This window comes from Dipodomys spectabilis, unplaced genomic scaffold, assembly GCF_019054845.1.
Source record: "Dipodomys spectabilis isolate Male_0828 unplaced genomic scaffold, ASM1905484v1 ptg000144l, whole genome shotgun sequence".
Taxonomy (NCBI): domain Eukaryota; kingdom Metazoa; phylum Chordata; class Mammalia; order Rodentia; family Heteromyidae; genus Dipodomys; species Dipodomys spectabilis.
In genome coordinates this window covers 2732344-2804432 of record NW_024870821.1, presented here as the reverse complement: position 1 = coordinate 2804432, position 72089 = coordinate 2732344, and positions in this window count along the sequence as shown.

Below are 72089 nucleotides of genomic sequence, written 5' to 3'. Positions count from 1 at the left end.
TATAAAACAATATAAATTAGGATAATTATGGAGCAATCATATTATCTATGAGAGCCATGAAAGACATAGATGAGCTATCCACAAAATCCATGCCTCTGATCAATTTATAGAACAAGCAGAATTTTTTTTTAAAAAAAGATGGAAATAGAATTTATGTATTTACTTGAAATTAGTAAATACCTTTTTAATAGCCTACATAAGAATCTAAATCCTTGATAGCACTAGTAACAGATCTGACTGAAATCAGTTGAATCACACTTTTCCTGTACAAAGAAGGAATAGGTACAGGCTAGGAAAGCAGCTAGAAAAGGCAGGCTGATTGTATCTGTGAGAAAACTTTGTGGAAACTGGTATTGAGGATTACTTACTGGTGACCCACTTGCACTGGAAGCATGATTCTGACCTCTTGCTTGCTGATTCTGAACTATTGCTTTGATCATTATATTCTCCAAAAAGAAAAAGTAAGAATTGATAACAAAGGACTACTAATACATTTTGACTTTTCATTAAGCATATTCAATCATCAAAATCACACGAAGACAATAGACAGCCCTATTTTTTTTAGATGAAAACAAGTGTCTTTAAAAAAACAAAGAATTTAAGTAGTCTTCCAAAGGACTTCCATTTTACTTACTGCATTATACATTTTTCCTAATGTTGAGTAACAATAAATAATGGATCTATTAGAAATCTCTTAAAGCTCATCTGTTCAATAGTGAGTTCTCTTACACTATATTATGGAATTTTTTTGTATGGTCTTAGGAAGAAATTTACATTACTAACTTGAATTTGTGACAGGACAATATCATGAATGTACATCTTTCTTCTATACTCTCAGTTTTACATAATTATCTAAATATGTGCATTAAATAAGTATAGAGGAAAAAGTAGAAGCCACACTGGTGGATCATGGCTTTAATCCTAGCTAATCAGAAAGAAGAAATCTGAGAATTGTGGTTTGAAACCAGACCAAGAAAAAAAAGTCCATTAGATTTTGACTTGAAAGTAACCAGAAAAAGCTAGAAATGGAGCTATGGTACAAGCAGTGAAATGCTAGCCTTGAGAAAACTAAAACAAAAAAATAACAAATTCTGGGACAGAGCCAGGCCCTGACTTCAAGCTCTAGTATTAGCATCAAACTAATTAATTAATTAATTAATTTAAAATAAATTAAGTGGTCACATGTGGAGAAAATGCTCAGGGATATCACCCAGGCTCTTATTTCAAAAACTACAATCTACCGAAAAAATCTATTTAAATAATACCTGTGTAAATAGAGTATTTTCATCACCCAAATGCACATCCATGCTCAGTTACTTTTGCAAGGTAGCTCTGTTATGTCTGGAGTACCACATAACATTATCACTTAAGTAGAAAGCATTGCAACATGGGTTCACTCTATCTCTCTAATGGATTTTTCTCCACACAAATACTCAAATCTTACCATTATTCCAATTCTTTGAAGCCATAGCTTTTTTCTTTAACATCCATAATATTAAAGTTTGAATTTAGTGTCTTGTGTCTCCTAAATGGGTGTTCTTACCAGTTTGTCATGCCCCCAGCCCTAAATTATCCAGATTAATTTTCAGATAGAATCTGGCTTCCTACTTGTGTATGATCATGGGCTCAGTCCACTTGATGTTATTCTTCCTGGAATTTAGAATAACAGGTGTCTGGCATTGTGTACAGATCTTTATGTCCAGTCTGGTCTTTAACCACTATCCTCATAACAGTAGACTCCCATATAGTCAGGTTTTTCATAAGCTTATCATAGCTGATTTTTTTAAATAAATCTTTGCATTTCCTGCAGGTTCTTGAGTACTGAATTAATTTGTGTTTCCTTTGGGTTCGTTTGTTTCATTTGAATATATGTATTCAGTGGTTCCTCATTTTTCCTTTGGTTTCTTTCACTCAAGTTCTTACCTAAAGTGCTGAGAAACCAATTCTTCTTTCTCAAGATAGTCAAGCTGAACTTTATTTATTCCAAAGCAATTTCAGTAATATTTAAACATCTTCATATCTAGGAATGGTATACAAATGCTAATCACTGAGAAGGGTCTTTTTATTTTCACAGCAGTCTTTGGCATTCACAGACTCACCATGAATTATACAAATATAATAAAACTCAGATGCTTGCCAGGAGGAGAAAAACCTATTACTAATTGTTTGACAGAGGCTTCCCTTCTCATGAATGAAATACGCTGCTTGATGCAGGATTTCACAGAATCATATTGCTAGGGAGATCCTAAAAAATCAGCTAACACTACAGAGTTGAGGGAGATTACTTGACCTCCTGAATAATTTACTTTTATGTCAAATAAAAGCAGGCTTCCAAAAAGAGAGTAGACTTTAGAGAAACATGATGAGTTGTATGTAAATAGGTGCTTAGCTGACTTTGTTAATTGGTGGACTAATACAGGGAAATAAAGTACAGCAAGGTAAAAAAATAAAGAACTCTGCATTGAAATAATCATTTCTGTGTGTGTGTGCATGCACACATGTGCGTGTACACACACGCATGTGCATTACTCATGCATGCATTATTCATTGCTGAGGCTTGATAGTGTCTAGACACTATCCCAAAGCTTCTGTGGTCAAGGAGAGTGGTCTATCACTTAAGCCACTACTCCACTTATGTTTTTTTGGAGATAATCACATGTATTGTCATGATAGGACTGGCTTTGAACAGTGGTCTTCAGATCTCAGCCTCCCGAGTAGCAAGCTAAGCTGATTCAGTCTCTGAGTAGCTTGTTAAAATGCTGCCTGTACTCTATGCTTCACTGCTGTTTTATACTTTTCCTGAGGTAATCACAAGTCTAAGTCATGTATGTCTAATTGTTTAAAAATATTTACTGCTTGGCACCAGCGCTCCCAACTGTACTCTTAACTACTTAGGAGGCTTGAGAACAGAACCCAGGCCACATTTTAGTGGACTTCATTAATCTATAGCTGGGTGCATTGGATCATTTCCACCATCTTGCACTATCTAGAGACTAAAATTGGAAGTACTGCAGGATCAAGGCCAGCCATGGTAGATAGTGCAACTCTGATGCTTTTGATGATGGGAAGGCTAAAAGGACAGATCAGGTGCATGTTCTTGTGGAAAGGGAATCCCTACCCTAAAATTAACAACTGATATGATGCCAGCCTAGCAAGAACAATACACGAAGTTGAAATCCCCACCAAAATAAGTATATACCTTAACATCCAAAAACATAGTAGAATCTGTTCTTTGCTCTAATATAATCTTTATCTGATTATCATATGAGGTGACAGAATAGTTTCTTCGTTAAACTTATGATATATTTAAAAGGACCTAGAAAATTCTTCCTCACTTCTTAAGTGCAAATGAATGGCAAATTGCCTCATTTCTTACATATTTGACTACCACTAAAAATTCGTCTAATGATTATTATAGTAATACATTCTGATTTATTACTTTACTGTGTAACAGGTTTTAAACTTTTTGCTTCTCTGTTGAAGTTTAAGTATTTAAATTGTATCATCAAAATATATTCCTTGTGTACTTGGGGCAGTTCTTTACTAAGTTTTTAACCAATGGCTTCTAAGAATTTTTTTTTATTGTTAAAATATTGTACAGAGGGGTTACAATTACATGGGCAAGACAATGAGTACATTTCTTATCAATCATTGTTGCCTCCTCCTTTGTTTCCACTTCCCATCCGTTCCCATCCCCTCCTTTCCCCCCCCACCCAATCCTCCGCCCCTCCACAGTCAAAGTTGTAAAGTTTGTTTTTCGACATAACCTCTTGTACATCTCATTGTTGCAATGGGCCCACCTGTATCCCTATTTAAATTATTTGTTTTTTCCCTTCCCCTCCAAAAATTATACCAACAGCAAATACAGTGAAAGCAGGGGTTATACCGTGGGGGAGGGACATATAAAACAACAAAGAAATAATGTTATAAATATGTTGGAAATAATCGCATGAAATAAAAAAATTTTGAATACTTATCTTGGGGTTCATTTCACCTAACATCAACTTATCTGACCTTTTCTACTTGACTCAGACAAATACTTGTTATTGCAAATAAGGGAAACCATGGAACCTATGTTTCTTTTGGCCTGGCTTACTTAACTCAATATAATTTTTTCAAGTGTTTCCATTTCCTAAAAAATGGGGCAATGTCATTTTTTCTGATGGAGGCAGAGCATTCCATCTAAGAATTCTTAATTGGTATATTCTTTGGTTTATTTTTAATTTCAATTTAATTTTATTGTAAAGGTAATTTACTTAGGGGTTACATTTTCATAAGTAAGATAATGAGTACATTCCTTATGGAAGGAACATTGTTATCCCCTCCATAGATTTTTTTGTACACTCATACAACTACTGATGCTTTTGCGATTGCTATTGATCAATGGGCACTTTTTCTTTCTTTGTTCATGCATTTTTATTATAAAATTGATATACAGAAGGTTTACATTTACTTGTCACCTAAAGAGTACACTTCATTTTATTTTCTAAATTTCAAATTTTGAACTTAATTATTTATTTTCTTTTGTTTCATTAGGGTAATTCTTTTTTCAGAGCTGTAGGATTAGTTAATTTAATTGCATGATTTTCACACATGTAAATTAATCAGACACATATATTTTGCTTTTAAAATATTTAACATGTGAATATATGAAATTATTTTCTTAATTTTATATGGTTGGTGAATTTAAATAAATTTATTTTCTTATAGTTCTAAACATATTTTTCCAGGTAACAAATACTAACTGTATTTTCAAGAAACACATACTTTATTAAGAAAGGCTTCATTACCTGGTCATTTTTTGAAAATTTACTTTCTTGTACTTGAATTTAAAAAAGTTTGAGCTGGGCATGGTGATTTGTGGCTTCATTTTCTAGCTATAGGAGGAATTGCAAATAGGTTTGTAATTCAGGAGAGCCTGGGAAACTATGAGACCTTATTCTAAAAATATCCATAGTGAATTGATTAGAAATATAGCCATCAATAGCAAGATATGGAGCATGCACCTGGATATCATATTCTAAATCTTGAGTTAAAACACCAGTAACCTCAATCTTTTGTCAAAATAAAACGATACATGTTTCAAAATGTTTATTATTTAAAACATGTTTGCAAAGGTTCTCATGTGTTCTATTTCTTAATTTTCAATTTACTTAATCTATAAGAATCCAAGTGTATTGTCTTTTATTTCTCCTAAACTTTTATATAGTATGAGCAATATTATTATTTCATATATTAACTTTCTTTTACTATTTGTGATAAATTCCTCGGTTTAATATAATAATATCAATATTCTAAATGTGTGTACGTGGTGTGTGTGTGTGTGTGTGTGTGTGTGTGTGTGTGTGTGGTTGTGTGTATGTGTGTGTGCTTTGTGTGTACTTTGTAATGTTGGGGGGTCAGATCCATGGTTTCACATATGCTAGGCCAAGGTTTTTGCACTGCACTATACTGTCTAGTTGTAATGTAGTGTTTTAAATTATGACTTTTAAATTTTCATTACTAGTGATTTTTCAAAATTATATATGATAAAATGTGATCCATATACTATCCACGTTAGCAAATTTTATTGTTATTTAGAATATTTCTACTGCCTTTCCACTTTCAAACCCTTGTGTTTTTTATTGATAAATGTTTTACTTTGCTTCTTTTCTCTCTTCATTTTTCCATTAGACTTTACTTATTCTTTCTCTTATTTCTTTGGAAAATAATTATCATATTCCTATTACAATTTCTTTACATTGTAAGAGGTCTATACAATGCTTTATTTTCTATTTTATTTTTCCAATATTCTCTGACTCTCAGCTCACACTATTAGGTGGATTAAAAAGAAAAGTGTTTCAGGACAGTTGATTATTTTCCTGCTTCTCTTCTCTGTAGTCTTTCTGTCTTTTGAAACAAAATACTAATGGCATACAGCTCCTATATGGTCCATCATTCTGTCCCCTCTCACTCTCCTCTGTAGTACAGCTCTCAAGTCGTTATCATTCAGGTATATTATACTGTAGTGTTATCTAAATTTTAACTCATTCCTAAATTAATTTTAGTGGCTTCAAGCATTCTCTAAAGACATTTTTCTATATATAATCTCTGGGGCCTTGTGTTTTCACAAGGTGCAAAATATGAGTGACTATCAAACATCTAGATAACTGTGTTATTGGATATTGGTCCACCTGCTCAATAAACTCACATGTAAGTTCAAGGAATTCAGATCATTCAGAACAATCTTGTAAAATGGTGTAGCTTGAGACTTCATACTAGATTTGAATCTTATTACCATGTTTAGTAGTGAGGACAAAATAGCTCTACTATAAGAACAGACACCCAGAAGAATGTAACAGATTTATTAAAAATAAATTCTTAGTTTTATGGTCAAAAGATTTTTAAAAGGGTGCCATGAACTTTATCAAATAAAAATAGAATTTTAAATAGGTGTATTGGCACTATTGCTTCTCTAGATTTAAAGAATGATCTTGGACTACTACCTTAAACCTTATACAAAAATTTAAAATAAAAAATGATTATCAAACTAAATGTGAGATATAAAAACTAATAATATGTAAATGTAAACATGACATTGGATCAGTAAAGTTTTCTAAACATTTGAAATGGAAAACATTAGTGGCTAAAGAAAAGCAAGAATAAATGGGTTAATATCAACTAATGACCTTTCATAATTCTATGAAAAAAGTGAAGACATATCCAACAGATAGAGGGCACATATTTGTTAATGCTACAATGTTAATTCGACATTGATCCTGAGTCTTAACTACTTTTATATCTTCTAATTACATATAAATTTTTTCCTGAACAGGTTATTTCTTTAAAGAACATATGTAAATTAATGGTCAATAAGAAGAGCAAATGAATTAAACTCCTCTTTAGTATCTAAGAAAAAATAAAAATAAAACTCATTTCTATGACCATAATATAAAAATATGACAGAAAATATAGTAATGCATTTGCGGAGAAATTGATATACTCTAGATAGCAGAATGATTTGTATAATACTGCAATCAATTTTGCAAGCAAGTTTTCAAGTCTTCTAAAGGTCAAAAAGAATTGTATATGATCCAGCCATTACACTTCTATGTATTAGTAAAGAAAAGTAAAAAACTTATTTGGACATGGAATGTAGTTCATTGACAGTGCAATTGAATAGTATGTGTGAGAATCTGGAAATAATCCCAAAACAAATTTTGAAAAGACACACTATAAAGGATATATGGAGGACAAATTCCTGTAACTTAATTTTGTATCTATTTTAATGTCTATTCTAAAATTTACAGCATTTCTTTTTTTATTTTATTTTATTTTATTTTTATTATTGTGAATATACTGTACAGAGGGGTTACAATTACATGGGCAAGATAATGAGTACATTTCCTATCAAGCATTGTAGCCTCTTACTTTTTTTACCCTTCACATCCCTTCCCAGCCTCCCCCCACACCCCACCCAATCCTTCCCCCCCACCAAAGTTGTAAAGTTCGTTTTCGACTTGACAACTTGTACTTCTTATTGCTGCAACGGGTTCACCTGTGTCCTTATTTAAACGACTCGTTTTTCCCCTTCCTCTCCACAAATTATACCGACATCAAATACAGTGAAATCAGGGGTTATACTGTGGGGGAGGGACATACAAAGCAACAAAGCAACAATCCTATAAATACGTTACAAACAAATGCATGAAGAAAACATTTAATACATATCTTATGGTTCAATAAAATTTGCAGTATTTCTATTTGAAGAAATGCAAGTTTGTGAAAATTAGTCTTGGAAAACCTCTGATTGTACCATTCACTTCCAAAGCACTAAAATGTATACAATAAAAGGAGATAAATATATTACATGTGAATTTCATGTCCGCAATATATATATATATATATATATATATATATATATATATATATATATATATATATATATATATATATATATATATATATATAGTTAAAAATAATTCACACAAATTGCAGAATACCTAAAAAGATGTTTTTGTTGTTGGCTAAAAATTCTTTGTAAACTACAGTTTTTAAAACAAAGATGTGATTCTGTTTATTTTGTTTATTTTGGTAATTTTTTGAGTTTATACAGAGATAACTCAATCAAAAAGTGGATCTGATAACTGGAATATCTAGGAATTATGGATCACTTATAAGTAATTGATAACATTTTCTGGAAGAAACTTTTAGCAAATGACAGAAGACCTAAATCTATGCATGTACATTTTACGAAAGCCATGTTACTTGCTCAATCCAATTGCTTTCTTCTTCTTTGCTAGAAAAAAACTATTCTCAAGATTAGAGCCAATAGCAGTGAAAAGAAACAAAATACACAATCATCTTGATTTATTTGTGAAAATGACAAATGAAATAAAACAATTCCACTTAAGGAACTCCAATATTAGTATCTATGAAGATGTTCCTGAATGCCAAGATCCATTGAATTTTTGGAATTTTAATTTCTACTAACATATGAAAACTCGAACAAGAAAACAAATATAGTCTTAGAGCAAAAGAGCCTTGGAATAATTTTCTTAATTGTTTTGAAATTACAAAAGAATTGATACCATTAAAATGATCCTTTCCTATGGAAATATTTAAAAATGTTTATCTCTTATTATAATTCAAAAAACAAACAAGAGAAATTTTATATAATCATTGCAAATATCATTTTATTACTATCATAAAATAGAATAAATGACAAGACCCAATATATTATCGTTATTATTAATTCCTAAAAATTACCTAAATATCTTAAGCAATCTAAATAGTCATGTCTTTAACATAGAGGTAAATATTCTATACTTTTTTTTTAATAGAAGATTTTTTTATTGTGAAAATACTGTACAGAATGGTTACAATTAAATAGGGATACAGGTGGACCCATTGCAACAACGAGATGTAAAGTCGTTATGTCCAAAATGAACTTTATTCTATAATTGTTATTTAACATTTTCCAGGGGCATATATTCATGTTTCTTTTTTTTATTGTGAAAATACCGTACAGAGGGGTTAAAATTACACGGGCAAGGTAATGAGTACATTTCTTATCAAGCACTGTTGCCTCCTCCTTTGTTTCCCCTTCCCATCCCTTTCCATACAACCCCCCGTCCCCCACCCAGTCCTCCCCCCGATGTAGGCTAAAGAAGCATTCTAAGAAATGTTCACAGCAGTTAAAAGATGTTTTTTTGAAATTAATGTGATATGTTGTTGTTATTGTTCTTGTTCTTTTTGTTCTCGTTGTTGTTTGCAAGGCTTGGGCATTGTCCTTAAGCCTTTTTATGCTCAAAGGCATCACTCTTCAACTTGAAGCACAGAGCTAATTCCTGTTTTTAGTGGTCAATTGGAGATAAGAATCTAACAAGTACTTTTTTGACTGGGATAGTTTTGAACACAATTCTAAGATCTGATTACCCAGAATAGCTCAAATTATAGGCGTGAGTCAATGGCACTTGGTTTGATGTATTTTTTAAATTTTAATTATGTTTTTAAGATTTTTGTTTCACTATAATGTACATCGTTCTACACATAAATTTAGGTATATGTATATATTTCTGGTGAAAAATAATCTCTAAAAATGTATGTCTTTCTACATACAATATATATGTATATATGTGTGTGTGTGTGTGTGTGTATATATATATATATATATATATATATATTTCTGAAGACAGACTCCCTCTAAAATTTTATGCTAATATTTTTTAACTTTTTCATTCAAAGATATACACTCTATTTTTCCGAAAGTTTCCTAGAATAAAATAACTAATATTTCAATAGAGTGTAGAGTTTATTACGTTCAGAGGAAGTTCAGATATGCACATGATATTTTAGTAAAATTTGCAGTATATTACTTGAAATAATTTTATTCAAACTCATAAATACTTGTGTGTGGTGGTGGGGAGAGTGGAAGTTAATTCATACTGGTTAGGAATTTGCAATACTTCAAAAATCTATTCCATAATTTGTTATAAGCACATAGTCAAGCTACCTGATATGCTTTAGTTTTTTTATTTGTTCAAAATTTTAATATGGATGCATGCACAATGGTAACATTAAAATTATTAATCAAAAAACAAATAATCACAAAATCATAGATACATATCAGACTTTCAATAGTTAACACTTTTGATGTTAATAATAATTTTGATGGATATGATGATGACCACAGTGTAGCCTGATAATGTCATTGTTGGGATTGAAAAGGAAAAAAAAACCATTACACATTTTTACAGCTAGATTTCCCACATTGAATACATAGTAATAAACAGCGTTGGATTACATACAATAAGAATAACAAGAGGAGAGTTTCAATATCAATAAATACATTCACATAAACAGGCAGAGACCGTAAAAACCCAAATTCCTGCAGTCTCTCTAATGGATACTCACTTTTCTTGATGGTACTATTTTCTTATAAATAAAATCGTTTATTTCCACATTTTGATGGACTAAAGTGTAGTTTTCAACTTAGTGGGATTAGTTCAAATAACATTCTCATATAGATACTATTCAGTAACCAATGTTTTCAAATGATATATTGAGTATGTTCTGCAATACAGCTGTAAAGACATGAACCAATTTACATAATATCACTTTCATATCTGTAGTTACCTAGAAAGGACATAGGCCTTAGAGCCAGGAGGTAAAACTTATTTTTATTTCTACATGAAACAATTTGTGACTTTATACCAACAAACTGAATTTGACTCTTTCCTTATTTGTAAGGTAAAGTGGAAAATTTAAGGACTCTTCACTTTTCTTTATTCTTGCTCTAGAAGTCAACAAATATATTCTTCATTATTTCTGTTAGATTACATTGATTTACACATGAGAAAGGTAAGGCCAACAATCAATGTAGTGAGTAAATAATGATACTAGAATATGTGTCTGAGCTCTTCACTCTGTGTGCTTACAAAGAGAGTAATTTGGTGATGAGAGGACCAATAGGAAAAGACTATGGGGGAAAAGCGTACTTTCAAAGTGGTTGTTTTAGGACTAGGTGACAGTGATGAGTAAATAAAACAGGCTGGTGTTAGGGACATAAAAAGGAGTACAGAGAAATCATATTGTGTAAGTCGTTATGTCAAAAACGAACTTTACAACTTTAGTGGGGGGGGAGGTGTGGGGTTGGGGGAGGATGGGAAGGGATAGGAAGGGGAAACAAAGGAGGAGGCTAAAATGCTTCATAAGAAATGTGCTCATTATCTTGCCCATGTAATTGTAACCTCTCTGTACAGTATTTTCACAATTAAAGAAAGTCATAAAAGCTCCAAAAAAAAGAAATCATATTAGTGATAAAAACTGAGTAAATCTTGATCATTCATCTTATCTAATAGGAGGGAGTAGAAAGGTAAGAAGAAATATAAAAGGCTTCCACACGTTTGGCTGGTAACTGTGTTAGTGATGTTCTTAGTGATAAGAACCACAGGTGGAAATAATGGATTTAGGGGAAAAATATCTGATAGTTCTAAAGTTTATATTAAACAGATGCAAATATAGGTCTGTTTAGACATCATCAAAATATCCACGATCATGAATAGGAAAAAAGAATAATAAAATTGGGGGCATTATTGGAGGGAAGAGGAAAAGGAAAGTTCTGACAGAAGTGTGAGCAATGTGAGTACCAGTGTGGATAAGATTGGAAGAAAGGGATACATAAGGAAACAAAAAAGTAGTAAACAGATATTGACAGAATTAAAGGAAGGAAAGAATTTGCAGGAAGATCTTGGAGGAAATATGCTATTTGGATTTGAAAAGTAAAATGAAATAGACAAGTTCAATAAGAAAAGTGTTTTGGTGAAAGTCATCTTGATAAAATTTTGAGATATGAATGTGAATCCATAAAATTCTGGATCCATGAATTCAACAGAACCTGTTGATTTTAAATGTTGGGAACAAATGCTTTTATCCTGACCTTAGAAGAATTATACAGACATAACTGTCATGAACTTTACTTAGAGGTATTCTGTGAATATTTTTTGAAGACTTTTTTAGCCAGGAGTTTATGGATTGAACTATAGCACAAACCAGCCTAATTTGTCCTACAGTTCCAACGAGTGGCCCATGTATCCACATAAGTTTGGAATTTTATTGAAATATCTTTACATATGTTTGGATATCTTATCAGCCTATTCATTATAAATGTAGGAAAAGTAAACCAAGAATTAGGTTGAACATACAGCTTTACTGATGTGACTGAAGTCTCCTGGAATTGATTCTTCTTTAGAATAGAAAATGCTTGAATAGGCATTGACACATCATAACTGTCATATACTCTATTGACTCTAGTTCTTGTTAGGGATATCTCCATGCTGAAATAACCGTGTCAATCAACCTGCCAGAAATTCTTATATGTAGGAAGTTCTCTTATAAACTTCAAACTTTATTGAATGGAAGAGTTCAGACATTATCCTCACCAGTAAGATTAAATGCATAGAAAGATATGACATTTTGCTTTAATGCCTTTCTTTCATTTTCTCATACCCATTTGCAAGTAGGGAAGGATTCTGATGTAACAATAATACAAGGGTGACTAGTACTAACAAAACATCTAGGATCTAGTGTTAATTCGATACTTTCTAATTAGCTCCAGATATTGTGAATATTTATATTTCTCCTGGGTAAACTAATGAGCTCCAAGAAACTGTCCCTAAGGAGCCTTTCAATTCTAATATCACTGTTTGTCTCAAAATTCTTTAAATTCTACATCCTCTAATATGGGCATAGTGTTATACTGTGGAACTTTTCTCCTGAGAGAGTGAGTACTACCCTATTGTTTAACATGGACAAAGTACCTTCATACATAGACTGGGCATGTGCAACAAGAAGTGGTAGTTGAACAATGTTCTTAGCAGTTTGTAGAGATGAAATGGAAATAGAGCAACTCAGAACTCAAAAGGAATGTGCAAAAAAGACAACGGCACAACGTAGAATGTGCCAAGGAAATGCTGAAGTGTAATTTCAAATTATGAGCTCAGGTGTCAGGGTGTGTTCAAAGTACAGCTTCAGACAATGTAGTTGGATATCTTGGGGGGGGGGGAGGATCTGCTTTAAACTATGCTGAGATAATTGTAAATGTAGAAGCTCCTGACTCTGACTCTAATCAGCCACAACATCATCAACTTAGGGACTATTTTCCAAGTGCAAATTGAGAAAAGAGGGCAAAACACAGTTAGTGTTCAGGGTGAAGTAATGGACATCACATAACTTTTCTTATAAGTCTTCATTTATTTTGGAGCATTAAAGTAGGAAAAAGCCAAGTAAATATTTTCAAGAATCTAAATTGAATGGGAGGTATGATATTGTTCTCTTTTTAACTTGGAAGTTAATGATTATGTCTTTTTATACTCTAACTTGGGAAAATGATCTGCTGTCGGTTATTTTCTTCTCTTCCCCTTCTTTTGCCCTTCCACTTACATACTTTTTATTTAAACACACATACTTGAACTTGCATTTCTAAATGCTTCAAAATTATCTGAACTACTTACTACTGTTGGCAGCCTTCTATATCTTTCTCAAGGGAATAATTTGTCACTACCATTTTTATCCTATATGATACTGGATATCTTTCTGCCTAATTCAGTGCAAGATATGCATTAGATTCTTCCAGATATCTCAACCCTTGTACCACCATGAAATCCTATCGTACATAGAAATCATGATTTTAGAATGTCTGGGGAGGTGGCATCTGTCATTTTTGAATGACCCTAAGTAATAGTTACATGCAATCATGTTTTAAACCAATATGTCACTCAGTAAATGAATAATTGACAAAATGTGGTATATATGCAGCGGAATTCTATGCTTCCAATTCCAAATGGAAAGACATGGAAAAATCCTACTAAGTAAAATAAACAAGACACAAAGGTGGGAAATATCTAGGATAGTCCTAGCAAATGAGCAGAATGGCTCAATGGATATGCATAAAATGATGCTGAGCAAAATGACCTCCTAGATATGGAAACAGAGGTTTTTCTTTGTGGTTGTTGTTTTTAATGTACTATGTGATTTCTTTTATTCTTTTGCGTTTTCCCCAATGGTTTGTTCCCTGCAGTATTTGATTTCAGTGTCATTTGTCATTGTATATACATTTATCTTAATTTGACAAGGAAAGAGGAACAACAAAATTTCGAGACAAAGAACAAAGGGCAAACCAAATCAATAGCAATACTCACAAGACAACATGTTGGAAATTTACATTACAACTTGTGAGGGGTATATGGGTGAAGAAAAACTGTGAGAAAAGTGAGGGAGGGGGTAAAAAGTTCGACATGTTATGTATTCACTACCTTACAATTATTGCAACCCGTTCTATATATCACCTTGACTGTAAAATTAAATTAAAAATAAGCTACATAAAATATAATTTCACTGTATTTGTATAGTAAATATTATTCTGTTATCCCTTTCTCTATCAGAGGGTCATCAACTTGAATGTTATCAAAGTATACAATATTTTCACAATATACTTGCCATTATTTTGAAAAATCATAATTTTAGTATTGTCTTATAGTAAAACAGTAAACAGTTCAATTCTATGGAAACTCCTAACTTTTAAAACTGAATAATTGTTAAGAGAACAGAATATAAGTTTTCTTCAATATGCCTATGACTATTAAATACTAATTCTAAAATTCTGAACATGCCATACCAGAGACATGTAAAACAGTATCTGTTTGCTTTTTATTTAATTCTGCAATAGATACAGTTTCCAATGGGATGTTATGTATTTAAAAGTCAACAGAAAAATGAGCTACATTCTGTTAGAAGATCAACCTGTGACCGACCTATGAACTATCTATAATAATTAAAAACAGAAGAGTAAACATTTGTTCATCAGAGTAAGCTTTTCTTTCTTTCTTTCTTTCTTTCTTTCTTTCTTTCTTTCTTTCTTTCTTTCTTTCTTTCTTTCTTTCTTTCTTTCTTTCTTTCTTACTTTCTTTCTTTTTTGTCGGTCGTGGGGCTTGAACTCTGGGCTTGAGCACTATCCTTTCACTCTTCAGCTCAAGGCAAGTGCTCTACCGCTTGAGCCACAGCACCATTTCTGTTTTTCTAGTTGTTAATTGGAGATAAGAGTCTCAAAGGCTTTGAGTCGGAGGTCTTTGATCCATTTCGAGTTGATTCTGGTGCAGGATGATATATAAGGATATAGCTTTAGTTTTCTACAAGTTAACCAATTTTGCCAGCACCATGTACAGAAGAAGCTGTCTCTCTTCCATTCTATTTTTTAGCTCCCTTATCAAAGATTAGATGGATATAGGTCTATAGGTTCATTTCTGGGTTTTCAATTTTATTCCATTGATCCTGAGGTCTGTTCTTATGCCAGTACCAAGCTGTTTTGATTACTATGCCTTTATAGTAGAGTTTGAAATTTGGTATTGATATTCCTCCAGCAGTGTTCTTTCTGTTGAGGAGCGTTTTTGCTATTCGGGGTCTTTTATTGTTCCATATGAATTTTTGGATTGCCTCTTCTATTTCCTTGAAGAATGAGGTTGGAATTTTGATCGGTAGCGCATTAAATTTGTAGATATCCTTGGGAAGTATTGCCTTTTTCACGATGTTAATCTTTCCAATCCAGGAGCATGGGAGTTGTTCCCATTTTCTAAGTTCTGTTTTGATTTCCTTTTTCAAGTTTTTCAAGTTTTCATCATAGAGGTCCTTCACTTATTTGGTTAAGTTAATTCCTAGGTATTTTATTTTTTGTGGGGCTATTACAAATGGAGTTGCTTTCTTAATTTCAGCCTCACTTTTATAATTGCTGGCATACAGAAAAGCCATTGATTTTGGGGGTTAATTTTATACCCTGCTACTTTGCCAAAGTTTTGAATCACCTTGTGTAATTTGGGAGTAGAGTCTATGGGATTCTTTAAATACAAGATCATGTCAAATGCAAAGAGGGAGAGTTTTATTTCTTCTTTCCCTATTTGGATCACATTTATGTCTCTGTCTTGTCTTATTGCTGTAGCGAGGCATTCTAATACTAGGCTGAAGAGAAGTGGAGATAGCGGACATCCTTTTCCTGTTCCTGAGTTAAGAGGAAATGGATTTAGTTTTTCACAATTAAGTATAATGCTGGCTGTAGGTTTGTCATATACAGCCTTTATTGTATTGAGGAATGTTCCATGGATTCCTAATTTTTCCAAAACCTTCATCATAAAGGGGTGTTGGATCTTGTCGAATGCTTTTTCTGCATCTATTGAGATAACCATGTGGTTCTTATTCTTGCTCCTGTTGATGTGATGAATAATATTAATTGATTTGCGTATATTGAACCAGCTTTGCATCCCTGAAATGAATCCTGTTTGATCGTGGTGTATGATTTTTTGGATGAATTGTTGAACTCGATTGGCCAAAATTTTGTTGAGAAGTTTTGCATCAATGTTCATCAAAGAAATGTGTCCATAGTTCTCTTTCTTTGATGAGTTCCTTCTTGGTTTTGAGATGAGGGCTATGATGACTTCATAGAATGTGTTCAGTAGTGAACTTTCTCTTTCAATTTCATTGAAGAGTTGGAGGAGTATTGGTGTGAGCTCTGCTTTGAAGGCCTTGTAGAATTCCACTGTAAAACCATCTGCTCCTGGACTTTTGTTAGCTGTGAGGTCTCTCATTGCTGTTTCTATTTAAATGCTTGATATGGGCCTGTTAAGATGGTTTAACTCTTTCGAGTAGCAGTAGTTCTAAAGCTGCCGACGGGGTTGTGTACACTGTGACATGCCCTTTAACTGCTTGTTACCTTAAACTATTTTGATTTTGGAATAATGTGAGTCTGTTCCTTCAGTTATTTTGTGTGTGTATGTATTATTTGAAAGTTATTACAGAGTATAAAAATGTAGATTTGGCTCTAACCTGGGAAGAACAGAGAATTATTCCTTCAGTTTAAAGGGATTTGACTCATCTTTTCTGGAGAAAATATGTGTTGCTGTTACTAAACAAACATGTGCTCAATAAATGTTTAATTTTTGCAAAAAAAAAAAAAAGATGGTTTAACTCATCTTGGTTTATTTTGCCATGTCAATATTTGCTAGGAAAAGGTCCATTTCTGCCAAGTTCTCAAACTTATTAGCATAAAGTTTTGAGAAGTATTCCCTTAAAATACTCTAAATCTTGGTTGTTTCTGTGGTGATGTTTCCATTCTCATCTCTGAGTTTATTTATTTTGGTGTGTTCTCTTCCTTTTCTGATAAGATTTGCTAAGGGTCTGTCAATTTTGTTAATTTTTTCAGAGAACCAACTCTTTGTTTTGTTGATTCTTTCTGTAGTTGTTTTGGATTCTAATTCATTTAATTCTGATTTACTTTTAATTATTTCTATCCCTCTACTTTATTGGGGTTTATCTTGTTGCTCTTTTTCAAGGAGGTTCAGATGTCTCATTAAATTGTTGGTTTCACATCTCTCCAATTTGTTGATGTAGGAAGTCACAGCTATAAACTTGCCTCTGAGTACTGCCTTTAATATGTCCCAGAGGAGCTGGTAATTTGTGTGCTCATTTTTTTTAATAGCATGAACATTTGAATTTCCTTTCTAATCTCTTCTATGACTCACTCGTGATTCAGCAGTGTGTTGCTCAGCCTCAATGTGTTATCGGACTATCTTAGGTGGCTTTTGGTGTTGAGTTCTAATTTTATTCCCTTCTGGTCTGAGAGAATGAAAGGTATACAAGGTATAAATTCAATGTTTCTGAATATGGACAAGTTTGCTTTGTGGCCAAAAATGTGGTCTATTTCAGAAAATGTTCCATGTGCTGCTGAGAAAAATGTGTATTCTGATGATTTTGGGGGAAATATTCGGTAGATGTCTGTTAAATCTAGTTGATCTATGCAGTTGTTTAGATATGCGGTTTCTCAGTTGAGTTTTTGCCGAGTTGATCTATCTAGTGGGGAAAGTGGTGTGTTAAAATCCCCAACAATTAATGTCTTTGGATCTATGTGGGATTTGAGGGAAAGTAGTGTTTCTTGGATAAATTTGGGTGCTCCGTTGTTTGGCGAATAGATATTTAGATTTGTAATATCCTCCTGATGGAGAGATCCCTTAGTTTTTATGTAGCAACCTTCTTTATCTCTTCTCACGCATTTTAATTTGAAGTCTATTTTATCTGATATTAGGATTGCAACTCTGGCATGTTTATGGTGGCTGTTTGCTTGGTAGATTTTGTTCCAGCCTTTAACATTGAGAATGTGTTTGTTTTTACAGGCAAGATGTGACTCTTGAAGGCAGCATATAGAAAGATCTTGTTTTTTAAACCAACTAGATATTCTATGTCGTTAATTGGAGAGTTAAGTCTGTTAATGTTAAGAGATAGGACTGAGAGTTATTTGGGAGTTCCTGTCATGTTATCCACCTTCTTGGGTGCTGCGAAAACTGGGTCCTTCCTATGGTTCTTGGATTCTCAGTTTGGGTGTAGTTTCTTGACCTTTATTGTGGTCTTGCTGGTTTTCTATGTGTAGGACGTCTTTAAGAATCTTTTGTAGGGCTGGTTTGTTGGAGATGTATTGTTTCAATTTTTCTTTGCTATGGAAGGTTTTTATTTGGCTTTCAGTTATGAAGGAGAGTTTAGATGGGTACAGTATTCTTGCTTGATAGTTATTTGTTTTTAGGGCATGGCATACATCATTCCAGGGTCTTCTTGCTTTGATTGTCTCTGCTGAGAAATCTGAGGTGATTCTAATTGGTTTCCCTTTATAGGTGATTAATCTTTTCTCCTTGACAGCTTTAAGGATCTTTTCCTAGTTCTGAATTCATCCAGTGTGGATTATAATGTTATGGTGGGATGTCCTATTCTGATCTGGTCTATTTGGAGTTCTAAAAGCTTCTTATGTTTGAATAGGCCTATCATTTTGCAAGTTTGGGAAGTTCTCTGGTAGGATCCTGTTAAACAAATTTCACCTGTTAAGGCTAAAGCTGTTAGAAAGCTTGAGAATAAATCTATGCATACATGGACGTATTTTTGTTTGCTGAACTGGGGGGATAAGGTTTATGTCCATTTGCCATGTGCCATTGGGCCTAAGGCCTCACGGATTTGTTTTCATGGGTTGAAGTGATCCTAAGGGTAAAGGAAGTGCACAGGAGGAGCAGGACCGAATCATGTGCTTGCATTGTTGGTGTGTCAAATCAGGAAATAATTGTTTGATAGTAGTAAATGAAAGCGACCATGCAACAGTAGCCATTAGAATTGGGGGTACTGTGGGTGACTAATGGCTTGATCGGTTATGATGTCTTCATAAAAAGCCTTATCATCTGCTGTTATCACAATACCCATATTAGTGAGGACATCTCTTCCCCAAATATTGCATGGAAGGCCAGGGGCAACAAGAGGTTTAAAAGCCCCGGTGACCCCATCACAGTCTTTCCATAATACAGGCCATTGCACATGGAGGGAATCTGTTTTTCCACCGACACCTTGTATGCAGGGGCCAGGAATTAGGTTCCACCCCAACCCTTCGACTTCTTTTTTTCTAAGGACTGTACATTTAGCCCCCGTATCAATGATGCCCTTAAATTTTGTTCTTTAACCTTAAATTCCATTCTAGATTTTCCATTTTGGATAGGAAAAGTCCATTTCACTTGAGGTGGTGGTTGTAGTTTTTGTGCTCTTGGGGTAGGGGCTGAGGACTACCCCATATTTAGTTTAAAGGCTGAGTCTTAGAGTGGCATTCAGAGGACGCCCAAAAACCCTTTTTACATTTAGGACATACGGAAGGAGGTTGCTTTCTTTTGGGTGAACCCCGGAGTGAAGGGAAATCCTTTTTAAAATGACCAGTTCCCAGAGGAGCTGGTAATTTGTGTGCTCATTTTTGTTGAATATCATGAACATTTGAATTTCCTTTCTAATCTCTTCCATGACCCAGTCGTGATTCACAGTGTGTTGTACAGCCTCCATATGTTACCGGACTTTCTTTGGTGGCTTTTTGTGTCGAGTTCTAATTTTATTCCCTTGTGGTCAGAGAGAATGCAAGGTATAACTTCAATGTTTCGAATTTGGACAAGTTTGCTTTGTGGCCTAAAATGTGGTCTATTTTAGAAAATATTCCATGTGCTGCTGAGAAAAATGTGTATTCTGATGCTTCTGGGTGAAATATTCAGTAGATGACTGTTAAATCTAGTTGATCTGAACCTTCTTGAAAAAGAGCACCAAGATAAACCCCAATTAAGTAAACAGAAAGAAATAATTGAAATTATAACAGAATTAAATGATTTAGAATCCAAAAAAACTGTAGAAAGAATCAACAAAACAAAGAGTTGGTTCTTCGAAAAAAATAAATTTGACAGACTCTTAGAATATCTTATGAGAAAAAGAGGAGAACACACCCAAATAAATAAACTCAGAGATGAGAATGGAAACATCACCACAGAAACAACCAAGATTCAGAACATTCTAATGGAATACTTCTCAAAACTTTATGCTAATAAGTTTGAGAACATGGCAGAAATGGAACTTTTCCTAGCAAATATTGACATGCCAAAACTAAATCAAGTTGTGTTAAACTATATTTATTAACAGGCCCATATCAAGCATTTAAATAGAAACAGCAATAAGAGACCTCCCAGCTAAGAAAAGTCCAGGACAAGATGGTTTTACAGTGGAATTCTACAAGGCCTTCAAAGCAGAGCTCACACCAATACTCCTCCAAATCTTCAATGAAATTGAAAGAGACAGTTCACTACTGAACACATTCTATGAAGCCATCATAACCCTCAACCCAAAAGCAGACAGGGACTCATCAAAGAAAGAGAACTATAGACCCATTTCTTTGATGAACATTGATGCAAACTTCTCAACAAATTTTGGCCAAACAGCATCAACAATCCATCCAAAAATCATACACCACGATCAAACAGGATTCATTTCAGGGATGCAAAGCTGGTTCAATATACGCAAATCAATTAATATTGTTCATCACATCAACAGGAGCAAGGATAAGAAACACATGGTTATCTCAATAGATGCAGAAAATGCAGTTGACAAGATCCAACAACCCTTTATGATGAAGGCCTTGGAAAAATTAGGAATCCATGGAATATTCCTCAATACAATAAAGGCTGTATCTGACAAATCTACAGCCAGCATTATACTTAATGGTGAAAAACAAAAGCCATTTCCTCTTAACTCAGGAACAAGACAAGGATGTCCACACTCTCCACTTCTCTTCCATCTACTATTAGAATGCCTAGCTACAGCAATAAGACAAGGATATCCACACTCTCCACTTCTCTTCCATCTACTATTAGAATGCCTAGCTACAGCAATAAGACAAGATAAAAGCATAAAAAGGATTCAAATAGGGAAAGATGATGTAAAACTGTCCATCTTTTTAGATGACATGATCTTTTATTTAAAGAATCCCACGGACTCCTCTCCCAAATCCTTCAAGCTGATTCAAAACTTTGGCAAAGTAACAGGGTATAAACATAACCCCCCAAAATCAATTGCTTTTCTGTATGCCAACAATGAGAAAAGTGTGGCTGAAATTAGGAAAGCAACTGCATTCGGAATAGCCCCACAAAAATAAAATACCTAAGAATTAACTTAACAAAAGAAGTGAACGACGTCTATGATGAAAACTTTAAAAACTTGGAAAAGGAAATCAATACAGAACTTTGAAAATGGCAAAAACTCCTATGCTCCTGGATTGGAGAAGAAGAAAGAAGGATAGCCAATAGACACATGAAGAAATGCTCAACATCGCTAGCCATAAAAGAAATGCAAATTAAAACAACATTGAGATACCACCTCCAGTTAGAATGGCAAAAATCAAGAACTCTAACAACAACAGATGCTGGAGGGGATGTGGACAGAAGGGAACTTTACTTCATTGTTGGTGGGAGTGTAAGCTTGTTCAACCACTTTGGAAAGCAGTATGGAGCTCCCCTATGACCCAGCAATCCCACTTTTGGGCATTTGCCCAAATGTTTACAAACAAGACCACACTAAAGCTACCAGCACGGCTATGTTTATTACAGCACTATTTACTATATCTAAGATCTGGAACCAACCCAGATTCCCCTCAGTAGATGAATGGATCAAAAAATGGTATATATACACAATGGAATTCTATGCCTCTATCAGAAAGAATGACATTGCCCCATTTGTTAGGAAATGTAAATGCTTGGAAAAAATTATATTAAATGAAGTAAGCCAGGCCCAATGAAACATGGTTTCCCTTATTTGCAATATCTAATATATTTCTGAATCAAGCAGAAAATGTCAGATAAGGTGATGTTAATGAAATGAACCCTAAGATATGTATTCAAGTGTTTTTTTTCTTTCAGGTGATTGTTTCTAACACATTTAGAAGATTATTTCTTTATTGCTTTGTATTTCCCTCCCCCACAGTATAACCCCTGAATTCGTTGTATTTAATGTCGGTATAATTTGTTGAGGGGAAGGGGAAATACAAATCGTTTAAATAGTGATACAGGTGGACCCATTGCAACAATGAGATGTACAAGTCATTTTGGTGAAAAATGAACTTTACAACTTTGGTGCGGGTGTGGGGAGGTAGTGGGGAGGATTGAGTGGGAGGGGTGGGGGGAGGATGTGAAGGGAAGAGATGGAGATACAAAGGAGGAGGCTACAATGCTTGATAAGAAATGTACTCATTGTCTTGCCCATGTAATTGTAACCCCTCTGTACAGTACTTTCATAATAAAAAAATTAAAAAAATAAAAATAAAATGACCAGTTATGCCACATCCCCAACAAGGTCAATTTCCCATTGTGCCATTAGTGGGCACACGCACTGGTGGTCATAGAGGTGAAAGCCTGTGCACGGGTAGTCCTAGCATGAGTTGATGTCCCCAAATTTTTGGTGGCTAGGATGCAATCAGTTTCGTTCAGGGACAATGGCTTTTCTGCATTCCTGTGTGGCCCTTTCCCATATTAGGGTCTTGGTTAGTGCTTCTCCGGCTCCAGCATGGGATAACTTCTGGGCTACTGCTTCTAGAACACTGGCAACGAAGTCAGTGAAAGGCTCATTGCGATGTTGTATGAGGGTTTTTAGTTGTTTGTTCCCTTCTTTCGAAGGGACCAAGGAGTCAGCCCACAATGCACAGAGGAGTACTGGGTCAAAGTACTGCGGAGATGCCACTGCTTGTGCAATAGGAGACCCATAAACTCCCTCCCCTTTTAAACAATCAGGGTCTGCCATGGTTGCATCATATCCTCCAGCAGTGACATTTCATGTGCTTTGTTGTTCACATTCATCATAAAAAGCAGCCTTCCATATAAGGAAGTCCCCTGAAGATGATGCTGTGCACATTAAGTTCTTCCAATCAATGGGGCAACTCAGATCAATGCTAATGGTTTCGAGCATCTGTTGAGCATATGGGGAGTGCAACCCATCTTCCTTAACAGCGGTCCAATATTTGTCAAGCATTTTTGGGCTATGGGGGTACCATTGGTTAGGTGGTGCAGTGGTTCGGTGGAAGTTTACCGGGAACACGAACTGGGGTTCATCCATAGGCTTGGCTGCCATTGCCATGGTAGTTGTGGGGCCCGCAAACAACTGTTGTATTATAGGGGGAACAACGGGTTTTCTTTCTTGGGCAAAGTTGGATATGAAGGCCCAAGGATACAAAGTTCCCTGAGGGGAGTTCCCAGGCTAGCCTAAATGGCCAAAAGAAGTGCTTGAGCAGGTTTCCTGGGACCCAAAGTGTGGGAGAGGGGTTTTACAAGCATAGCTGGCTGGCCCTCTGGGTCACATGATGGTGGCAGTTGTTGGTCATCTGCATTCTTACTGGAATTGTTTGCTACCTTCCCAAGAATATGGGAGTGCCTGAGCAGCTTCACCATTTTCTGTATGCAGTTTCTTTTCGCAGTGAGGCCTTAAATGCCTGCAGAGTTTCTCCTTCTTCTCTCCCCGATAGACAGGCTTGAATGGCTACTACAATGGGGTAAATTTTGGGGATAGCTCAGTGCCTTCTCAGATTTCTTTTTTATGAGCCGCCTGAAGGAGCAGGTCCAGCTGTCTGGATCCCAAATGGCCCCGGAGTCAAACCACAGACATAATTCATTTACTATTTCCCATATTAAACTAGCTTCCTTTTGTGATACTTTTAACCGCCTACTCTGAAGCAGGGCAACAAACGCTCGTAATTGAGGCTCTCATGCTGCAGGGGGAAGGTTGCCCATGGAGGCACTTACCTTGCATTAGACCGTCCGTCTGCTGAAAACACTTGATCCCCACGTTGGGCGCCACTTATAGGGCTAGATGTCCTGCAGGGGGTAAGCGTGAATGAGGCCCACAAGGAACACACACCGGGAGAATAGTCTTAAGAAGGTCTCATTTACTCTTGTGCAAGTGGGGGGGATTTTACACCCCAGCTTTCCCAACCTCCTGAGTCCTTCTGGGCCAATCACATAGTGGGAATTGATGTAAGGCACTTGTGACAGGCACTGCTTGGTGACAGGCACTAAGGCATGTAGGGAGCTTGGACAGCTCATGGCTGTCAAGCTAGGCAGATGTTCCTGTGGGTCACATCTCTATGAGAAGGAAATGTGCTTCAACTGCTACTCTAGCTGACTCAACCAGATCTGACCAGCTCTACCCAAAGGGGCTGTCTCCCCTATGGAAAAAATACATCCAAATCCCCTGCCCATAGTAACTAGGGGGTCAGGTCATCTCAATTGATTTGTCAGGGAGGTCCTTCCACCTGACTTTCACTTAGGGCTTAGGGTTTAGTTGTCCCCAGTGCTTCTGAAATCTGGATTCAGTTGCCCCTGTTGAAAAATTTAAAATGTTAATGGTAAAAAAGCTATCTGTAACTGTATATGGAGGCTAACACCTCCTTTTTGTTTTAATAATTATAATTGCTCCTTAAGTCATTGGTGATTTCTTTCTATAATTGCTTGCCCTTGGAGATTATAGGGAATTCCTGCTCCAGCATCACCAATATTCACATATATATATATACATATATATATATATATATATATATATATATATATATATATATTTATCTTGATGGTCGTGGAGCTTGAACGCTGGGGCGGGGCGATGTCCCTCAGCTCTTCATCTCAAGGTGAGCACTCTACCACTTGAGCTACAGGGCCACTTGTGGCTTTTTCTGCTTATGTGTTGCTGAGAAATTGAATCCAGGGTTTCATGCATGCAAGGCAAGCACCCTACCACTGAGCCACTTTCCCAGCCCCTTCCTGCACCTGGGGCAGAGTGTAGGGGTCAGTTTGGGCCCCCCGGGTTGGTTGGTGGGGGATTGTTGTAAACAGTCCTTCTTAAAGTACCCCTCCTGCCCACATTTAAAACAAGTCCCTCTCCCCAATGGTCTTGGGGTTCCTTGGCCCTGGGCTGCCAGCGCCTGGGTAATAGGCTCAGTCATTGCAGATGTCTGAGCCTGTAAGGATAAAGGTAGAGATTAGGAATGATGCGATTGTGTTCCCATATCCTGCCAGGCCACCACCCATCTGCTCAGGGAATTCTCTCTCAATCCCACATAGGCCATGATGTGGTCTGCATATATACCTTCCCAGACCAGTAGCTTTAAAAACTGATCTCGGAGGTTCCTTGCCGGCAGCTTGCAATTAATACTCTGTTGGACTAGGGCTATAAACTCAAGTAGAGGCTCACCAGGTTTTTGTCTTACTCCTGCTATGGGGGACACAGTGGGCCCATCATCCAGTTTGTACCACACGGCAAGTCCTTCCTGCCTCACCTGGTCATAGTACGGGACAGGTATTGTGGCCTGTTGGACCCCAGTGGAGCACCGTGCCCCCATCCGTGTTAAAAGTGCATAAGTAATAGGTATTGCGGCTTGAACCTGCCAGTTATTCTCCACCCACAATCTGCATGGCTCCTTAAAGAAAGCACACCATTTAATAAACTGAGAACTGGTGAAGACGGCTTTGGCCACATCCAGCCAGTCCTTAGGGACACATGGGTGATAAGCAATGTCCTGTAATTGGGTATGGGCCCAAGGAGAGTTCAGGCCATTCACCGCCACCAACTTGCGGATCTCTTTAAGATCCTTAGCTTCCTATGGATACCATTCCAAGGCCTGTTAGCTCTTGGTGAAAGATTGACTGGATATGTTGGGGAAGTGAATCCTGTGGCCCAGGTTCTGGGCTCCCAGGTGGGACTTCCTTTACAGGGCAGGCCTCCAAGTAGGTTTCTTCTACAGCCCTCAGCCCCTCAATGGAAGGTCAGTATGGATCTGGGTCTTGCAGGTCCTTCTCACAGGTCTCCTAAGGCACAATCTCTGGCCCAATCGGAGGAATAGGGTGGAAGCCTAGGAAAGTCAGGGCACCCAAGTCAGAGGGGGTAACCTTCACCCTTGTTTTGACTTCCACTGTGCATGTTTCAGTGCATTCTCAGTCGAATTTGACCCATTCCTTTACCTTCTCACTTCCCAAGTCCCCCTTTACTCCCTCTAGGCTTAATGTTGCCTCCTCCTTCTTCTTCTGTGAAATAGCATTACCCATACTAAGGGTTTTACTTACCCTGAGAGACCGCTTAGCCTCAGCCAGTATATTTTTCTTTCTTGCCCAAGTTGGGCTTCTGATGTTGGGTCTTCATCCCATGAAAGATGGACGGGGTCTGAGAAAAGGTAAGTGCGCCGCTTGCCTGTTCCCAAGCTTCCCTTAACCCAGGAGACAATCAGACACAGCAGGGAGTCAAGTCAAGCAGGAACTCGTTTATTAACACACAGCAAGCACTTTTTAAAAGCAAAAAAGACCGGGTGGCATGGGGAGGAAAAGGAACCAACTAATCACTGTAATAGTCACACCCTATCATGCACCTAAGCTTCCAGGAGCTATTTACGCACTGAATATAAACAAATCGGACTCTGCCTACTCAACTCCCTCTCAGCACCATCTTTGCTGCCCACTTGCCCCACAATTATTATCATTTTATCTATCATAGATATTCGGGAGATCTGAATATCTGAATATTAAGATCTGAAGATTATGGTTCAAAGCTCACCCAGGAAAGAAGTTTTCTTAGATTCTTATCTCCAGTAAATTGCTCAGGAAAAGCCAGTCAAAAGTGGCATTGAATTTCAAGTGGAAGAGGTGTAGCCTTGAGCAAAAACAGGATCAGGGACAGTGCCCAGACCCAGAGGTCAAGCCCTAGGACAAAATAAACAACAAAAACAAAATAAAAACAAACCTCAAACATAGCATTTTTCTAATTGTATACAGAGGTCCGTAATTAAGGAAATTTCTTCCTGTGTTATGTATAGGTAGAAGAAAAAAAGATATAACACAATTACTCTCTTCACACCATGTTACACCAATGTCTCAAAAAATTGCTTTTTCTAAATTTATAACTTAATAGCATCCATTTGTTGGCAACTGTGTAGATTATTCACATTATCATGTTATACATGAACTGTTGGTATTATCTATTAAGTTCTATTTATACCTCAGTTGAAAGAATATTCCAGGCAAATAGAATGCCAGAATCATTTGTGCATTTCTAAATTAAACCTTCTACTTGAAAACCATTTTGTAGTATCCTATCGAATATGAAATTACAAACAAAAAAAATTTATTTTAAATGTAAATTCTAATTTAGCCAGGTCTACAAAGTCCTACATTAGATGAGCTTTGCCATTTCTCCAGGCTTAAGTTTTTGTAATCCTTCATCATTTCTTTGGAATCCAACAGAATGATACTGACTTTCTCAAATTTTTAGTTGGGAATCATGAGCCATTTTGCATCTAGGCATTTTCTGAAATGAAGAGAGCATTTAAAACACAACTGAGGATAATATATGAGTTGCATTTCAAAAGGAAACTTGACTTCTCAAAACATAGTGACAAAATTAGCCCAAACTTCAAACTGTATATTCCTTTCTTGTTGTTAGGTTTGTTTTATTGAGAGAAAATTATACTACCTGTTCCAGGGAAGATATCGCTACATAATTTCATTCTCTAATCTCCTGTCTTAGTCTGAGTGCTAAATTTCCAGGCTTGTATCACATTGCCCTGCCATAGTGTGATGATTTATTTAATCTAGAAACAGGCTAGCAATTCTGAACTTCTTTGATAATCTTATCCACTAGACTAAGTGCTTAAACTGTTTATGTACAATTTTCAAAGACGTTCTAACATTTGACAGAGGTTATGAACATTTTCAGATGCACCTGCAAGGGTCTCTGATTCGTTCCTCCATGGAACTGATCACTTTAATAATAAGTAGTTGACTATCTTATTATCTCTGGTCCCTACCTATGTAATAGTCTCAACCATTTTTGGGGAAAGTTCACTTGAGGAATTTCTAATATTAAAAATTATTACTTGTTCTAGTCTTACTCAGGATATATTTTCTGACTTTTCTACACATTCTGAAAGTTGTTTCTTATGTGTGTTTACACATATAAGTGCCTCTGTGTGTATATGCATGCTTGTATGTGTGTATGAAAAAAACTCAGGCTCTTATTCAGCAATCTTGCTCATAACTAGTATTCAATTACTTGAGCCATTCTTCCAATGCAGCTTTTGGCTGGTTAATTTTAGATAATGTCACAAAGACTGTTCTGCCTAGGCTTGATGCAACCTGAACTTCCCAGACTTCCTTATATTCTTATGTTTTATCTTTCCAGGATTATCGACTTTTAAACTTGAAACATTTTTGCGAGTGTAAAGTCATTTTGCAATTACTTTCTCTGCTTGGGAAGATTACTATTGACTTTGTTGTTCCTTTTGAGGAAACGTAAAGTCATATTTACACCTGTTCTGTTCGTCGTGTGGCTTGAACTCTGATTCTGGGTGCTGTCCCTCAGCTCTTCAGCTCAAGTCCAGTGCTCTTCCACTTGAGTTAGAGCACCACTTCCAGATTTCTGGTGGTTAATTGAAGATAAGGGTCTCATGGATTTTCCTGACCAGGCTGACTTTGAACCACAATCCTCTGGTCTCCACCTCCTGAGTAGCTTGCATTACAGGCATGAGCCACCAGCACCTGGCTCATATTTGCATTTATGTGCACTTAATGACACTATGTAGACAAAGAATGGAAATTTGAATCAAATGATGTGACATTTCAGCTTTTCAGAAAATTGAGGTAGCAATAAATATGCCCTCTTTTTCCATGTTGTTACATTAATGACTCATGAACTATGGGACTCTTACATTAGCATCGTCTGTTGTCTGCATATGTGGATTTAGTATCAGAAATTGTTCATAGAGAAATAGAGAAAGATGATATTTTTAGAAAGCAAAGGAGATCAGGTATGAAAGAGCAGCATAGAAGGATATACAACTTATCAAACAGAGATTAAGAAGAGCCTAAGTGATTAGAATAATAAAAGCAATGAGGAATAAACCTAGTTTATAATTAGTTCTTCAATAACCAAAAATGGTTCCCTAGAACGGTTTCTGCTATACCTTAGTTACTATAATTTATTCCTTCCATTTGGAGTTATTCCTTCTCTTCTGTCACAAATGTTAACTAGCATCTGCATTTTTGGTGCCATGACTGGCCACAAAGATCTCTAAATCTCACTTAAATTACCTTTCCCTTTCTGATTAGCACTGAGCACACAAAATCCTGGAATCTTTCAATTTTCAGAATTAAACTTCACCTGACATCCAAGCACATTCCTGGCATTAATTGCCATGACCTATTAACAAAACATTTTTTTGTTCAACACAGTATTCTAATATAAGTAAAGTACATGAATTAAGGACGATTGTTAGGTATCACTTGGAAGCAGCAATAATATATTCCAAGTATGGGTTCTTTATTTTGCATTTACTAGCTAAATGACTCTTTTGCCTGTCCTGGGGCTTGCACTCAGGGACCGTGAACTGTTCTTGAGCTAGAAGTCTACCACTTGAGGAAAAGCACCACTTCCAGTGTTTCTTTTTCTGTTTATGTGTTGCTGAGGAATTGAACCCAGGGTTTCATGCAATGAAGCCATATTCCCCAAGCCCTAAATGACTTTTCTTTTCATATTAATAGTTTTTGTGTGAAAATACAGTACAGATGGGTTACAATTACATGAGCAAGGTAATGAGTACATTTCTTATCAAGTATTGTTGCCTCCTTTGTTTCCCCTTACCATCCCTGCCCACCGATCCCCCCCATCCCCCCACAAAGTTGTAAAGTTCCCTTTTCGACATAACGTCTTGTTCCAATGGGACTTTCTTAAGATGGCATTACTTTTTCTTTCTGTTAATATGTATTATAATTTAGGTCAGGTGGTAGGAAAGGAAGTGGAAAACAATACTACGTCCAATAAAGCTGACATCCTATTACATCCCTAAGGAAGTAGTGTTAAGACCTGCAGGACTCATAGGTTGTTGCATGTGACATTACTATGTAAAACACTATTAATGATCATCTCAGACATCCATAACATTCTGCTTCCATTTCTGAGGTCAAGAGCCAAATATCTATGCCTTTTATTGATTGGGTGTGTTTCCTAGGAAGGAAGAAGGAGGATGTGTTAGGTGATGATGGAAAAATATGTATATTAGCACCCTGTCCAAATTTTTTGCAGTTTATTTCTTTTTCTTTTTTTATATTATTTTTTATTGTGAAAATACTGTACAGAGGGGTTACAATTCCATGGGCAAGATAATAAGTACATTTCTTACCAATCCTAGCCTCCTCCTTTGTTTCCCCTTCCCATCCTCCCCCTGCCCCCCCAATCCTCCCCGGTACACCCCCACACCAAAGTTTTAAAGTTCATTTTTGGACATAACGACTTGTACATCTCATTGTTGCAATGGTTCCACCTAATTTAAGTTAAATAAAACATGATTTGTAAAGTGAAAGTAATTTATGGTTTCATTGACTGTTTTAAGAAAACAATTATGCCTTTTGTTTTCAATTAAATTTCTGTGGTAATGTGTATTATTCATGATTTAACTGGTAAAATTGATAACAGTTATATTATATCAAGTTGATTCAAACTTGTATTTGAAAATTGCACACTTAACACAAATATACTTCCACTTTCCTCTACCACATAATTAAAATAATAGTAAAGCAAAGATTGGTGTTAGCCATTCATATGTACAATCCTAGAACTCAGGGGGCTGAGACCTGAATATTTTAGTTCAATGTCAGTCCAAACATACAAAAATGTGAAAACTTATCTCCAATTATCCAGCAAGAAGCAGAAGGTGAGCATGTGACTCAAGGATAGAGTATCATCAGCCATGAGCAAAAAATACAAGGGAGACCATTAAACATCAAGTTCCAGCCCTAAAAATGACATATACACACAAGACAACAACAAAATGTACTATGATTATCAATAATGAAGACAAAATAGTAAAAAAGATCATGAGAAATGTGTAAACATCTGGAAGACATAAATCATTTGACAGAATTTTGATTCATAAGAGGGAAAAGTCACAGCCTCATTTGTACAGTCTCATTGTAGTCATTTGTGTTGAAACCTGGCTACTGGGTAATATGTGAAAGAGTAGATTGGATTACCTGACATAGGAGAAATTGCCTGTGACTATATACCATCCCAGTCTGCAAAAATTTAAAATCGTGCTTGTTAATTTTAAAAAAACGTATTGTTAGAGACTGTTTTGTCCACACAGACTGCGGTCCTTATTTTGAGGCTTCAGACCAGTGCTTTTGTTTAGAACCACTCCTGTTTTACTCCCCTTCCCTGGTGCAGCTATACTTTACTTAGCTGGCACCAAGCCAAGTCTTTGAACTAGACACCCGTGCCTTAATCCCTCCCTTTCTCCAGCTACAACTCATTTCACATACTATCTCTGTCTTAGCATTAGTTGTTTTCTGACTAATCCCCATCAGAAAATACTTATATTCATGTAAACCCAGAATAATTAACCTAGTTAGCAAAGGGAGAAAGGGTTTACCATTGGCTGAGGCTCTCATCTGTAGGTTTGCTCCCTAATAAATCTGTGCTACACTATCTCTTTTTTTCATTGCTTTTGAGCCTGACAAATGATTGATTTGGTTTGATGTAATCCCATTTATCCAGACTTACTTTAGAAATTTTGACCTATGCCAAGGAGCCCTCATGTTTCCCCTAACTCTTCCTGTAAGATTCCTAAGGCATCTGGATTTACATTGAGCTCTTCAATCAATTTGGAATTAATTCTGCTGCAGGAGGATATAATATGATCTAATTTCAGTTTTCTGTGTACAGCCAGTTAAACCAATTTTTTGAAGAGGCTGTTTTTCTTCCATCCTGTGTTTCTGACTTCCTTATCAAAGATTATGTGCTTATAGGAGGGGATTCATTTCTAGATCTTCAATTCTGTTGTATTGTGCTTCCATGGGAAAGAATGTCATTACCCCATTCTGAAGAAATGGAAAGACTGGGGGGAAAATGGTATTAAGTGAAATAAGCCAGATCCAATTAAATATATGCTGCATGGTTTTCCTCATTTCTAATAACTAGATATGCCCATACATCCACAAGTTTATCTAATAGATAGTAAACGACAAATAATTACACTTGGATATGATTAACAGCACTCTAAGCATTCACATGGCAAGAACAAGGGAAGCTATTCTTAGGAGAGGATCACAATGGCTCAATAGCTATGTGCACATGATCAGATAAATGTTGCTTATTGCAATGAACTATAAGAATCAATCATATATATGAAATACATATACCTGTATATAATTTTAAAAGGTGTCACAAATAACTGACTTCTCTGTAAACTCAAAAGCAAAATTCTAAATTTAGAAGATAAAATTGAGGAGTTTTCAACACATAAACTAAAATACATATGGGAAAAGGTGGGAGAGAAAATATAAGATGAAAAGTAGAATTGCTAACTATTGAAGAATTCATAAACAATTTTCAAATCTATACAAGAGAGCTTGGGTACAGCTAAGTTGTAGAACTTGACTAATATATACAAAACCATGATTTCAATCTCCAAACCTAAATGTCTAATAATAAGTTAATAAATAGTAATAATACAATATTTACCTGAAATAAATGCTTTTATATTAGACAGGCCTGAATCCTAAAACAATTAACAAAATACTCTCAATTCTTGTATCCAATGAAATGAAACCACGAATGAAGAGCAAATAGTTCCTTTTTATCCTTTCCTTTCATTTTCTGTTTTCTTCTTTTCTTTTTCCTTTGGCACTACTGGTGGTTGACGGTGCTAAAGCTCTAACCACTTTAGATTATTTTTCAGGTCAAGCCTCCCTTGAGCAATGATCTCTTACCTATGGCTTCCACATAGTAAGTTAACACTATATCTAACTTTCTTTGTTTTTGTAGTTTTCTTACGAATTTTTTTGTCAAAACTGGTCATGATATCATTCTTATAAATCTCTGCCTCCTAATTAGCAAGGTTGAGTGTCACCAGTATCAAATGACCAATTGCTCCACATGTGTAACTAATAGATATTTTGCTAGCTGCCAGTTGCTCACACCAGCAATCCTAGCTACTCAGGAAACTGAGGTCTGAAGATTGTGGGTTAAAATGAGGCCAGGATAGAAAGTCCATGAGATTCTTACCTCCAATTAACTACCATAAAGTTGGAAGTGGTACTGTGGCTCAAGTGGTAGAGTGCTAACAGTTAGCAAAGCAGCTCAGGGACAACACTCAGGCACCAGAACCAACACACACACACACACACACACACACACACACAAAGATAGATGCTTCTAGTTCCTGGCCATGTTCTTTTTTATAATGCTTCTTTTGGTGAAGATTTTGTAAGTCAAATAATCTTGATGCAAAGTAATAGCTATGCTGTCTTGGGCTTGTAGTCCTCAGGTTCATCTTCCTTGCCTGTACAAGGAAGAAATTTCTTTGCCAAACTGGTGCAGTGGGAGAATCCAGTCATAATATTCAATGTACATGTGTGAAAATGTGACCACGTAAATGTAGGGGGTGGGGTTGGGTGAGATAGAGAAGAATGATCAAATTAATGACATCGATCAAGATGTACTCACAAACCGACATATTAAATTAAAACTCCTTTTTACACTATTTATGTATCATTTTGTAAGTAGAAAAAAAATGAAACCAATGCTTCAGTGCAATCCACACATCTTAGGTATAGATTGCTCAAAGCTGTTTCTTTTAAAGAATACAGGACAGAGAAGAGTGGAACAAATCATTTCCAGAATAAAACTGATCAACTCTACCCCAAAGTTAACATCAATAGTGATGTGGACCATACAACTTTGATTTCATGCACTGAGAATACATTTCCACCCATCCCCCACTCCTGGGTTTAAATTCAGGGTCAAGATTCTGTCTCCCCCACCCACTCATAGCTAATGCTCTAACATTTGAGCCACAGATCCAATTCGGGCTCTTTTTGTTTAATTGGAGATGAGTCTCATGGATTTTCCTGCCCAGACTGACTTCAAATCATAATCCTCAGATCTCAGGCTCAGAATATAGGTGTCAGCCATCAGTACCCAGCTTGAGAACTCACTTTTCCACTGTAATTCTCCTTCCCAAAACTTCATAGCCACAATCTTGGGAGAAAAGCTTCAGAGAGTCTCCAATTGAAAAACATTCTATAGAATGCCCTGTCCCATACACCTAAAAAGGGAGAAAAGCTATCTCTCTCCCTTTCATGAAACAATAGATGTTAGATTATTATATGATAATAATAGTAGATATTATTATAGTGCTCTCAATATCTATTCCCATCCCCATTGTTACCAGGCTTGGTTGTAGAACTTACATTGACAAATGACATGTGAGAATTGATGGCATGTGTCTTTTCTGAGCTTTAGCCCTATGGTTTTCACTCTTTGCATCCCCTGGGAACCTCCAGCATTCAATCTGGTTCCCAGAATGGACACCATGCTGAGTGGAAGTGGATCTGGATTAGGCTTTGTAGCATGAGAGAGAGTAATCAAAATTGTAAGGTATTGCATCCTTGGGGTTGGTTTCCCCAGTAAAATTAAGCTCACATTGAGGTCCCAGCTCTAGGTAGTCTAGGTCTCTTTTTCTCTATTCCCTCCCACTTCCTTCTCATTCTTCCTGAATATTTCCGTTTTCTCCTTAGATGACACCAATTCGTGAGTCTCCTTATCCTAGAAATTTGTTTTAGGGTTAAACATTGTGGCTTTCTGTTTTACATTTTCTCTTAAGTGTTTCTTCACTTTTGTCTTTCTGGAGTTTTCAGCCAGAAGCTCCCAAGTGTGATGGATCTTCAGATAAAAACCCTCTGCCAGGGCTGGGAAGGTGGTAGAGTGGTAGAGTGCTTGCATTGCATGCATGAGGCCCTAGGTTCGATTCCTCAGCCCCACATAAGCAGTAAAAGCTGCACGAGACACTGTGGCTTAAGTGGGATAGTGTTAGAGTTGTGCTGAAGAATTGAGGGACAGTGCCAAGGCCCAGATTTCAAGCCCCAAAACCGACCAAAAATTTTTTTACATGAAGTAAGCCAGGCCCAGAGAAGCATAGGTCTCATGGTTTCTCTTATTTTCAATAACTAGTACATGTCTGAGACAAGCAGAAACTGTGAGATAAGTTGATGTTAGGCGAAATGAACCCCAACATAAGAATTCAATTTTTTTCTTTCTTGTGATTGTTTCTATCATATTTATAAGATGATTTCTTTGTTGCTTTTTATGTCCCTCCCTCACTGTATGCCCCCTGTATTCACTGCACTTGATATTGGCATACTTTGTGCAGGGGAAGTGAAAAACCAAATTGTTTAAATTGGGGTGCAGGTGGATCCATTGCAACAATGAGATGTGCAAGACGTTATGTTGAAAAACGAACTTTACAACTTTAGTGGGAGGGGGGGTCTGAAGAGGGACCACGGGGTGGGGGTGGTGAGTTGGGAAGAGATGGGAAGGGGAATCAAAGGAGGAGGCCACAATTCTTGATAAGATATGTACTCATTACCTTGCCCATGTAATTGTAACCCCTCTGTATGGTATTTACACAATTAAAAAAAATAATTTCCTCTGCCATATCTGCCTTGCTTGCTTTCACTCCCCCTCATGTTGGCCTACTAGGAGGCCAGAATAACATTAAGCTCCAGAAACCTTTTGGATAGAAAAAGAAACCATCGTATGGGAAGTGAGGGTGTATTACAAGGGATTGGGAACTGAACACAGGTAGAAGGGATCATAGCTTCAGCCTCAGCTGTCTTCTGAATCATTGCCCAGTTACCAGCTGTAAGCCTTTGCTCCAAAATCTATGTGGCGAATTCTGCAATTCTTACTGTATCATCCAAACACAGACTTAGATAGGCATCCAGCATGACATAAAATATACATTTCTTAAATCAGAGAAATCTGTACCGGAGAAAATGTGCAGAAAGAACTTCATTTAATCAGGTTCACTTCATTTTTATAGGCTTCTAATTTGAATGAGAGAACAATATCAAATTCTCTTTGCCTTCACAAAATCAATATATCCAAGCAATACACCACTGTAATGAAAAAAAATCTTTTTACTAAAGTGAGTATTTGGAATGGGAAAAAAACAAATATTATAAAACTTAAAAATTGATCAAATACCAAAAGACAAAGAAAGACACTGATCAAGAACGAAATACCAATATGTTTAGTAAATAAATGAAATCTTTGAGATTCTTATCCACATAGGAAATACATAGGAAAATAAATGGGAAATTCACTGAGATCCCATCTTACACACCAGAAGAGCTATCACCACGCAAATAAAAAAACTGCTGGAGAGGTTGAAATAAATCAGGAACTGTGCTGGGTGGTGTGGCATTGTAAACTAGTGAAACCCATATGGGGATCATAATGGAAGTTTACACGATACAAAAAAGACAAATATATTGAAGACCATTATTGCAACTTGGATACATACTGAAAGAATATAAATCAATATGAACATATATGTTCATGGCAGCAATATTCATAGCAACCAAGCTGTGTAATCAACCTGGATGTTCCATAAAGAGAGAATAAAGAAAATGCACCTTTCATAGCTATAAACATGTTTTGGTATATAAGAGAAGTGGATGTTTCTACTATATTATTGCTACATATTTTTGGATAGATACCTAATCTTAATTTCACTGGTTTTGTGGCATTGCGTTTTGACTTCCATATTGATTTCAGAGCAGTTACAATAGGATGAAAATATCATATAAAATGTGCATATTAGATAAAAATTTAAGTATATCAGTGAACACATACAGATCATCATATAGAGTTTATAATTTGAAGCAATTTTAAGAAGGCAACAGTAGGGGGAAAAGACAATGTTAGAAGCTTAATAACAAATATACAGATATGGAAAAATATAAAAAAAAGGTGCAACTAATTAGTGCTAACAGTAACAAAACATTTTCCTCAGGTTTTAAAAATGAAACTATTAATAACATCAAATAAATATGGCATGGAAGAAAATATAGCATAGACATATTTTCCCCAAAAATTTGTTTTATATTGTAAAAAATGGATTAAAACAAAATGTAATTACATGTCTGAAGATGATAACACTTTCAAGTGTCATTGATTGAATCCAGCAAAGGAAAGTAACCAACAAGTACAGGGTAAGAACAACCTGGGTTATGGAAGAAGATACTTAGTAGAACTTTGTGAGGAAACAATGTGCTCCTTTTTCCTCATCAAATTAGTACACCTACCTTTTGAGAGAACACTTGTAATGTAGTCAGAGCAGTGGAGTTACTAATTTAGGTAGTAATTCATTAATTTTATTCCCGAATCCTCTGATGTGATTCCCAAATGATGTGAGTGTTCCTAGATTTTCTGAGCCCTTTTTTCACACAGTGTTTCTAATTCCTCCCCATGCCAATGATTCTTCTGCTACTCTCAATTCTCCTTGTTTCTCAACTCAAATCCTGTGACCTTTATTTTCATGAGAAAGAGCTGAAGAATTATGAGGATGGCTTGGTGTCTGAGGTAACATCCACTCCTGTTTGGAAGACCTGGGGAAGGACCACCACGTGGGCCTCATAATCAGATATTAATTGACCTCTTTGGAAATGGAGAAACTCACTCCCTCAGGCAGAATCTGTCATTCCTTGACTTTCTCTGAAGAGATTTGGTAATAGGGAACAATTCAGAGAATGAGCTTTCCCACCACCCACCACAGCCTTGTCAGAATGAACAGGAACAAAATTAAAAGTAGCCTTAGTTCCCATAGGGCTAATCAAAAGCCAAGAGATCACACATTCCTCCTCATCAGGGACCTTCTGGTAGGAATAGAGTCTGGGCAAAGTCTAAGATGAAGATAAAATGAGACTGGGCCTAAGGAGGACACAAAAGAATGATCCTCTCTTTGACTACAAGTGAGTTGTGTAGTGAGACATGACAACTTCCTTCATATATGATAATTCACTAGGTGAGTTATATCACTGCCACTTTGCAGGAGATCAGTGTCCCCAATGGAGAAGTTGTTAAATGTTGTGACTGCCAGTTTGCTCTCTAGGCTCTTGCCTCTCCCACCCCTTCCCATGTCAGGAATGCATTGCTTCTTTTAGGCACGCAACTACTTGTCCTCACTCTTAGGCAGGAATGCTGTAGGGTATTCTTTTGCCAACCTCTTGCATTTGAGGTAGAATAGGCCCAGGCACAGCTCATGCCAAGGGGTAGATTCAAGAAGGTGAGTATAAGTTCATATTTGTATTGAAATATAATCATATTGAAAGAATTAAATGAAATTAATAATTGAGAGATTTAGGGTTTATAGTCGCTAAATTTAATTAATTATTACTAAAACATCTAGAATCATGGATTAGGAAGAGAACAGTGAAGTAGTTTCAATATAATTTGTAAAAGAAACACCACAGTGAGAACAATTAAAGGAACTATTGGCATAGTTCCATTTACTATCTTAGGAGTGACCTTGCATTGGAGGCTTTTAGAATAATATCTAAAAGAGAGGGACTTGCTTGGCACTGGTGGCTCACACCTGTAATCCTAGCTACCCTGGAGGCTGAGATCTGAATATTATGATTCAAAGCATGTCCAGACAGAAAAAGCCAGAAGTGGTGCACGGCTCAAGTGGTAGAACACTAGCAATGAGCTCAGGGACACTGCCTAGGCCATGAGTTCAAGCTTCAGGATCAGCAATACAATGACAACAAAACAATAATGATAAAAAGAAATAAAAGAAGGACTTAACGATATGTGATGGAATGAGGCTGATGTGTAACTGTTTAGGGAACCTATAAGGAGACAAAATTTGGAGCCAAATAATATCTATTCATGACTAATCAAGGATGCAAAGCAAATGCCAAATTCCTCTTCTCAAAAACTTGCAAACTTAGGCTGGATTAGTGTCTCGGTGGTAGAATGCTTGTCTGGTATGCATGAGGCCTTGGGTTCGATTTCTCAACACCACATAAGCTGAAAAAGCCACAAGTGGCGCTATGGCTCAAGTGATAGAGCACTAACCTTGAGCTGAAGAGTTGAGGGACAGGGCCCAGGCCCAGAGTTCAGGTCACATGACTGGCCAAAAAATAAAAAAACTAAACTAAACTAAACTTCAAAACATATCTTTTCTCATAATTGAGGAGAGGCTTCTTTTACAGGATTTCTCCTTATCTAGCTCAAGGGGATTAGAACTTCAGTAGAATTTTCCTGTTGAGATGTAATGTGCTTAACTGTACTGAATCTAATCATGGCTAGGAAAGTATGGACTGATACGTTTTTTGTATTTTTCCTTATAAATATATAATATTCTCAGGTTTTATATGAAATATAATTTATAATAATTATACATTATATATAATATATTAAATTTATTATAATATAACATATATCTTAACAGACTGCCTAATCTTAGAGTTAGGAACAAGCAACATATTAAAAGAAAAATGTTTGAATCTCTGAGTAATTTCTCTACAACAGGACAATTCCACGTTTCATTCTTATTACCCAGAGAGCAACATAGGAAAGCGATGCCCATGGAGGTGGTTCCCTGGATTTTGGAAACTGTTACTGCATATATATATATATGAAATATTGTTTTATATTAGTGAATATATCTACAACTATAATAACAGATAAATAAGTGAACACCTATGTGCACACACACTCAATCACTTTCAAATATAAGAATTTCTTTTCTATGCTGCCTATTCACCTACAGAGAGAGTACATGAGTTGCATTGAATTGTCCTGGAAGTTCTTTATCTGGCTACTCTAGCTTCACATCCTTTGTTCTGTAAGTAGCCAGATGTTATGTGTTCAACAATAGTACTTGTTACAGGCAAAAATATCCACCCTGACACACAGAGAAACTTCGATTTCAGAAATGCCACAAATAAGTGTGAGGTACACAGTACTTTTCAAAATTGATTATATTACATATTTATTAGAAAGCTCATTAGAAAAAATATTCAGTGTAGGATGAAAGACTTCAGAAAACTACAGTTTAAATTACGTATAACCGGGTGGAGGTAGCTCATGCCTGTGATATTGGTTAATCTGGAGGCTGGTATATGAGGATCACAGTTCAAAGCCAGGTTGAGAAAAGTCCCCTTGGGACACCTATCACCAATTAATCACTGAAAACTAAAATTGATACTGTGGCTCGAAGTTGTAGAGAGCTAACCTTGAGCAAAAGATCTCAGGAGCAGTGCCCAGTCTCTGAGTTCAAATTCTGTAATAGATAATAAATACAAATAAAAATAAATTACAGGGCTGGGAAGTTGGCTCAGTGGTAGAGCGCTCGCCTTGCATGCTTAAGGCCCTGGGTTCGATTCCTCAGCACCACATAAGCAGAAAAAAAGCCAGAAGTGGTGCTATGGCTCATGTGGTAGAGTGCCAGCCTTGACCTGAAGAGCTGAGGGACAGTACCCAGGCCAAGAGTTCAGGCCCCACGACCGGACCCAAAATACAATAAAATAAATTAAATTACATATAATTTTTTACCAACTCTGTAAAAGGAAAATAGGATATGACACATGGCAACATAAGACTTCAAATTACAAAGTTCCAGGGCATTTCCTCACTCTTGACAACTAGGAGTAATCCATATTAAAAAAATGGTGAACGTTTTATACCAAATTTCAAAATATGTTATACAAAGTAAATGCAATAAACATGCATTCCACAGTCTAGTAACATCATATGGTGTAAAGAATCTGATTAACTGATTCATGAAAACCAATACTATGCAGTTAAAACATCCAATATCTCAGGTGTCAACTTAGCACAATACTTTCTTTCTTTTTTAATTTAATTTAATTTTATTTGTGAACATACTGTACAGAGGGGTTACAATTACATGGGCAGGATAATGTGTACATTTCTTGCCAAGCATTGCAGCCTCCTCCTTTGTTTACCCTTCACATCCCTTCCCAGCCTCCCCCCTCCCCCCAATCCCAATCCTTCTCCTTCCCCCCCTTCCCCCCCCCCCCCCGCACCGACGTTGTAAAGCTCGTTTTGGACATGACAACTTGTACTTCTCATTGTTGCAACAGGACCACCTGTATCCTTAAACAATGGGTTTTTCCCCATCTCCTCCACAAGTTATACTGACATCAAATATAGTGAAAGCAGGGGTCATACTGTGGGGGAAGGACATACAAAGCAATAAAGAGATAATCTTATAAATGCGTTAGAAACACATTCATGAAAGAAAATAACATTAAAATACATATCTAAGGGTTCATTTTCCTAACATCACATTATCTGACCTTTTCCACTTGACTCATACATATACTAGATATTGCAAATAAGGGAAACCATGGGACCTATGTTTCTTTGGGCCTGGCTTACTTCACTCAATATAATTTTTTCCAAGTTTTTCCATTTCCTAACAAATGGGGCAATGTCATTCTTTCTTATGGAGGCATAGAATTCCATTGTGTATATAAACCACATTTTCTTGATCCATTCATCTACTGAGGGACATCTGTACTTTCAATCTATGATGTCTGTTTGTATATTATCCAGCCCTATCCATCCCACAATCGCAGAAAGCTCTTCCTGAGAAAGTTCAGAGAGCTCTCTACTGTGAGTGCTCAATATAGACCTGTTCCCATTCTCTATTATTTGGACATGTGATAGATTGAATATCTGATAACTTGGAAAAGGCACAATTTGGGACTGGCTAAATAACTTTTTCCCATTGGAACATCTAATTTCAAGGCCACTGAAAGATTAGAGATGGTGATATTCTCTTTAAAATTATGTATTCAAAGGAGACAAAGCTATTTAGGCTTTGAAAGAATTGACTAGGAAGTAAAATGCATGTGATTTTTGTTAGCTCAGTAATTCTCAAAAACATAAAATGAATTCAAGTATTTAATATATACCCATATGCGTGGATATATCCATGTATGTATGTATATCCATGAATGTGTGTTCATCTCTTTTCTGTGTAGCAAATGGTACAAATGAAACTGTGCAATCACTACTCAAAGGCATGAATAAACAAAGAGAATGAGCATAGTACTCATATTTAGGAATCTATGGCTAGCCAAATCTCTGAAAATCTTTTACATCAGTTTGCGTGTGTCACTTACTGCAGTACAGGGACATTACGACAACAATTGGATACCAGGCAGAAGAAATGAGAAATGAGAGATACAAAGGGTACAATACTCTTTCTGAAGGGTAAGTAGGATTTCCTTTGTGTGTGTGTGTGTGTGTGTGTGTGTGTGTGTGTGTGTGTGTGTGTGTGTGCATTACATTTTCTTGAATCATTTCTCTCTTGAGGAGTATCTGGGCTGATTCAGTAAGCATTGTTGTGCTGAAATAGTTACTATATCCTGGTTTGTAATCTTTCAGGTAAATGCCTAGGATTAGAGTTGCTGCATACTGGTTGAATATACACAAATCAATTAATATAATTTATCACATCAACAAGAGCAAGGATTAAAAGCACATGGTTATCTCAACAGCTGCAGAAAAAGCATTGGACCAGATCGAAAACCCCTTTATGATAAAGGTTCTGGAAAAATTAGGAATCTATGGAACATTCCTCAATATAATAAAAGCTGTATATGGAAAACCTACAGCCAGCATTATAATTAATGGTGAAAAACTAAAGCCATTTCCTCTTAACACAGGAATGAGACAAGGATGTCCACTCTCAACTTCTCTTCAATTTAGTATTAGAATACCTAGCTACAGAAATAAGACAAGATGCCAAAATAAAAGGGATGCAAATAGGGAAAGAAGAAGTAAAATTCTCCCTCTTTGCAGATGACATAATCTTGTACTTAAGGAATCCCACGGACTCCACTCCCAAATTACTCAAGCTAATTCAAAACTTGGGCAAAATAGCAGGGTATGGAATTAACCCTCAAAAATCAATGGCTTTCCTATATGCCAACAATGAGAAAAGCGTGGCTCAAATCAAGAAAGGTTTTCCATTTGTAATAGCCCCACAAAAATAAAATACCTAGGAATTAACTTAACCAAAGAAGTGAATGACTTCTATTATGAAAACTTTAAAAATCTGGAAAAGGAAATCAAAACAGAACTTAGAAAGTGACAAAACCTCCCATGCTCCTTGATAGGAAGGATGAACATTGTGAAATAGCAATATTTCCCAAAGCTATCTACAAGTTCAATGCCATACTTATCAATATTCCAACCCCCTTCTTCAAGGAAATAGAAGAGGCAATCCAAAAATTCATATGGAACAACAAAAGACCCCTAATTGCAAAAAGCGATCCTTAACAGAAAGAACAGTGTTGGAGGAATATCAATACCAAATTTCAAACTCTACTACAAAGCCATAGTAATTTAAACATTTTTTACTGGCACAAGAAAAGACCTCAGGAACAATGCACTAGAATTGAAAACCCAGAAATGAACCTACAGGCCCATAATCATCTAATAGTTGATAAAGGATCTAAAAAGATAAAATCGAAGAAAGACAGGCTGATCAGTAAATGGTACTAGCAAAATTGGTTAATCACTTGTAGAAAATTAAGGCTAGATCCTTATAGATCACCCTGTACCAGAATCAACTCCAAATGGATCAAAGACCTCGGAGTGAAAGCAAATATTCTTTAAACATTACAGGATGGAATCGTAGAAAGCCTAGGTCTCCTTGACAAAGGCTGAAATTTTCTGAAAAGAAACCCAGAAGCAAAACAAATGAAAGAAAGGTTGGACAAATGGGATTGCATGCAATTGCAGAGCTTCTGCATGGCAAAGGACATAACTAGCAAGATCAATAGAAAGCCCACGGAATCGGAGATGATCTTCTCTTGCCATACAACCAACAAGGGTTTCATACCTAAAACAGACCTGGAAATCAAAAAATTAAATCCCCCAACACAAATACTCAAAGAAAATACTGCCCAATAAATAAGTGGGCGAAAGACTTAAAGAGAAACTTCTCTGAAGAGGAAAGGAGGATGACCAATAAACGCATGCAGAAATGCTCAACGTCCCTAGCCATAAAAGAAATGCAAATCAATCAACATTGATATATCACCTCACCCAAGTTAGAATGGCTATAATCAAGAACTCTAATAAGAACAGATGCTGGAGGGGATGTGGACAAAAGGGAACCTTAATGCATGGTTAATGGGAGTGTAATCTTTTTCAACCACTTTGGAAAGTAGTATGGAGGTTCCTCCAAAGACTTCACATAGAGCTTCCCTATGATACAGCAATCACACTTTTGGGCATTTACCCAAATGATCACAAACTAGACCATAAAAAAGCTTCCAGCACAAATATATTTATTGCAGTATTACCATAGCTAAAATATGGAACCAACCCAGATGCCCCTCAGTAGATGAATGGATCAAGAAAATGTGGTATATATACACAATGGAATTCTATGTCTCTATCTGAAAGAATGATATTGCCCCATTTGTTAGGAAATGGAAAACTTGGAAAAAATGATATTAAGTGAAGTAAGCCAGGCCCAAAGTAACATAGGTCCCATGGTTTCCCTTATTAGCAATTATTAGTGTATGTCTGAGACACGCAGAAATTGTTAGATAAGTTGATGCTAGGTGAAATGAACCCCAAAATAAGAATTCAAATTTTTTTCCTGTAATTATTTCTAACTTATTTATAAGATGATTTCTGTGTTACTTTGTATGTCCCTCCCACATGGCATAACCCCTGTTTTCACTGTATTTGATGTTGGTATAATTTGTGGAGGGGAAGGGAAAATTTTTTTTTAAATATGGATACAGGTGGACCTATCAATATAAGTTTTTTCCACCATAAACAGAATTTTACAGAAATAAGATGAATAGCAATTTAGGAAACAATAAGGTTTCCTTGTTACAAATAGGCAACCAAGGATATATGCCTGTCTTAAGATTGCATCATTAATTACTTAAATTTACAGGAAACTACATTCTTCAGCAGCAAATCCACCCATATTATAATATATAGATTAACATGGCTCTTGCACAAGGATGATATGAAAATTTGTGAAGAAATGAAAAACAGTTGATTACAAATATACAAGTGTAATTATACATGTAATTCATAGGAATAAAAGGTAGTTTTACACCATTCAGTCTTCACCTTTTTATAAAGGTCTTTACACTGCATAACCTTTATAAAAGTTTTGAAATTAGATAACAATTTTCATTTTATCCCAAAGAAATAAAATTCTATAAGGACCTAGGAATTAAAGGAATCTTAAACCTTTTCTATATGGAATGCAATCTGAAAGGACACATTAATGAACATATATATTATAAAACAGTATCGAATTCAAAGTATTATATCTAGGAGAGAATGAACTAGATTATGGATATTATACAAACAGAATACTAAATATTTTAAAATATACTTTTTTCAGGCAAGCACCAGAAATATCTTTAGTTTCTGTACTACTCATTTCAACAGATAAGTTAAAATTATTTCTTATTAAAAAATCACAAACGCTACAGAAATCATTATAGATGTATACAAACAACTTGAATGTATATTGACATCAAAGTCAGGCAATTCACTTGGAAGAATGCCATGGAATTCATGAATTTTTAAAGTAAGATATTGCTGTTGCTTTGTATTGTGAAAATATTTTGTATGGACACATAGGATGGACTGGCAATTTTGAAATTTAAGAAATTTACCCAAACCATTAGGACTTAGGAGAACAATTTGTACAGCTTTCCACAACTTCAAAGAGGTAGTGATACATACTTATTCTTTTGGCAATATCAAATGCAGTTTCTTCCAAGTTGTGCTTCAGACCTGGTTTGATATAATGTTTCAACAGGAGATCTAGCATAACTTTGCTATTTCTATTCCCAGCAGCAAGATGCAAGGGGGTCAAGAGGCCTTTAGTTTGGCCATTGGTAGCTGCATCATGATGAAATAAAGAAGCCACTCTGTTATTATTCCATGTATAAGTACTGTGCAGGGGTGTCCAACCATTCACAATTATTACATGAATATCTACCTTGAGCCCCCAACTCATAGATAATGTCTAAGTGTCCACTGAAAGCTTCTCAATGAAGAGGGGTGTACTCATCGTCATCACTAGTATTCACATGAGTGGCCTTTTTGGAAAGTAGTCTCTGCACTGTAGTAAGGCGATTATTTTCAGCAGACCAAAAAAGAAATTTGCTTGGATCCTATTCCATTTTTCTCTTGCAATTGATACCATTTCTCACTTTTTCATCTTGTTCCTCATCTTCATCAGAATTGCCTAGCCAGAGACTTTGAGTGCCAGTGAGTATGAGGTGTTCATGTATTTCCCCAATAGTTCACATTGGATGAACTGGTCAGAAATATCCGGTGAATTTTTGGCATCTGTTTTTTTCACTATTATTTATTTTCTCTTTTTTCATTTTTACTATTCTAAATTATTCTAACTGGAGAGTAGGGAATTGATAGAGAGCAGAGGAAAGGTTTTCCTCCGTATTCAAAGGTACAGACTGAAAATGAGGATCAGTGGTGTCTTCATGTGCAGCTTATTTTAGGAATGAGAAAATAGGAAATAATGTCTTCCATTTAAATTACTTGGTAAATGGCTGAGCAGAAAGTGAAATGATGCAACCAAAAATATAAAAGCAAAATAAATTAGGATAATTATGGAGCAATCATATTACTGATGAGAACCATGAAAGGGGAGAGAGGAAGAGAGAGACAGATGTGCAATGATCTAGCTAGCCAAGAAATTCATCCCTCTGATCAATTTATAGACCAAACAATTTCATTTTTTAGAAGAGATGGAAATAGAATTTAAGATCAGATGTCTCCAATGTTTTTAATTATATTCTTATAATCTTAAATACTTGGACAATGGAATTTCCATTCAACAAATCAGTTTTTTTAAGTATAATGGATCTTTATATAACTTTTCCACACCCTTTCAAACCTCACCCCACTTTAATTTTTTCTAGTTTCATACTATCTGCATTGAATAATATACTTTCACTCTCTTCCTCCATAAATCTCTTTATTCCTTCCTTTTGACTTCCCCTCACATCTTCCAAGTGATAGTTTCCTGACATATATTTTGTTGGATTAAAAGTTCAATTTTATAAGAAAATACACTTTTGAAATACTCCTCTGCAAATAGCATGCTTTGGTTAATATTTTTGTGTAAACCTGTATAAAGTTCTAGCTTCCAAATATGAGACATAACATGGGTTCTTGGTTAGTCTGGCTCTGACTTAGCTCATTAATATATTTTTAGATCTATCCATTTCATTTCAAATAATGTAACAGTCTTCAAAATGGATAGGTGCAATCCAATTGTGTATATGTGCCACACTTTCTCCAACCATCACTCCTCCAAAGGGCATCTGAGCTGTTTTCGTAACTTTGCTATGATGAATAGTGGAGCAGTGAACATGGTTGTGAAAGTGATTTTACTGTAACCTTTTGGAAGAATTCATCACTACCATTATGGGAACAATCCTCTAGCCAGTTTTCCAGAATAAGCACATCCCTCCCTTCATCTTCATCCCAATGTATTGCAAGTCTTCAAAAACACACTTCCCCCTACAGGTCTCAGTAACCTAAAACCACACTGTGCCCATATTCTTTCAATACATTATATCATAAATGTACATATAATTTAGTGAGAACCTTCTATGTATTTTCCTAATGTGAGAATGAGGTACATGACAGAGTAAAAGTAAGAAGTATGCAATTTAATTAGCTATTATTATCACATTTAAAATCATTTTCAGCTCTAATTCATAGCCTCACATAATATTATTATAATCTTTATTTGATTACTTCATCTAACCCATAATTTGTAACAGGTGAGTTAAAAACAAAGGCTAAAAGTGTGGTTTGATTTTGACACTCATGTGTGAGGTTGCACAATATGGGCAATTAGATGGATTGGAAATAATAGCTCTTATCCATTTTGTTAACATAGAGATGGTTTTCCCAAAGTGATTTTCGCAATTCGTATTCCATTCACCAATAAGACATGTGATAATTTCCTTTGTTTTGCTCCTTATTAACTTTAGTTTCCATTTTATTTTATAATGGATGATTTCATAAATCTACTGTAGATACAGAAATATGTTGAAGTATTTCTATTTGTATGCATTGATATATACAAACACACATATATTACACAGGTTATAATGATAATGAATAATTTCAAGAACTGTACAATTTACTAAATTATGAAAAATATCGGCGGCTATTGCCTGGCATCCTGGTTGCTCGGGAGGCTGAGATCTGATGATCATGGTTTGAAGCCATCCTGGGAAGGAATGTCCAGGAGCCTCTTATCACCAAACAACCAAAAGAAAATCAGAATTGGAACTGTGGCTCAAAATAGTAGAGTGGTAGCTTTGAGAGAAAAATCTCAGGGACATCATCCAGGTTCTTAGTTCAAGAAGCACAATCTACCCAAATAAAATCTATATAATTTACACCTGTGTAAGTAAAGTAATTCCATCACACAAATGCACAACCATGCTCATTTGCGAGGTAACTCTATTTTGTCTGAAGTACCACAAAACATTTTCACTTAAATTGAAAGCATTGTACCATGGGTATATTCTATCTCTCTCATGCATTTTTCCACTCAAATACTCAAATATTACAATTATACCACTTATTTAAAATCATAGCTTTTTACTTTAATACCCATAATATTAGATTTTGAATTGAGTGTCTTGTGCCCCCTAAATGGGTGTTCTTACAACTTTGTCACGTCTCCAGCCCTAAATTATCCTGATTATTCTTCAGATACTTGTGTATGATCTTGGGCTCAGTCCACGTTATGTTATTCTTCCTGGAATTTAGAATAACAGTTACATATCATTGTGTAAAGATCTTTCTGTCCAGTCTGCGCTTTAATCTCTATCCTCACAAGAGTAGACTCAAATGTAGTCAAGATTTTCATAAGTTTGTCATAGCTGATTTTTTTTTAAGTCAGGTCATTTTCCGCAGGTTTTAGAGTACTGAATTAATTTGTTTTCTTGGGTTGTTTTGTTTCATTTGAATGTATATGTTGAGTTGTTCCTCACTTTTCTGGTTTCTTTCAATCAAGATCTTACCTAATGTGCTGAGAAACCAATCCTTATTTTTCACGATAGTCAATGTGAACATGATTTATTCCAAAGCAATTTGAGTAATATTTAAACACCTTCATATCTATGAATGGTATATAAATGATAAGTGCTGCGAAGGGTCTTTTCATTTTCACAGCAGTCTTTGTCATACACGGACAGATCATGAAATATATGAAGATAATAAAACTACAGATGCTAGCAAGAAGAAGGAAAACCTATTATTAATTGTTTGAAAGAGGCTTCCCTTCTAGTGAAAGAATTACGTTGCTTGATGTAGGGTTTCTCAAATTATATTGCTAGGATGAAGCTAAACAATCATCTAATTCTACAGAATTGAGGGAGAAGAATCAAACTCCTGAATAGTTTACATTTGGGTCAAATAAATCATGTTTCCAAAAAGAGAGTTGACTTTAGAGAAACATGATGAGTTGTAGGTAAATAGGTGCTTAGCTGATTTTGTTAATTTGTAAACTAATACAGGGAAATAGAGTACTGCAAGGTAAGAAAAAGAACTTCGCATTGTAATACTTATGTTTGTGTGTGTGTGTTTGTGTACACATGTACATGTATACATGCATGCGCATGTGCAAGTGCTCATTCTTTCATCATCTCTATGCTTCTGTTACCTAGGATATTGATTTACCACTTAAGCCATTGTTCCACTTCTGATTTTTGGAGATAATCGCATTTATTTTCATGATTGGACTGGCTTTGAATAGTGGTCTTCATATGTCAGCCTCCAGAGTAGCTAGCTAAGCTTATTCAGCCTCCAAGTAGCTAGTTAAAATTGGGCCTGTCCTCTATGCTTCACTGCACTTTTATTCTTGTCCTGAGGTGTTCACATGCATAAGTCATACATATGTCTAGTTGCTTTAAGAAATACTCTTACTGCTTGGTACCAGGGGTTCCCATCTGAACTCTTAACTACTGAGGAGGCTTGAGAACAGGAAGTTTAGTGGACTTTCTTCTCAATCTATAGCTGGGTGCATTGGATCATTTCCACCATCCTGCACTATCTACAGGTTAAGATTGGAAGGACTACAGAATCCAAGCCAGTCAAGGTAGGAAGCTAGACAAGTTGGTGTGCAACTCGTATGCCATTGATAATGGGAAGGCTAAAAAGACAGATCAGGTGCATATTCTTGTGGAAAGGGAAACTCTATCCTAAAATTAACCACTGATATGACACCAGTCTAACAAAAAAAATACCCCAATTTGAACACAATTTCCCACAACCAAAATAAGTGTATACATTAACATCCAAAACAGTACAATCTGCTCTTTGTTCTAATATCAGCTTCTTCTGATTATCATATGATGTAACAGAATAGTTTCTTCATTAAACTTATTATATATTTAAAAAGATCTAGAAAATTCCTTCTCACTTATTAAGTGCAAACGAATGGCAAATTGCCTCATTTCTTACAAATTTGACTACCACTATAAATTCATCTTATGATTATTATTAGTAGTAATATATTCTGATTTATTACTTTACTTTGTAACAGTTTTTAAACTTTTGGCTTCTCTGCTGAAGTTGAAGTATTTAGATAGTATCATCAAATTATATTACTTGGGTACTTAGGGCAGTTTTATAAAAAGTTTTTAACCAATGGCTTCTAGTAATTATGTTTTTTTTGGGGGGGGGGGTTTCCTGTCCTGGAACCTGAGCTCTGGGCCTTGGCGCTGTTCCTCAAGGCTAGTTCAAGGCTAGGACGTGACCACTTGAGCCACAGCACCACTTCCAGCTTTTTTTCTGTTTATGTTTGCTGAGGAATCGAACCTAGGGCCTCAAGCATGCAAGGCAAGGACTCCACCACTGAGCCACCTTCCATGCTCCCTAAGAATTCTTAATTGGTATGTTATTTAGTTTATTTTTAATTTCAATTTAATTTTATTGTAAAGGTAATGTACAGAAGGGATACAGTTACATAAGTAAGGCATTGAGTACATTTATTATGGAAGAAACATTGTTATCTCTTCCACTGATTTTTTGCACACACAAAAAAAAAACTACTGGAGGAGTTCCGGGAAGATGGCGGAGGAGAAGCTGGAATCTGAACAAGCTCTTGCATAGAAAACAGTTTCAGAGTTCCAGTGAACAGTCCCAAGCCAGAGAATCACACCAAGTGTGCCATCACAGGACAGAGAGTTAGTCAAGAGAGGGGAAGCCAAGCAGACACATCTGAGCAGCTGCCGCTGCGGCGGCAGGGTCGCAGCGGCGACCACCACCGCGGAGGCATACCTGAGACGCAGTCCGGGACGAAGGAGCCAGACGCAGGGACGAGCGGATTCTACTCAACACCAGCAAGAACCGACAAGGAGCGGACAACTTCATCCTGCACTTTGCAGACCAGAGATGACCCGGGATCCAAGACTCCGCGTGAGTAGAAGCCCAACTTCCTCACTCCTTCTCTGGGAGCAGAGGAGGGAAGGCCACCCCTCCCGCCCCAGCACCGGTGATCTCCATCTTGGATACTGACAAAGCTCAGAGAAGCGGCTAGCTCCAGCTCAGGCCTTGGAATAAAACTAGTCATTTAGCAGGTCACAAGAACTTAACGGCGAAGTGACCTCACAGACTCAGTTCCATCCAGGGAAAAGTCACCCAGCTCAGGCGCCAGCCATTGGAGTGGCTCTCCTCATTGGGTAACCAGAGCCAGAGACTGCCCCTCCCTCTAGCAGCCACCACAATCAATTGAAAAACAGAAACCCTGAGAATGGCTCCAGGCTGGGTGCTGTGAGTTTTTTTTCACAAAATAGCCCCAGGGAAAAGCTACTGTTCATTGAAAGGCCTCAACTCTACCCAGAACCTAGCCTCACCACTGCATCCCCCTCTTTTGTGATTCTCAAAGCAGATCACCCTCCCAGTAAACTAACCTGGGAGGGGGATCTCAAAATCTTGGGTAAAGCAGAGCATTTTTCTGCCTGTTCCAACAAACTGACTTAAGAAACCAATCAAGCCACAGGACCTCAAGCTGACCAGAGACTCCAACCAGACTCTGGTTACAGACAAAAGGGAGATACAGGACTCTTCCCACCCCTCCCAAAAAAAAAAAATCAAAGAACTTTTTTTTTCTTCTTCTTCTTTTCTTTTTTTCTTTTTCTTGTTTTGTTTTTTTTCGTTTTTTGTTACCTTATATATATATAAAAATTTTTTTTTGCTTTTCTAAAACTTTTATTAATCTTTAATTTTTGCCTCTTCTGAAAAAAATAATTGTTTTCCATTAACTTTTTTTTTTCTCCTCTTATAATTTTTATTTTAGGAATACGTGAATGTGTGTTTTCTTTTCTTTTCTTGTCTTCTTTCTCTTTTTCTTTCATTCTTAATTATCTTTTTGTTTTTTTTTCTAGCTCTAATGAACTTCTGATCGTTTCTTCTCACTTTCCTATCCTCTCCATCTTTTCCTCTTTGTTCATTTTTATGTGACTTAACTCTTGTCCTGCACATCCTCAGATAAACCCGTAGTTAACCAGTAGACCCTATCCCCCATTGTGTACACACTTAATCCACAAACTTATTACTCAATTCAAAACCTCTGAGACTTAAATTCATTAATAGCAGTACTACCTCTTTATACCTATATAATATTTTAAGCATTTTTTTAAAGTTTTTCTCATCTCCTCTATGTCCCTCCCTTTCTCTCAACATATTCATATTCCTCTATAAATAGATTTTAATCTTTTTATCTTTTAATCTTTTAATCTCTAAAATAACATTAATTTTTACGTTTCTATTTTTTTTTCTGGTCTCTTTTCATTCCCCTTTCCCTTTCTTCTTTTTCTCTCTCTCTCTACTTACATCCTACCCAACCTATTTCCTGCATTGTGATTAGGACATAGTTAACTCTCCCTGTGCCTCCCCACACCAATCTATTCCTATTTTTTACCCACATCTCTCCCTAACCCTAATAATTTCTGGTTTTCCAAATTCTTCTCTGCGGTTCGTGGTCCGTTAACATATAGTTGTTTGATGTCGAATAGATGTACCTGTTGAACTAGATTGTATCTGTAGACTATTGACTGTACAAATGCAAACTTTGGTTGATGGTTGCCTTAAGATAGTGTTCTAGCACAAAACTGGTGCCCATCTCAAATGGGCAGAGTAAGCCGGAAAAACACAAGAAAAATGGCAAATTCCGGTATCTCAATTCCCAATCCTGATAATCAGGGGTTAGAACAGATAATGAATAATCCAGAGGAAAGTTCCCAAACAGCTCTACAAACACTGCTGGCAAACATGATAAATGAAAAGTTTGACAACGTACAAAGGACTCTGTATGAGCGTGATAGGGAGAGAGAGGAGGCATCCCAGAAGTTTATACAGGAATATCATAAGCGTGAGGAAGCTACTCAAAAACTGATACAGGATTTGCGTGAACAACTTGAGAATACTCAAAGAGAAAGGGAGGAATGGCGTGAGCAGGCTGAGAACACTCAAAGAGAACTGCAGGAATCCCACGAACGGGAGGAAGCTGATCAAAGAGTAATACAGGAATTGAGAGAGCAGGAAGAGAATACACAAAGATCACTAAAGGCATTCATGGAATCCATTAACAAAGAGCTGAAGGAAGTCAGGGAGACCACAAAGGGAATGCTGAATGGAACCCAACAGAAGGAATGGGAGCCCAAAGAAACCATAACCAATCAACTAAGTGATTTGAGGACAAACACTGAACACCAAATTAAGGAAGTAAAGAAATTCATACAAGACCTAAAACAGAGCTTCAACAAAGAACTTGAAGCCATCAAAGCTGACCAACTAGAAGGAAAAGAGATAAAAAACAAAGTAGAGAGTCTTGACAGCAGGTGAGACCATGCAGAAGATCGAATCTCAGGGATTGAAGACAGCCTAGATATTATAGAGAAAGAACATACAACCATCCAAGACAAGTCCAAGAAATATGATAGATCTATCCAACACCTGGAAGACACCATCAGAAGGCCTAATCTAAGGATAATGGGTGTAGAGGAACACCTAGAAACAGAAGTTAATGGTCTAGGAAATCTGTTTAACAGGATCCTAGCAGAGAACTTCCCAAACATGCAAAAAGATAGGCCTGTCCAGATACAAGAAGCCTTTAGAACCCCAAATAGACCAGACCAGAATAAGACATCCCACCGTCACATTATAATCCACACAGGATCAACTCAGAATAAGGAAAAGATCCTTAAAGCTGTCAGAGAGAAAAGGGTAATCACTTATAAAGGGAAACCAATTAGAATCACCTCAGATTTTTCAGCAGAGACAATCAAAGCAAGAAGAGCCTGGAATGATGTATGCCATGCCCTAAAAACAAACAACTATCAACCAAGAATACTGTACCCAGCTAAACTCTCCTTCATAACTGAAGGCCAAATAAAAACCTTCCATAGCAAAGAAAAATTGAAACAATACATCTCCACCAAACCAGCCCTACAAAAGATTCTTAAAGATGTCCTACACATAGAAAACCAACAAGACCGCAATAAAGGCCAAGAAACTCCACCCAAACTGAGAATCCAAGAACCATAGGAAGAACCCAGTTTTCGCAGCCCCCAAGAAGGTAGATAACATGGCAGGAACTCCCAAATACCTCTCAGTCCTATCTCTTAATGTTAACGGACTGAACTCTCCAATTAAGCGACATAGATTGTCTAGTTGGATTAAAAAACAAGACCCTTCTATCTGCTGCCTGCAGGAGTCACATCTTGCCCGTAAAAACAAACACATTTTCAATGTTAAAGGCTGGAACAAAATCTACCAAGCAAACGGACCGCATAAACAGGCGGGAGTTGCAATCCTAATATCAGATAAAATAAACTTCAAATTGAAATTCGTGAAAAGAGATAAAGAAGGTCGCTACATACTAATTAAAGTATCTCTCCTTCAGGAGGATATTACAATTCTAAATATCTATTCGCCAAACAATGGAGCACCCAAATTTATCAAAGAAACACTACTTTCCCTCAAATCCCATATAGATCCAAAGACATTAATCGTTGGGGATTTTAACACACCACTCTCCCCACTAGATAGATCAACTCAGCAAAAACTCAACAGAGAAACCGCAGATCTAAACAGCTGCATAGATCAACTAGACTTAACAGACATTTACCAAACATTTCACCCAGCAGCATCAGAATACACGTTTTTCTCAGCAGCACATGGAACGTTTTTCTAAAATAGACCACATTTTAGGCCACAAAGCAAACTTGTCTAAATTCAGAAACATTGAAGTTATACCTTGCATTCTCTCTGACCACAAGGGAATAAAGCTAGAACTCAACACCAAAAGCCACCAAAGAAAGTCCGGTATCACATGGAGGCTGAACAACACACTGCTGAATCATGAGTGGGTCATGGAAGAGATTAGAAAGGAAATTCAAATGTTCATGCTATTCAACAAAAATGAACACACAAAATACCAGCTCCTCTGGGACACAGCAAAGGCAGTACTCAGAGGCAAGTTTATAGCTGTGAGCTCCTACATCAACAAATTGGAGAGATCTGAAACTAACAATTTAATGACACATCTAAATCTCCTTGAAAAAGAGCAGCAAGATAAACCCCAATCCAGTAGACGGAAAGAAATAATCAAAATTAAATCAGAATTAAATGAATTAGAATCCAAAAAACTATAGAAAGAATCAACAAAACAAAGAGTTGGTTCTTCGAAAAACTTAACAAAATTGACAGACCCTTAGCAAATCTTATCAGAAAACGAAGAGAACACACCCAAATTAATAAACTCAGAGATGAGAATGGAAACATCACCACGGAAACAAGCAAGATTCAGAACATTATAAGGGAATACTTCTCAAAACTTTATGCTAATAAGTTTGAGAACTTGGCAGAAATGAACCTCTTCCTAGCAAATATTGACATGCCAAAACTAAACCAAGATGAGGTAAACTATCTTAACAGGCCCATATCAAGCATTGAAATAGAAACAGCAATAAGAGACCTCCCAGCTAAGAAAAGTCCAGGACCAGATGGTTTTACAGCAGAATTTTACAAGGCCTTCAAAGCAGAGCTCACACCAATTCTCCTCCAACTCTTCAATGAAATTGAGAGAGAAAGCTCACTACCGAACACATTCTATGAAGCCATCATAACCCTCATCCCAAAACCAGGCAGGGACTCATCAAAGAAAGAGAACTATAGACCCATTTCTTTGATGAACATTGATGCAAAACTTCTCAACAAAATTTTGGCCAACCGACTTCAACAATTCATCCAAAAAATCATACACCACGATCAAACAGGATTCATTTCAGGGATGCAAAGCTGGTTCAATATACGCAAATCAATTAATACTATTCATCACATCAACAGGAGCAAGAATAAGAACCACATGGTTATCTCAATAGACGCAGAAAAAGCATTCGACAAGATCCAACACCCCTTTATGATGAAGGTTTTGGAAAAATTAGGAATCCATGGAACATTCCTCAATACAATAAAGGCTGTATATGACAAACCTACAGCCAGCATTATACTCAATGGTGAAAAACTAAAGCCATTTCCTCTTAACTCAGGAACAAGGCAAGGATGCCCACTCTCTCCACTTCTCTTCAATCTAGTATTAGAATGCCTAGCTACAGCAATAAGACAAGATGCAGACATAAAGGGGATCCAAATAGGGAAAGAAGAAATAAAACTCTCCCTCTTTGCAGATGATATGATCTTGTATTTAAAGAATCCCATAGACTCCACTCCCAAATTACTCAAGCTGATTCAAAACTTTGGCAAAGTAGCAGGTTATAAAATTAACCCCCCAAAATCAATGGCTTTTCTGTATGCCAACAATGAGAAAAGTGTGGCTGAAATTAGGAAAGCAACTCCATTTGTAATAGCCCCACAAAAAATAAAATATCTAGGAATTAACTTAACTAAAGAAGTGAAGGACCTCTATGATGAAAACTTTAAAATCTTGAAAAAGGAAATCAACACAGAACATAAAAAATGGCAAAACCTCCCATGCTCCTGGATTGGAAAGATTAACATCGTGAAAATGGCAATACTTCCCAAGGCTATCTACATATTCAACGCAATACCTATCAAAATTCCACCCTCATTCTTCAAGGAAATAGAAGAGGCAATCCAAAAATTCATAATGAACAATAAAAGACCCCGAATAGCAAAAACGCTCCTCAACGGAAAGAACACTGCTGGAGGAATATCAATACCAAATTTCAAACTCTACTATAAAGCCATAGTAATCAAAACAGCTTGGTATTGGCATAAGAACAGACCTCAGGACCAATGGAATAGAATTGAAAACCCAGAAATGAACCTACAGACCTATAGCCATGGAATCTTTGATAAGGGAGCTAAAACAATAGAATGGAAGACAGACAGCCTCTTCAGTAAATGGTGCTGGCAAAACTGGTTAACTACATGTAGAAAACTAAAGCTAGATCCTTATATATCACCCTGCACCAGAATCAACTCCAAATGGATCAAAGACCTTGAACTCAAAGCAGACACTCTGAAAACATTACAGGATGGAATAGGAGAAACCCTGGGTCTCCTTGGCTCAGGCCGAAATTTTCTGAATAGAGACCCGGAAACACAACAAATCAAAGAAAGGCTGGACAAATGGGATTGTATAAGGTTGCAGAGCTTCTGCAGGGCAAATGACATAGCTAGCAAGATCAATAGAAAGCCCACGAATTGGGAGAAAATCTTCACTAGAAATACAACAGACAGGGGTCTCATATCTAAAATACACTTAGAACTCAAAAAATTAAATCCCCCAACAACTAATCCTCAATGAAACAACTGCCCAATAAATAATTAGGCTAAAGACTTAAAGAGAAACTTCTCTGAAGAATAAAGAAGGATGGCCAATAGACACATGAAGAAATGTTCAACATCCCTAGCCATAAAAGAAATGCAAATCAAAACAACATTGAGATATCACCTCACTCCAGTTAGAACAGCAAAAATCAAGAACTCTAACAACAACTGATGCTGGAGGGGATGTGGACAGAAAGGAACCTTACTTCATTGTTGGTGGGAATGTAAACTTGTTCAACCACTTTGGAAAGCAGTATGGAGGTTCCTCAAAAGACTCCACATAGAGCTCCCCAATGACCCAGCAATCCCACTTTTGGGCATTTACCCAAATGATCACAAAAAAGGCCACACTAAAGCTACCAGCACAACTATGTTTATTGCAGCATTATTTACCATAGCTAAGACATGGAACCAACCCAGATGCCCCTCAGTAGATGAATGGATCAAGAAGATGTGGTATATATACACAATGGAATTCTATGCCTCCATCAGAAAGAATGACATTTCCCCATTTGTTAGGAAATGGAAAGGCTTGGAAAAAATTATATTAAGTGAAGTAAGCCAGGCCCAAAGAAACATAGGTCCCATGGTTTCCCTAATTTGCAATATCTAGTATAGGTATGAGTCAAGCGGAAAAAGTCAGATAATGTGATGTTAGGAAAACGAAACTTCAAATATGTATTTTAATGTTTTTGTTTCTTTCATGCATGTGTTTCTAACGCATTTATAAGATTATTTCTTTGTTGCTTTGTATGTCCCTCCCCCACAGTGTAACCCCCGCTTTCACTATATTTGATGTCAGTATAACATGTGGAGGAGATGGGGACAAACAAGTCGTTTAAGGATTCAGGTGGACCTGTTGCAACAATGATAAGTACAAAATGTCATGTCAAAACCAGCTTTACAATGTCGGTGGGGGGGGGGTATGATTGGGTGGGAGGGAGGGGGTAGGCTGGGAAGGGAGGTGAAGGGTAAACAAAGGAGGAGGCTGCAATGCTTGGTAAGAAATGTATGCATTATCCTGCCCATGTAATTGTAACCCCTCTGTACAGTATGTTCTCAAATAAAATAAAATAAAATTAAAAAAAAAAAAACTACTGATGTTTTTCCTGTGGCTATTGACCAATGAGTATTGTTCTTTCTTTTTTCATGCATTTTTTATTATAAAATTGATATACAGAGAGTTTACAGTTACTTAAGTCAACTAAAGAATACACGTCATTTTATTTTGTAAATTTCAAATTTTTAACTTATTTTCTATTGTTTCTTTAGGGTAATTCTTTTTTCTGAGTTTTAGGATTAGTTAATTTAGTTTTGCATAATTTTAACACATGTAAATTATTCAGACATTTAGTTTGCTTTCAAAATAGTTAACATGTGAATATTTAAAAATTATTTTCTTAAATTTTATATGGTTGGTGAATTTAAATAAATTTATTTTCTTTAGTTCTAAACATATTTGCCCATTTAACAAATAGTGTATTTTCAAGAAGCACATACTTTATTTAAAAAGGCTTTATTACCTGGTCATTATTTGGAAATATTTGTAATTGAATTTAAAAAAATGTTTGAGCTGGGCATAGTGTTTGTGCTTTCCATTTTTCTAACTACAACGGTAAGTATAAATAGGGTTTGTAATTCAGGAGAGACTGAGAAACTATGAGACCTTATCATAAAATTTCCAGAGTGAAATGATTAGAGATATAGTCATCCCTGGCAAGATATAGAGCACCTGGTTATCATATTCTAAATCTTGAGTTAAAACACCAGCAACATCAATCTTTTGTCAAAATAAAAGGACACATATTTCAAAATGATTATTATTTAAAACTTGTTTGCAAATTTCTCATGTCTTTTATTTCTGAATTTTCAATTTACTTAATCTATAAGAATCCAAGTATCTTGTGACTATTTTATTTCTATTAAACTTTTAAATAGTATGAGCAATATTGTGATTTCATATATTAAAATACTTTTACTATTTGTGATAATTTCCTCTGTTTAATATGATAATAACAAATGTGTGTGTGTGTGTTTATTTGGGTTTTTTGTGTGTGTGCTTTGTGTGTACTTTTTAATGCTTGGGATATCACACAATTGCTTCACATATGTTAGGCCAATGTTTTACCACTGAGCTATACTATCTAGTTATAATACAAATTGACTTCTAAATTATGACTTTTAAATTTACATTCCTAGTATGTTTTTTCAACATTACATATGATAAAATGTGATCCATCTTCTATCCACGTTAGCACCTGTTATTGTTATTCTTTCTCTTATGTTTTTACAAATTAATTATATTCCTATTACAACTTCTTTACATTGTAACAGATCTATACAGTGCTTTATTTTCTATTTTTTCCCATGTTATCTGACCTTCAGTCCAAACTATCAGGTGGATTAAAAAGAAACTAGATTCAGGACACTTTATTTTTCTCCTTCTCTTTTCTGAAGTCTTTCTGTTTTTTGAAACAATACCAGTGACATACAGCTCCTATGTGGTCCACCATTCTTCCCCCTCTCACTGTCTTCTGCAGTACATCTCAAGTCGTTATCATTCAGCTTTATTATGCTGTACTGTTATCTAATTCTTAACTCATTCCTAAACTAATTTTAGTTGCATTGAGCAGTCTCAAAAGACATTTTCTATATATAATATCATGGGTTTGTATTTTCACAAGTTGTAAAATATGAGTGACTATCATATATTTAGATAGCTCTGTAGAATATTGGTCCACCTGCTCAATAATCTCGTATGTAAATTCAAGGAATACAGGTCAGTCAGAGCAATCTTGTAAAATGGTGTAGCTTGAGCCTTCATACTAGCTTTGAATAGTATTACCATGTTTAGTAGTGAAGACAACATAGTTCTACTTTAAGAACAGACACAAAGAAGAAGGTAACAGATTTGTCAAAAATAATTTCTTAGTTTTATGGTCCACAGATTTTTGAAAAGGATGCTATGACTTTATGAAATAAAAACAGAATCTTAAATGGTTTTATTGGCACTATTGCCTCTCTAGATTTCAAGAATGATCTTAGACTACTACCTCAATACTTTGTTTGTTTGTTTGTATGTTGGTCATGGGGTTTGAACTCTGGGCATGGGCACTGTGCATGTGCTCTTCAGCTCACGGTGAGCACTCTACCGCTGGAGCAACAACAAAACTTCCTGTTTTCTAGTGGTTTATTGGAGATAAGAGTCTCATGGACTTTCGTGCCCGGGCTGGCTTTAAACCACGATCCTCAGATCTCAGCCTCCTCAGTAACTAGTATTACAGGCATGAGCCACTGGCACCTGGCCTACCTCAAATCTTATAAAGAATGATTATCAAAATAAATGTGAGATTTAAAAAACAATAAAACATAAATGTAAAATTTCATGATATTGATCAGTAAAGGTTTCTAAACATTTGATATGGAAAACATTAATGTCTAAAGAAAAGCAAGAACTGGATTATATCAAGTGATAACCTTTCATAATTCAAGGGACACTATAACAGAAATGAAAGCATATCCAACAGATAGAGTGGACATATTTGTTCATGCTACAATGTTAATGCTACAATGATTCTTAAACTTAAGTATTTTTATGTCTTCTAATTGTATATTAATTTTTTCCTGAATAGAATATTTCTTTAAATAACATATGTAAATTAATAGTCAATAGGAGGAGCATATGAAATAAGATTCTCTTTAGTGTCTAAGAAATAATAAAAAGAAAACTCACTAGTATGACCATAATATAAAAAAGGACGCAAAATATAGTAATGTATTTGTGGATAAATTGATATACTTCTCATAGTGATCGATTTGTATAATACTGCAATCATTTTAGCAAACAAGTTTTCAAGTCTTCAAAAGATGAAAGAGAATTGTATAGGATCCAGGTATTACACTTCTATGAATGTATTAAACAGAAGTAAAAAACTTTTTTGGACAGAGAATGTAGTTAATTGACAGTGAACTTAAATAGTATGTGTGAGACCCTGGAAATGATCCCCAAAAACAAATTTTGAAAAGACACACTATAGAGGATGTATGCTGGGCAAATTTCTGTAACTGAATTTTATATTTATTTTAATGTCTGTTCTAAAATTTACAGCATTTCTATTTGAAGAAATGCAAGTTTGTGAAAATTAGGCTTTGGAGACCTATGAAAGTACAATTCACGTCCAAAGGAATAATATGTATACAATAAAAGGAAATAATATATTGTAAGTGAATTGCATATCAGGAAAAAAACTATTGTTAAAACTTCTTCACACAAAATGCAGAATAGCTAAAAAGATGTTTTTTGTGTTGGCTAAAAACTCTTTGTAAACTACTGCATTTAAAACAAAGATGTGATTTCTGTTTATTTTGAGGGTATTTTTTCCGTTTGAGGTTATACAGAGATAACTCAATCCAAAAGTATATGTGATAACTGGGATACCTAGGAATTATGCATCACTTCTAAGAAATTTCTTATTTTTTATTTTTTTATTGTGAAAATACTGTACAGAGGGGTTACAATTAAATGGGCAAGATAATGAGTACATTTCTTATCAAGCATAGTAGGCTCCTCCTTTGTTTCCACTTCCCATCCCTTCCCATCCTCCCCCGCCGCCCTACCCCATCCTCCCCGTTACCCCCACCCCACCAAAGTTGTAAAGTTCATATTTTGACATAACGACTTGTACATCTCATTGTTGCAATAGGTCCACCTGTATCCCTATTTTTTCCCATGGTTTCCCTCATTTGCAATATGTAGTATATATCTGAGTCAAGCAGAAAAGGTCAGATAAGGTGATGGTAGGGAAATGAACTCTAAGTTATGTATTCAAATGTTTCTTTTCTTTCATGCAATTGTTTATAACACATTTATATGATTATTTCTTTGTTGCTTTGTATGTCCCTCCCTCACACTATAACCCCTGCTTTCACCGTATTTGATGTCTGTATAATTTGTGGAGGGGAAGGGGAAAAACTTCTAAGTAATTGAGTAACTTTTCTGGAAGAAATTTTAGCAAATGACAGTAGACACAAATCTATGCATCTGCATTTTATGAAAGTCATATGTTACTTGTTTAATCCAATTGCTTATCTCTACCTTGCTAGGAAAAACGTATTCTCAAGATAAGAGCCAAAAGCAGTGAAAAGAACAAAATAGACAATCATCTTGATATATTTTTGAAAGTAACAAATGAAATAAAACAATCCCACTTAAGGAACTCCTATATTAGTGTATGTGAAGATGTTCCTGAATGCCAATATCCATTAAATTTTTGTAATTTTAATTTCTACTAACATATGAAAAGTAGAATAAGAAAACAAATACAGACTTAGAGTGAAGAAGCCTTGAAATCATTTTCTTAATTGTTTTGAAATTACAAACGAATTGATACTCCTTTGCTTTGGAAATCATTTAAAAATATTTATCACATATGATAATTCAAATAGCAAGCAAGAGTAATTTTATATAATCATTATAAATATAATTTTATTACTATTGTAAAATAGAATAAAAACCAGTCCCAATATATGACCTACCTATCATTATTCTTAAATTCTAATCATTATCGAAATATCTTAAACAATCGAAATAGTTATGACTTTAACATAGACCTAAATATTCTATACTTTTTAACTTAACATTTTCCAGGGGTATGTATTCATGTTTCTAAGAAATGTTCACAGCAGTTAAAAGATGCTTTTGTGAAATTAATGTGATACAATTGATACAATTAGTTGTTGTGTGTGTTGTTTGCAAGGCCTGGGCATTGTCCCTAAGCCTTTTTATGCTCAAAGACAGCACTCTACAACTTGAGGAAAAGAGCTAATTCCTGTTTTTACTGGTTAATTGGAGATAAGAATCTAACAAGTACTTTTCTGTCTGGGCTAGTTTCGAAAACAATTCTAAGATCTCAGCACCCAGAATACCTTGTATTATAAGGGTGGAGTTACCGGCACTTGGTTTCATGAAGTTTTTTTTTTAATTTTAATTATGTTTTAAGATGTTTGTTTCACTATGATGTATATCATTCTGCAAATAACTTTAGATATATGTATATATTTCTGATGACAAATAATCTCTAAATATGTACTATTCTACACATAACATTTATATATATATATATGACAGACTCCCTCTAAAACTTTTATGTTACTATTTTTGACATTTTCATTTCAAAGGTACAGTCAATTTTTCTAAATGTTTCCTAGAATGAAATAACTAATATTTCAATATAAAGTAGAGTTTATTATTTTCAAGGGAACTTTAGATATACACATGATATTGTAGTAACATTTACAGTATATTACTTGAAAAGGTTCTGCCCAAACTCTTCAATATTTGTTTGTAGTTCAGGAGAGAGAGGAAGTTAATTCATACTGATTAGGAATTTGCAATGCTTCAAAAAATCTATTCCATAATTTGTTATAAGCACATAGTCAAGCTACCTGATATGGTTTATGTTTTTTTTGTTTATTTGTTCAAAATTTCAATATGGATGCATGCACAGTGGTAACATGAAAATTATTAATCTAAAGACAAATAATAGTAAAATCATAGACATATATCCGACGTTCAATAATTAGCACTTATGATGCTAATAATAATTTGGGTGGAGAGGATGATGACCACAGTGTAGCCTGATAATGACGATGTTGTGATTGAAAAGGAAAAAAAAAAAAAAACTTTAGATATCTTGGAAGCTAAATTTCCCACGCTGAATGCTAGTTATAAACAGCGTTGGATTACATACAATAACAATAACAAGAGGAAGGCTGGGAAGATGGCTCAGTGTCAGAGTGCTGGCCTTGCCTACATGAGGCTCTGGGTTTGATTCCTCAGCACCACATAAGCAGAAAAAGCGGGAAGTGGCACTGTGGCTCAAGTGGTAGAGCGCTTGCCTTGAGCTGAAGAGCTTAGGGACAGGGACAGGCCCAGAGACCAGGCCCCATGACGAACCAAAAACAAAACAAAACAAAAAAAAAACCAGAATAAAAAGAGGAGAGTTTCAATATCAAGAAATACAATCAAATAAAAAGGCAGAGACAGTAAAAACCCTAATGTTATTCCAGCAGTCTTTCTAAGGTATACTCACTATTCTTGGTGGTATTATTTGCTTATAAATAAAATCATTTATTTCCATATTTTGATTGGCTACGATGTAGATTTCAACTTAGTGTGATTAGTTCAAATAACATTCTCAGATAGATACTTTTCCAATGATATATTAAGAGTATGTTCTTCATTACAGCTGTAAACACAAGACAAAATTTACATAATAATACTTACATATCTGCAGTTACCATAAAAGGACACAAGCTGCAAAAGTTAAAATTTATTTTTATTTCTGCATGAAACTATTTCTGACTTTGTACCAACAAACTGAATTTGACTCTTTCCTTATTTACAAGCTAAGGCAGGAAACGTAAGGACTGTTTACTTTCTTTTGCCTTGCTCTAGAAGTCAACAAATATATTCTTCAATATTTCTGGTAGATTATATCCATTTACAGATGAGAAATGTAAGACCAATAGTCAATGCTGTGAGTAAATAATGGTAGTAGAATTTTTGTCTGAGTTCTTCACAAGGAGAGTCATTTGGTGATGGAGAGGACCAATATAAAAAAGACTATGGGGGAAAATGCATACTTTGTAAAGAATTGTTTAAGGATTGAGTGACTGGTGATGAGTATTTGCAATAGGCTGGTGTCAGGGGCATAATAAGGAGTACATAGAAATTACATTAGTGACAGAAACTGAGAAAATCTTGATCATTCATCTTATCTAATGGATCGAGGTAGGGTAAGAGTAAATCTAAAGTTTTCCACATCTCTGTCTCCTAACTGTGTTAGTTACATTCTTGGTGATAAGGACTACAGGTGGAAAAGATGGATTTAGAGGAAAAAAACTCACTGATAGTTCTAAGGTTTATGTTAAAGAGATGCAAAGATCGGTCTGTTTGGACATCATCAAAATATTCACGACCATGAATATGAAAACTAATAATAAAATCAGGGACATTATTAAAGGGAAGAGGAAAAGGAAAGTTCTGACGAAAGTGTGAACAATGTGAGTACCAGTGTGGACAAGATAGGAGGAAAGCGATAAATAAGGAAACAAAAAAGTAATAAACACAGATTTACAGAAGAAAGGGAAGGAAAGAATTTTCAGGAAGATATTGAAGGAAATCTACTATTTGGATTTGAAAAGTAAAGAACATAGACAAGTTCAATAAGAACAGTGTTTTGGTGAAAGTCATATTGATAAAATGTTGAGATATGAATGTGAATACATAAAATTCTGGATCCATTAATTTAACAGATCCTATTGATTCTAAATGTTGGGAACAAATGCTTAAATCCTGACCTCAGAAATGTTATACAGATATAAATATCATTAACTTTTCTTAGTGATATTCTGTGAATATTTTTGAAAACTTTATTTAGCCAGGAGATAATAGATTGAACTACAGCACAACCAAGCCTAATTTGTCCTACAGTTCCAATTAGTGATCCATCAATCCATATCAGTTTGGGATTTTATTGAAAAATATTTAGATATGTTTGGATATCTTATCAGCCTACTCATTATAAATGTAGGACAAGTAAAACCAAGTATTAGGTTGAACATACAGCTTTAATGATGTGACTGAAGACTCCTGGAATTGATTCCTCTTTAGAACAGAAAATGCCTCAATAGCCATTGACACATCATAACTTCCATATAGACTATTGAAATCTAATTCTTGTTAGGTATATCTCCATGCTGTGTGAACAAATCTGACACAAATTCTTATATGTAGGAAAATGTTCTTATAAAACGTTCAGACATTACTCTCACCACTAGGATTAAATGAGTAAAAAGATAAGATATTTTGATTTAATGTCTGTCTTTCACTTTCTCATACACATTGTCAAGGAGTGAAGGATTCTGATTTAACAATAATACAATCTTACCTTGTATTAACACAACATCTAGGATCTAATGTTAATTCGGATACTTACTAATTAGCTCCAAATTTTGTGGATATTTATATTTCTCCTGGGTAAACTAATGAACTCCAGGAAAATGTTCCTAAGCAGCCTTTCAATTCTAATATCACTGTTTGTCTCAAAATGCTTTAAATTCTACATCCTTTAATGTGGGCGGAGGGTTATATTGTGGAACTTTTCTTCTCAGAGAGTTAGTATTACCCTATTGCTTAACATGGACAAAGTACCTTCATACATAGACTGGGCCTGTACAAATAAGAAGTGGTAGTTGAACAATGTTCTGAGCAGTTTGTATAGATGAAATGGAAATAGAGCAACTATGAACTCAAAAGGCATATGCAAAGAAGACAAAGGCACAAAGTAGAATGTGCCAAGGAAAGCTGAATTATAATTTCAAATAATGTGCTCAGGTGTGAGTGTGTGTTCAAAGTACAGGTTCAGACAATGTTAGTTGGATATCTTGGGTGGAAAACTGCTTTAAACTATTCTGGGCTAATTGTACAAGTAGAAGCCCCTAACTCTGAATCTAATCAGCCACAACATCATCAACTTAGGGACAATTTTCCAAGTACAAAGTGAGAAAAAAAGGGCTGATCACAATTAGTGTTCAAGTTGAAGCAATTGCAATCACATAACTTTTCTTATAAATGTTCATTTATTTTGGAGCATTAACTAGGGAAAAGCCAAGTAAATATTTTGCATGTACCTAAATTAAGTGGGACGTATTATATTGGTCTCTTTTTAACTTGGAAGTTATAGATTATGTCTTTTTATTCTCTAACTTGGGACAATGATTTGCTGTCAGTTATTTTCTTCTCTTACCCTTCTTTTGCCCTTCCACTTACATAATTATTATTTAAAGAGACATAATTGAGCTTGCATTTCTAAATTCTTCAAAATTATCTGAACTACTTCATACTTCTGGCAGCCTCCTATATCTTTCTCAAGGGAAATATTTTGTCACTACCACTTTAGTCCTACATGATATTGGATATCTTCCTGCCTAATTCAGTGCAAGATATACATTAGACTCATCCTATATCTCAACACTTGTACCACCATAAAATATTATCTTACTTAGAAATCATGATATTACTATATCTGGTGTGGTGGAATCTGTCATTTTTGAATGGCCTTAAGTGATATTTACATGCAATCATGTTTTCAACCAATATGCCACTCAGTAGATGAACGAATTGACAAAATGTGTTTTATATATATACGGAGTAATTCTCTGCTTCCTATTAATAAGGAATTGGAAAGACTTGGAAAAATCCTACAAAGAAAAATAAGCAAGACACAAAGAAACAGATTCCATGGTTTCCCTCATTTGTAATAACTAGGAAATAGTTATTAATAATAATATTTAATAATAAATAGGAAATAGTCCCAGCAGATGAGTAGAATGGCTCAATAGCTAGGTATAAATGACCATATAAAATGATGCTGAGCAAAATAATCTGCTAGATATGGAAAGAGAGGTTTTTCTTTGTGGATGTTGTTTTCAATATACTATGTGATTTCTTTTTTCTTTTGTGTTTTCCCCTATGGTTTGTCAACTGTTGTATTTGATTTAGTATCCTGTGTATTCTATATACATTTGTCTTCATTTGGCAAGGGAAGCAGAACAATAAAATGGCGAGACAAAGGACAAAAGGTAAACCAATGCAATAGCCATACTCACAGGACAACATGTTGGAAATTTACATTACAACATGTGAGGGGTATTGGGGTAAAGAAAAGTGTGAGAAAAATGAGGGAGGGGGTAAAAATTTTGACATGTTATGTATTCAATACCTTACAATTACTGCAACCCTTTCTATATATGACCTTAATAAAATTAAGTTAAAAATGAGCTACATAAAATATAATTTCACTGTATTGGTATAGTAAATATTATTCTATGTGTATTACCTTTTTTAAAAATGAACATTTTGGCTGCTAACTTGAATTAGCTCTTTCTTTATCAGAGGGACATCAACTGGAATGTTATCAAACTATACAATATTTTCAGAATATAGTTGCCATTACTTTGGAAAAACATTATTTTAGTATTGTCTCATACTAAAACAGAAAACAGTTCAATTCTATGGAAACTCCTAACTGAAAACTGACTAATTGTTAAGAAGACAGAATATATCTGTTCCTCAACATTCCTAAGACTACTAACTACTCATTTTCAAATTCTGAACATGCCATACCAGAGACATTCAAAATAGTACCTGTTTGCATTTTATTTAATTCTACAATAGATGCAGTTTTCAATGAGGCATTACATATTTAAAAGCCAACAGAAAAAATAGACACGTTCTTGTAGAGGATAAAACTATGAAGTATCTATAATAATTAATTCCTTTCTTTTTTTTTTTTTGGTCAATCATGGGGCTTGAACTCTGGGCTTGGGCGCTGTCCCTGTGCTCTGCAGCTCACGGTGAGCGCTCTACCGCTTGAGCCACAGTGCCACTTCCAATAAATAATTCCGTAAGACTAAACATTTGTTCATCAGAGTAAGCTATTATTTCTATAACAATCAATCCCAAGTTTTTATGCCGTAAAGTCATCCTAGCCCAACAATTTACAACTTGTAAGGTGTGCCTTAAAATTCCCTAAATTCACATCATGACTGCTTTGTCACTATTGTGAAAAAATACTACACTTCTGCTAATGTCATGTCCTTCCTATTGTGGAAAGAATACTACACTAAACTTTCCTATATCATTTTCCCCGCAGTGGTTTTCTTGAGATCAGAACACTTGCAAATATTATTTATTTTTATTTTTATTTATTTTATATATATATATATATATATATATATATATATAATCTATCATAGATATTCAAGAGATCTGTATATCTTAATATTAAGATTTCAAGATTATGGTTGAAAGCCCACCCAGGCAAGAAATTTCCTTGGATTCTTATCTCCAATAAACTCATAAGGAAAAGCCAGACCCAACTGGCACTGAGGTTCAAGTGGTAGAGCAATAGCTTTGAGCAAAAACAGGCTCAGGGACAGTGCCCGAGCCCAGAGGTTAAGCCCTAGGACAAACCAAACAACAAAAACAAAATAAAAACAAACCTCAAACGTAGCATTTGTCTCATTGTATACAGAGGTACATAATTAAGGAAATTTCTTCCTGTGATATGTATAGGTAGAAAAAAAAAGATGTCACCCAATTACTCTTCATACCATGTTACACCAAAGTCTCAAAAGATTGCTGTTTCTATATTTATAAATTAATACAATCAATTTGTTTTCTATTTGTCTAGATTATTCACATTATCATTTTACACATGAACTGTTGGAATTATCTATTAACTAATTTCTTATTATACCTCACTTGAAAGACTACTCTAGACAATTAGAATGCCAGAATCATTTGTGAATTTGTAAATTAAATCTTTTACTTGAAAATAATTTTGTAGTATCCTATAGAATATTAAATTACAAACAACAATATCTATTTTAAATCTAAATTCTAATTTAGCCAGGTCTAAAAAGTCCTACATAAAATGAACTTTCCTATTTCTCCAGGCTTAAACTTTTGTAATCCTTCATCATTTCTTTGGAATTTAACAGAATGATGCTTACTTTTTCAAATTTTTGGTTCGGAATCATGAGCTCTTTTGCATCTAGAAATGATCTGTAATTAAGACAACATTTAAAACACAACAGAGGATTATATATGAGTTGCATTTCTATAGGAAACTTGACTTCTCAAAACATAATGACAAAATTAGCCCAAATTTCCAACTGTATATTCCTTTCTTGTTTATTTTTATTCCTTTCTTGGTTGGTTTTATTGAGAAAAAATTATTTTCTGCTAGTTCGCCAGAGTTTCTGATCATCTCAAGTAACTTGGGAGTGGAGTCCATGGAGTCCATTAAATACAATATAATGTCATCTTCATGTTTTTTTTTCTTCTTGTTTTCTTTTTTTTAATTTATTATTTTTTCTTGTGAAAATACTGTACAGAAGGATTAAAATTACCTGGGCAAGATAATGAGTACATTTCCTGTCAAGCATTGTAGCATTCTAATTTGTTTCCCTTATCCATCCCTTTCCATCTACCTCCCTTGCTCCCACCCAATCCTCCTTCCCCCCACCAAAGTAGTAAAGTTCGATTTCGACATAATGACTTGTACATCTTATTGTTGCAATGGGTCCACCTGTATCCATAGTTAAACTATTGGTTTTTGCCATTCCGTTCCAGAAATTATACCGACATCAAATACAGTTAAACAGGGGTTATACCATGGGGGAGGGACATATAAAGCAACAAAGAAATAAACTTATAAATGTGTTAGAAACAACCCCATGAAAGAAAAAAAATTGAATACATATCTTAGCTTTCATTTCTCTAACATCAACTTATCTGACCTATTCTTATTGACTCAGACATATTCTAGTTACTGCAAATAAGGAAGACCATGGGACCTATGTTTCTTTGGGTCTGGCTTACTTCACTTAATATAATTTTTTCCATGTCTTTCTATTTCCTAACAAATGGGGCAATGTCATTCTTTCTGATGGAGGCATAGAATTCTGTTGTGTATATATACTACATTTTCTTGATCCATTCATCTACTGAAGGGCATCTGGATTGGTTCCATATCTTAGCTATGGTAAATAATGATGCAATAAACATAGTATTGCTGGAAGCTTTAGTGTGGTCTTGTTTGTGAACATTTGGGTAAATGCCAGAAAGTAGGCCTGATGGGTCATAGGGGAGCTCTATGTGGAGTCTTTAGAGGAACCTCCATATTGCTTTCCAAAGTGGTTGAACAAGTTTACACTGTCACCAATAGTGCAGTAAGGTTCCCTTCTGTCCACATTCCCTCCATCGTCTGTTGTTATTAGAGTTCTTGATTATAGCCATTCTAACTGGATGAGGTGGTATTTCAATGCTGTTTTGATTTTCATTTCTTTCATTACTAAACAGCATTTCTACATGTGTTTATTGGCCATCCTTCATTCCTCTTCAG